The 72,089-nt window shown below is 43.4% G+C and overlaps 1 long non-coding RNA gene across 1 annotated transcript; it reads left to right on the forward strand.

The window, feature by feature from the left end:
* The first annotated feature begins 9,225 nt into the window (after window positions 1-9,225).
* LOC310703227 lies at window positions 9,226-48,004 on the forward strand. The gene is made up of 4 exons (XR_014524013.1): window positions 9,226-9,392; window positions 26,228-26,489; window positions 43,295-43,378; window positions 43,498-48,004. It is a non-coding gene; the product is annotated as an uncharacterized lncRNA (long non-coding RNA).
* Window positions 48,005-72,089: the final 24,085 nt, after the last annotated feature.

The raw sequence follows: 72,089 nt of genomic DNA on the forward strand, positions 1-72,089 counted from the left end.
GGCAGAGCTGAGCCAACCCAGGAACCTCTGGATTCCAAACCAGCCTTAGTGTCGTCATGAGCCAGCACTGAGCCTGACTGGGGGCAATTGTCTACCCCTCCACCATGGCCTCCCCTAAACGGCCTCGGTCCAGTATACCTGAAGGAGCGTCTCCACCCTCATCATTCTGCCTGGACGCTGAGGTCCAGCGCCGAGGGCCTTCTGGCGGTTCCCTCATTGCGAGAAGCAAAGCTACAGGGAACCAGGCAGAGGGCCTTCTCGGTAGTGGCGCCCGCCCTGTGGAACGCCCTTCCAGCAGATGTCAAAGCGATAAACAACTACCTGACATTCAGAAGACATCTTAAGGCAGCCCTGTTCAGGGAAGTTTTTAACGTGTGATATTTTATTGTATTTTTGGTTTCTATGGAAGCCGCCCAGAGTGGCTGGGGAGGCCCAGCCAGATGGGCGGGGTATAAATAATAAATGGTAATAAATGGGCAATACTGTGGATGCCCTGCTAAAAAAGTTCTCATGAAAATTCATCTGCACTTTAGTGCTAATTTCTCCTAATTTCTCCTAAATAAACACATTTGTGTGCTATTTTGCCTCATATGCTCATTTCTGCAAAACAGATTCCCCTAATTTAATGCACTTTTCTATGTTTTCCTCCCTAAAATATGCATTTTTATGCACACAATACTTCCGTGTATGCATTTTTTTGTAAGAATTCTTTAGTTGGAGAACTGCTTTGCAAGATTCGGAGAAGTGTGAATTTCAAAGGATGGTTGTGCTTCAGTTTATGTATTGTTTTGGAAAGTGCAAATTTAAATAAATGCATACATGCATAACTTTATTTGTATACTTCCTTCCCACAGTTTGAGCCATGCTCAGGGCAGCTTGCAACACGAAAAAACATAATATATAACTAAAACATAAGTAGTCAAAAACCACAAATAAAACATTTTAAAATGCACAACCAAACCAAACAATTTCTACAGAAATCACAAGATCTAAAATAAAAATACCAACACCCTCCCACAACAATAGCAGCACTCCCACACAGTGGCGTAGCGTGGGGGGTGCAGGGGGGGCCGGCCGCACCTGGCACAACATCTGGGGGGGCGCACTCTCGCCCTCGCAGCTCTCTGCCCCTACTAAAATCCACGGGTTAGGGGGTGCAAATTACTTGCCTTGCCCCGGATGCTGACAACCCACGCTACGCCACTGCTCCCACCAACAAAACTCCAGCTCAAGAGTCTGTTCAGCAGCCTCAGCTTTAGTAGCCACAGTCAGTCAATGCATTGCCCTCCCTGGCCAGGGAGGAACGCCTGCAGGTTCACAGCCCAAGTATGAACTGAATGAACATTTCCCCATCCCTGCTCTTGAGAAGCCATCCTCTTGCCTAATGATGATGATCACTATTTAATATCCTTCAGTGAGAGGCAATACACCCTCCTTTAGAATTAAACATTTTGTAGGAAAGAGTAGAAAAATTGATGTGGGAGAGGGAAGGGCAGTACAGGAAGACCCCTCTCCCGGCCTGTGAGGGGGAGGGGTCTGCATTGGTTACCTTATGGAAAATAAGGGCAAGATTTTAAACTGTCTGTGTTCATAATCTCCAATCTGGAGCAGAGTAAGGAAACCTACTGGGCACATACTGCCTCGAGGCATAACATTAAACTGGGGAGAGACATTCAGTTTAATCTCTGGCATGACAGATACTCTTGAGGGAATTCTATGTAAATATGCCGTGCATGTTTTCACCCCTTTCTTTCTTTTTTTAAAAAGAGAGAGAGAGATGAGCTACCCTCAGTCGCATTGCATTGCTGCAGCATTTAGCTCTGCCTTCAAGGAGACGAGGTTCAGTTTAAAGTGTCCCCTTGGGATTCCACTTCACCACATCCTCTGGGCCGGTGCAAATCATTGGCATCACAGGAGATTGCTTCTTGAGGTACAGAATCCCTGATGCACAATCTTTTGAATAAGCCCAGTCAAAACGCACAGCAGTCAAGACTCCCAAGCTTGTTCACAGGCCTTCCATGGAGGTTCAGAGGTCCCACACCATCTGCAGAGCACAGTAATATGAGATGAAATTGTGGGTTTCTTCACCTTTGGTGGACGTGCCCAAGGATTAAGGCTTTCTGGGAAATGATATATAATGAACTGAAAAAGGTATTTAAATATACCTTCTTGAAGAAACCAGAGGCCTTTCTCCTGGGCATGGTCGGCCAATTGGTGCCAAAGAAGGATAGAACTTTTTTTATGTACGCCACAACAGCAGCAAGAATACTCATCGCAAAGTATTGGAAGACACAAGATCTACCCACCCTGGAAGAATGGCAGATGAAGGTGATAGAGTACATGGAATTGGCAGAAATGACTGGCAGAATCCGAGATCAGGGAGAAGAGGCGGTGGAAGAAGAATGGAAAAAAATTAAAGACTATTTACAGAAATACTGTAAAATTAATGAATATTAAAGGGATGTTGGATTGAAAATAAGCGGTGTTGGTAAAAAGATTAACAAGAATATGTAAATATGGATTGATAATGGTGGAAAATGTATATTTATTATAGTTAAGATGTTGAGTAAGGATAAATGATAGAGGGTAAGGACTTGCTGAATTAAATATCTGAACTGGAATACAAAAAGGGAGGTGTGAGGAGGTCAGGAAACTAGTAAATGAAGTATAACATATGAAATTATTGATTTCTTTTCTTTTCTTTTTCATGTTAACTGTTTTCTATTTTGTACTTTTAAAGTGTTTTGCTTTTGTTTTTTGTAATTCTTTTTTTATTATATTAGTGTTATTCTCTGTCTTTATTTTTTAAGTTTAAACTTTGAAATTTTCTAATGTCTGTAAAACTTTAATAAATATTACTTAAAAAAAGAAAGAAAAGAAATTGTGGGTTTCTATCAATTTGCCTTCTGGATTTGAGACCCTCAGGATAGCTCAACCCCACATGACGGTAATAAGAGGGCTTTTAAAAACAGTAGTCTTGGGACAATCCAGACAATCTTTTCGTTGTGCATTCATGATGGTTGATGTCATTGGGGTGGATACATAAAGCCCTTTCCTGTCAGCTGACGTCCATCAGTCAGAGGCGTTGCAAGGTGGGTGCGGTGCGTCCTGGGTGCCACCTCTGAGGGGGGTGACAAAATGCTGTGCGGCAGTCAACAGCAGTGAGTGACACTGTGTGGTGATCCCACAGGGTCCCCGGACATTTAACCGTCTATTGATCCCTGTGCCACCACTTTATTTCTCACTACCACCACCCAGGCCCTACCTGGGAAAATACTGAGTTCAGTCAGGGTTAAATTGGAACATAAACTTCTGTTTATTTATTGCAGTTTAACAAGCGTGTGGTTTCATAAACGGTATCGGTCAATTACATTCATGGGGTGCCTATCCAGACCTATAACTTCCGCTACCTGCTCTCCCTCACTAAACCACCTCTCAGATATTTACTTGTCTTCCTAGCTCCTAACTGTTCCTGACTCAGCTTATTTCGCTACACTAACCCACAGACTCTATCCCAATTCACTCCCACTCCCACTCCAACCAACCACCCAACTCCCAACGAACTCCTCCTAGAACTGGTTTTATAGTCCCTCTGACTCCACCCCCTGGGTTCTGATTGGGTAACCTGTTTAACTATTTCAGCTCCAGCACTCTCATATGTTAACGTCACAACACTGTTACTTTGGCGTGCGCAGGCTTCCCGCTGCCAAAATGGTCCCCCAGTTGTATGGCTCCTCGTTACAAGGCATGTGATTCCCCCCCCCAAAAAAGCTCAACAATGTTGGCTCCCCCCTCAAATGAAATAAAGTCAAACCATTGTTATAGACAATAATAATAATAATAATAATTCAATGTGTGTGTATGGGGGGGGCGTTGACAAGAAATTTTCTGCACTGGGTACCACCTGACCTTGCTCTGCCACTGCCCTCAGTTGGTAGGAGATTGAAATGGCAGTGGAGGTGGACATAAGTCCCTATTTCATCACTGGGTTCACATTTTCCTATTGGTAACTTCTGCACAGGACTGTTTCCTTTGTTGTCAGCTGCTCCGAGCATGATTTTTGTGCATGGAAAAGCAGCACACAAAGAAAATAAATGAATGAAATGTAGAGATCCTGGTTTTGCTCCTTTTGCTGTCCAGTGCAACTTGTTCTTCAAACGTACGCCTAAGAAAGCGTGAAAGCAAACACGTGCATCATATGGCTCCATGCATACTCAGTTGGAAACTTGGACGTGTTGCCAGCATGAACAGCGGCCAGGGATAATGCAGTAGGAGTTGTAGTCCGACAATATCTGGATGGTCACAGGTTTCCCATAGACAGATACAAGAGAGAGGCAGCGGTTTCTTTGACCTTGGCCACACTCTGCCCCAAGAACGGTGCATCCAAGATAGCAGAAATGTTCCCCACACCCGCTGCTTTGTAACCAGCATCTTCTTCACAATTGACAACCCCCTCCCTTTTAAATGCCTCTTTTGTATTAGGCAAGGGGGTCCAGCTTCATTAAGAAGATCTGATTGAGATTCTATTAGATTAACATTAAGAGCCTCGCCTAACAGCAAACTAAACAGCACTTGTGCCTAGAATACGCCTACCAATAACCAGGGAAAGGAAGGTCTATTTATTCAGAGTCCTTTTTAGGGTGGCCTTTTTGGTTTACAACAAAAGGTAAGTCCAATCCCTAGCTAAACTAAGTCAATATTGAAAAGCACTTTAAATGAATGTTCATTTTATAAATGCTTTGCTCATGTATTTGTTAAAAGGTCATTAGATGCAGTTCCTTTCTTCAGCGTCTTATTAGAAAACATGTCTTCAGAAAGATGCATTCATTGTAAATTCCTAAGAGATGAGGCTACAGCAAGCTGTTACAAAGCATATAACATGGAGATATCATTAAAACAATGTGGGTGCCTCTTAAAATCAGAAACATTTAATTTTATTAGGAAATGTACTGTAAAGCAAAGTCTCCTATAACACCGAACAAGCAATGCCAAATCCCTCTTCTGAAATCAGCTTTCCTCAAGTCTTAGCAAACACACCTTCTTCCTTCCTTCCTTCCTTCCTTCCTTCCTTCCTTTCTTTCTTTCTTTCTTTCTTTCTTTCTTTCTTTCTTTCTTTGAAAAAGCAGGTGTTGTAAGGCTTCACCAGCAACTGTAAGCTGGTGATATATACTCTGAAATCTAATATTTAAAATGAGCTGTTCCTATGAGGAGTATCTCCACGGTAACCTCTAGAAGCAAAGTGGGGACTCAGCTTGGCAATATAAGTCTGAGCTCAGGAAGCTTCCCGCTTTGTGGAAACCAGCCGTCAAAGATGCAGCACATCTAAATTCCAAACTGATGTAGCAGCATCAGAATATTTCTGCATGTGCTGAAAAATGACACTTGCATCCAGGAAATATAAGAGAGAAAGATGTGCGGGAGGCACTGAGAAGATGAATGAAATAGTTCAAAGAGGCAGTTAGTGGGCTGATCTTTTCGTTCTCCTATTCAGGCTCTATATTATATTTTAATATTTTAATATAGCACTATATAGAATAATTGGTGCTCCGGTTATTGCCCATGCACTTTCAGGGGTTACAACAGTAGATCCCACACAGCTGTTTCACTTTCAGTATCCATATCTATTTATCTGGATATATTTGTTGCACACTTTTCAAGTTAGAAAAAATGCCCATAGCATCACTTAAGAATGATCCACAATTCATCATCACATGTACACTGGCAGAAGCTCCCCAGAGGACTGAATGGAGTCATTCTACCCCCTTCTCCTCCCCTTTTCCTGCTGACAATGAGTCCCACTATTACCAATTCCTGTCAGCTCCAGCTAGCATGGCCAATAATCAAGAGACAATGGGAACTCTACTGTAGGGTCACAGGCTCCTCATTCATGAACTATAGGATTGTGGTTCGAGGACCCGACCCCCGCGAAGTGAAATGAAGACACAAGGACACGTGATATAAGGTTGATGGACTAGAAAAGGCCACAACTTTATTGATTACAGCAATGAAAAGGTATTGGCTTAGGCATTGGATCAAAACAAGTGGGTTTATTCACCAGTAGGTGGAGCCTGTTGATGCTAATCCAACTATAGGCTCACCCCTGATGTCACCGAGGGTCGTGCTATGGCCTCCCGCCAAGCAGGCATCGGACAGAACACACGACCCCCAGATTCCTTTAACGGAATACCCAGAAATTGAAGGCATAGGCGATGACCACACCTAGCACTTCGACACAACACAACACATTATTCCAATGCCTAACCTACCCACCAATACCACAAAAGTTGTGACGATTGCTACGAGGTAGGCGAAAAAACCAAAAAGCCTAATGCCAAATGGAAAAACTCCTACCAGGCCCCCCAGGCAACCAGGGCGACCAACCTAAGGTCCATAGCAAGGCCAATGACCTAAGCCCTAACTAAAAGGGAGTGGAGGGTGGGTGACTCGCGACGGGGCGACGAGGAATGAGGGTGGTTGTGGTCGGGAGCCCGAGCACCACCCAGCAGGGGGCATGGCCCCCTGCCTCCAGCTCACCTGGCTGGCGCTCACGCCCCCCCCGGTGGCCACCCAACCAGGTGCCGCGGAGGGGGCGTGTTCAGCAGCCTTTTGCTGCAGCGCCAGCCTCTCCCTGGCCTCATTCCTCGTCGCCCCGTCGCGAGTCATCGCCTATGCCTTCAATTTTTAGGGGTATTCTGTTAAAGGAATCTGGGGGTCGTGTATTCCGTCCGATGCCTGCTTGGCGGGAGGCCATGGCACGACCCTCGGTGACAGCAGGGGTGAGCCTATAGTTGGATTAGCATCAACAGGCTCCACCTACTGGTGAATAAACCCACTTGTTTCAACCCAAAGCCTAAGCCAATACCTTTTCATTGCTGTAATCAATAAAGTTGTGGCCTTTTCTAGCCCATCAACCTTATATCACGTGTCCTTGTGTCTTCATTTCACTTCGCGGGGGTCGGGTCCTCGAACCACAACCCTTCTCCTAATTATAATTCCCAGGATTTGCTGTGATGACACAACGGCTGTTAAATCAATTCACACTTGTGGTATACCTATGCCTTTAGTGTTTGTTCTCAGATTCTTTTCTCATTATGTATCATTGGAAGGGGAGGGGATTCTGTACCCACAAAGGAGGGATGGTACAAAAATTATTTTGGACATTGCACTATCTGAACATTTGACCCAAGTTAGGTAAGTCATTGAGGGTAAAGTGAAATGGGCTAATTTTAATATTACATGGTTTCCATTTATTAGTTACATTAATAAATCTCAAATTCCCAAACATCAATGTAGGGTCTACCTTCAATAATGAGGACAACAGCAGTAGAACGCTTATGTTTACTGACAATTTGTTTTATTCAGCAAACTTTTCCCCTCCATACTTGTTTGTTTTGGTTATGGTTACAGATAGGTAGCCGTGTTGGTCTGCCATAGTCAAAATAAAAAAAATCCTTCCAGTAGCACCTTAAAGACCAACTAAGTTAGTTCTTGGTATGAGCTTTCGTGTGCATGCACACTTCTTCAGATACACTGAAACAGAAGTTGCCAGATCCTTCTATATAACCTTCTGTTTTGGTTATGGTTTCATATGTACATTCGTTCTTTGGTATTCAGTGGAATCTTCTAATATACGTCTACAAAAAGTTAACAAAATTCTCTTTATAAACAACCAGGGCACATTGATATAATTACTAGCATTTTTATGGGACTATATGGGAGTTTGGAGTGTTCCACAGGTGGGGAAACAATCTGCCTCTGGAGACTGATGGACCCTGAAGGTTTCCAGGTGGTTTAGAGGAGTTTTTCTGGCTAATTTGGCTGGTGTCCTGTCAAAGCACTGGACAATCTGTGGCATATAGAGATGACCCCGGTGGGTAACACAATCACCCTTGAGCACCGTCTGTCTCTGAGCAGAATCTAAGATGCTCCATATGCCCTGGGGCTTAGAGTCATAAGAGCAAGTTGAGAGGGGGCTTCAGTGCAAGTGGAGGAAAACGACCACTGAATGCAACTGAACACTAGTACATGCTCATTTTCAAGCCTACTCAATGGCAGTAATACAGCAAAGAAGACTTTTCGCCACCTTCACTGCATCTTCTCAGTGTTGCCCAGCACAGCCTTTTTTCATTCTGGTCCTGGAGAGAGGCTAGGGTTCACAGTGGTCCTCTGTGACTTGTCTGCAAAACACACTGGGGATAAAGTCCTTTGCATTAATTGTGACTTGGGCTTATAGCAGGTCAGTTTGGTGAGGCTTTCAGAGCAGTATCTGGTCCGGTATTACTGCCAACCAATCATACTGCTGCATTGTTCTTGGACCAATCAGACTGCTGCATTCTGAATCCTATTGTTCTAGGACCAATCAGACTGCTGCAATTTGGATCCTATTGTTCTAGGACCAATCAGACTGCTTCAGTTTGGATCCTATTCAACTCTGTACATAACAGGTATTTTGGATGCTTTTCAACTATGGTTAAGAAAATGAACACAAAAAACGAACAGGACCGAATATGCTACTCTCATTCTAAATTCAAAATATCCCCAGTGAATGATATTTGAGTTATTCTGTCTCTGACCCACAAATGACTTAGGCAGATGTGTTTGCATTGGTGGAGTCGGTGCACGGAACGTATTGTACTGGCAGAGGCACAACAGCAGATAGCACAAGGTACCATTTGAACAAGTTGCCTGTCAGTCGAAATCTCACTTTAACCAGTTACTAATTACTCTCATATTTCAAGGGGAAATGGGCATAAAAGTTTGGCTCCATTCTGGAATAGATGCAGCTAAGGCAGATTTCTCAGTCCTTGCAGTGGCAGTTCTACAATGACTTCTATGCAACGCTGAGCTACACATTAGCCACCAGCAAGAAAGCTCAGATCTATGCTGAAAAGGGCCAGGAATAAACAGGTTGGTTTCTGGTGCTTGTATTGCTTAAACCCCATCAATTCCAGTATGTAAGTTATGCACATGTAACATACACCACTCCTTACATCATCCCTGAGCAAGGCCATTTCAGTTTAATGCCGGGACAGCTGTGGCTCAGGTTTCTGGACTGGTAAGGAACCTTCCGTGATGTCAGATTTAAGACTGTTCTCAAGGTTGCCAAAGCCCAAGAGGAAAGAGAAGAAAGAAGTAACTCATGGCATTAGAGTTTCCACCTTAACGAAAGCAAGAAAAGACTCAGGGGTGGGGTGGGGTAAATCACGCAATCTTGGGATATTCTAAGCCCACAAAAGTGGAGCCTGCAGTTTTTCCTTCTGTAGTTCACTATGAAATTGAGTAGCAATAATTTAGGCTGTTCAATATGTCATAAATGGATACGCAACAGACATCAGCTACACATAGTGGGACTGTACAACCGTCTGTGAGCCAGAGAAAAAACATCTGTGCAGGTAGGGAACTCCTTTTGCAGCTCAAGCTTTACTCACTATTTCTGGCTAACCAGGTTTCCCTGCTAAAGTGATAAACCCCTGTATTCCATTTAAGACTGGGGCCTGTCTCTTCTGCAGTGGATATTGCTGCAGGCAAAGAAAGAAAGAAAAGTTAACAAAGTTTTAGCTCGTATGCACTTCTCCCATTGCACATGCATTGGATCTTTTCCTTAGTCAAAATTCCTGTTCATTTATATAGCAATCAATGCACTCCTTTACACGTCTCCTCAGAAGGAAGCCTGAGTTTGATGTGTATAGTTTTGCACTCAGTGTTGAATAGGGCTGGGGAGAGAAGCCACTTAGCTAAGAATGTTGTGGCATCTGTTCAGGAAAAGGGAACCAACTTGGACTTCCTTCCTTCCTTCCTTCCTTCCTTCCTTCCTTCCTTCCTTCTGGAAAACACCTACCATACGGTCTCCAAAACAGAAATCCCACTTTTTCCTACTCTCTTTTGGTGAGGACCCATAATTTCTGTTCTTTCTCCAGCAAATGAAACTGAGGACCAAATTAGGTAAGATGCCATTCAGGCATTCCCAGTCCAGATCAGGCCTGCCATGCCTGAAAATGAAGTTGAATTTGCCTGAGGCCACACAATGGCCATGGTTTGTTTAACTTAACTATGGCTTCATTGAACATGTGAACTCACTCAGCAACCAACCAGGGATTTTTCTCTGCCAACAAATGACAATGCCAATCCCTGTTTGCTGCTGGCCTATGAACCATGGCTTATTTTAACTATGGTATAAGTATGTAATCATGTCTGATCCTAACAGTCTTGCATAATCATGGTTTATGTAGCTACCCAATCCCAGATACTCACCAAGGCAAGAGCAGCTGGAAACAAGGCAAGCTTTGGAGAAACAAGCCATTATTTGTGTTATCATCTCTGATATGATGCATGGTTTATTGAAGAAACTTATTTAAAACAAACCTTGGCTTAGCATCTTGTGCAAATATAGTTGGTAAGTTCATGGCATAAGCAGGGACATGTTCAAATCTAACTCTCTATCACCAAACCATACAGAACTTCACTGAAAGAAACAAAGGAGTGAGGAGTTGCATCATAGGCCTACTACTGCTGCCTAGGGAAAATGTATGCCATTAATCTGGGAGTGGAGTAAATAAGGACTGAGGCAAGGGACACTTGCCACTGCCTATTGAAGTCCAACAGGGAACAGACATCCCAGAACAGACCCAGGAGACACTGTCAGGTTTATATCCCCAAAGGTGGCTCCTCCTCTTCCTGGTCATTTGCTGGGTCCCAATGCATACCTGGACCTTCTCTAGTTCCTCTGTCCTCCAGTAGTGAAGACCTAAGAGCACTTCTCTGCTGTCTCTGGTCACCTGATACTGTCTCCACTCTGGGGATGGAAGTGAAGGGGAAGAATCTCGGGTCCAAGTGAAATGTGGGGGGCTGTCAGGAGATCAGGCAAAAAATATTTAGGGCTTGGTAACTTTGGCAGATCCAACTATGACAGCAAGCTCTTCAGGCTCCCTAGAAGTCCCCCTTGGAGTAGGGGTAGTTGAATCAGCAGATTTTTGTTTCAGTTTTCCACATTTTGACACCAGTTTGCAGCTGGTTAGTTTTGTTTTGGTCTTTTAAGAAAGAACTCTTCATGAACTTTTTTTCTTTTAAAAAAAGTCCTCATGAAAATTCATTGGCATTTTAGCACATATTTCTCCTAATATAAACATTTTGTATGCAATTTTGTCCAATAGACACATTTTTGCAATCATTTTCTCCTAATATAATGCATTCTTGTATGTTATTTTCACCAATATATGCACTTTTATGCACACTTTCTTGTAAAATATACATAGATTATTTAGTTGGGAAACTAAACAAGAGAAGCGCAAATTTCAAGAAACAGCTAGCTGTGTTTCAGTTTGTATATTATTTCAGGACCTGTGAATCAGGTAGGTGCTGTTCTGGGTAATGAAATTCTTGCAGATCTATATCCTAACAATTATTTGCCCTAGCAAATGTCCTATTTTTTTAAAGAGCAAATGAACTCCATCTTCTTCATATCCAGTGCATTTCTAGCATAGATTTTAGTGGTTTCCAGTCTTTCATCAAAAAAGAAAGTGACTGGGATACCAGAAAGTCCTATCCAAAAAATAGGATTTTTTGATGGATTTGAAGGTCTATATCTAAATTTTATTTAATTAAGCTTGGAGGCAAAGGCTCCACAAGAAGCACTCATATTTCATATGGGGCTGAAGGAACCACAAAAAGTGCACCTCAACAGGCTGATCACCAGGAATGGAGAAAATGTTCAAAAACAGCCTAGATGCTACATGAGTTTGCCGCAGCTCTGCCTGCACATGGTCCTAAGTTTGATCCCTGGCAGGGTAGGGCTGGAAGTGTTCCTTGCCCGAAACCTTGGAAAGCTACTGCCACCCAGTATGTGAAATACTGAGAGAGAGAGATCAATGGTCTGACTCACTAGAAGGCAGGTTCCTCTGTTCCTAACACCATCTCCTCCCACCAGAGGAGTGTAAATTAATGTCATCTCCAGTGACTCAGCAGGCTGTGCAAACAAAAGCTCTTGACTAATAGCCCGTCCTTCATGATGCCAAACAAACAATAACACACACATGAAGCAATCAAGGATACAACGGCAGGGGCACTCGGTGCCTCATCTGTAGTAGGAATTGGCAAGGACTGTGGCGCTCCCTAGCCTCCTTAATGTGTTCTACACGAGTAGCACCACTAGCCCTGCTGCAGAAACTGCATGCCTCCCTTGCGCTTGATCTCTACCTGTTGGCTGTGCATGTCTGCAAGAGAGAATTCAGTATACACAGAGTTCCACCGGATTGCGAATGCAAATTCTGCAGGCTTTCCTCTCCTCTGGAAACTTATGCACATAGAGGTCTACACCTGAAGGCTTCACTTCTGCAGATGTCCATGCTTAATGCAGGAGATTGCATAGCAGAGCTCCCTTTTGCAGTTTCTGTACCTTCTCGTTCCTTCTTCTGAAATTGCAGAGTGGCCTGTTCTCCTAACATATCAGACGAGTGGGTGGTCTTTTGTGGCGGTCCCTGGATCTCCGGCCCCTTTGTGCCCTGTTTGGCATTGATATTGACTTTGCTTCTAATAACGCCTTGGTGCACTTCAAAGTGCAGCACCGGTGAGACAGCTTAATGTCCCAGAAGTGGTGATACATATCAAACAGCATGTGCAGATATTACACAGTCTTGTGCCTGGGCCAGTTCTCCAAGTCCTTTCGGTACTTAGCAATGCCTCTGAATTAGATTAGGCTAAGAGATGATGACTAGCCCAAGGTCTTTCAACGAGCTTTATGGTTGTGTGAGGATTCTATCCCTGGTCTCTCAGGTCCTAGACCAGGGGTCAGCAAACTTTTTCAGCAGGGGGCCGATCCACTGTCCCTCAGACCTTGTGGGGGGCCATACTATATTTTGGAAAAATAAAACAATGAACGAATTCCTATGCCCCACAAATAACCCAAATACATATTTTAAATAAAAGGACACATTTTACTCATGTAAAAACACGCTGATTCCTGGACCGTCTGCAGTCCGGATTTAGAAGGCGATTGGGCCGGATTGGCCCCCGGGGCCTTAGTTTGCCTACCCATGTCCTAGACCAACACACTAACCCCGACACCAAACCACAACTCCTGGTTAGTATAACTCTGAGGGAAGATCAGGTAAGAACTGTTCTCTATTTTGTGCAGGCTGCAGCCAGTGGCGTAGAAAGGTCAGGTACCCAGTGCAGAAAATTTCTTGTCACCCCCCCCCCATTTAAAAAAAAGATATTATTTGCCTGCAAACATGGTTTGACTTTCTTTCTTTCTTTCTTCTTCTTTTTTTGCGGAGCCAAAGTTGTTGAACTTTTTTGGGAGAGCCAGAGTTTCATTATTTTTGTTATCTGCCCTTCCATTTGCTGCCATGTTCCTGCACATGTCCCTCTGACACTGCCCCCAATGGTGATTCAGCTATGGCTGCCAATGCACTTTCCCCTCCAATTATGGATCTCTCCCCCAATCCTCAGAGAGGGAGGCCTGCAGCAGTCCGAAGGCTTCCCAACCACCCTTCCCAGGAGCTTATGATACACATTAAAACAGACTATCATGACATTAAACCAGATTGTGAGCCAAGGCCTCCTTCCACCTGCCTTGCCCCACCCTCTAGTCTCTGCTTCTCAATTTGTATTGTATTATTTTATGTACCATGGCTTGAAGTTGTTTTATTGATTAGAGTTTAGAAACTATTTATTGTAACTTGAGTGGATTTCTGTTTAACTTTTATAGGTTGATATTCTTATTTTATACTACTCTAATAATTATTGAATGTTACTTTTTGATGTAGGTTGCTTATTTTAAAGTTTTGTTTTATTATCACATTTTTGTATTGCATTAGATTGTTATAAGATGTACATTTTTTGTTTCCTCAGCTTGAGTATTGTAAGATAGAAAGACGGTATACAGTGATTCCTCGGGTTACAGATGCTTCGGGTTGCGTGATTTTGTGTTGCGCACCGTGCCGAACCCAGAAGTACCGGAACTGGTTACTTCCGGGTTTCGGTGCTTGCACATGCGCAGAAGCGCTAAATTGCGCTTTGCGCATGTGCAGAAGTGCCAAATCATGACCCACGTATGCGCACACTCAGCGCTGCGGGTTGCGAACGTGCTTCCCGCACGGATCACGCTCACAACCCGAGCGTCCACTGTACAAAATAAAAAATAAAAAATGATGATGATATCGCCACTAGCACTGAAGTGTTCTAGCTCTCCCACAAAGGTAGACGTTATTGTCACTAGACCCCACCCATGGCTCCAATCTAAATCAGCGTTGCTCATCAGGAATATCTGTTTAGACTCGTATAACACATTTTAACTGTTTCCCTCAAATGTTTTATGGTGTTTAATAATACAGTTAGCAGCTGAATAATAAATGAGAGGAGGGAAATTAAAAGGTAATAGGAAAAGGGGATCTGATATGTTTTCAAATGAGATTTTGTAGCACCCTGCTTGTGGTTAACGCTTAGCTGGAATGAAATATTCAACGCAGCAATAGAGAATTTAAAATAATTATTTATTTGTCAGACAAATAAATGAGAGGCACAGTGGTATATGGTTACCAAGCTCTGGCCTGGCCTCCTGCCATTATGGCCAGCACTTATATTCCCTTAATCCAGCCCCCTTTGCTCCTCTTTGGGCTGCCTCTGTCCAATCAGCCTGGTTGGATTTCCTATTGGCTGATTGCTATAACCAATCACAAAAAGATACACCCATATCCTTCTGTCCTTATAAGGAACACAAACAGCTATATATTGTTACATCTATAAATGACAAATAAGTAGTAATATATCTTACATGTGTCTCAACAAGGAATCTTAATTACCAGCTCACCTCTTGCCCTCCCTGCCCTATTGCCTTCTAAAACAAATGGTTAATCTTAAATTTTTATCTTAAACATATGTCAAGGATCTTGAGTTTCACATCAACATTGAAAGATATCCTTCATTTGAAGGTTTCTAAACAAATGTCTGGCAGCTAATATATCAGGACAGCATTTGATGGCGTCTTCTTGTCTGGCAAGAGGCTGGACTGGTGGCTGACTTAATTTCAAGATAAATACAACTATTCTAGCATTTGTTAAATCCTTTGCATAATTACATTTAAGCCAACATATTTAATACACAACACAGATAGCCTCTTAAAAGGAATAAGGCCTTTTTAAAGTAGAGAGAGAAAGAAAGAAAAGGACTCAGTTTAAAACAGTTTCAAAAGAAGGCTCTTCAGTTCACATCCCCCCCCTTCAGCAAGCTGCTTTTCCCATTATCTGTTTAAGGAAGAAACAGCTTTAAAAAGACTTCCCAGCTAGATGCTTTAAAAAGACTTCCCAGCTAGATGCTTTAAAAAGACTTCCCAGCTAGATGTTTTTTCTCCCATTTACCTCTGGCCTTAGAAAATACAGCTCAAGGTTTTAAGAGAGGCCCATGGTATCATTTTACTATTTGCCCATTCCTAATTATATTTATCTCTGCCTTTGTTATCTTCTGTAACATGTAGGGTCAATGTCCTGCTTTTAGTCTGTAATTTCAGCTTTTATGACTTTGAGAATTGTTTTCTGCTATCAATCAAAAAGGGGGCCCCTTGTCTTAGGAGAATGGCCAAGGTTTTCTCTGCCTGGCATTGAAACATTTGAAAATCTTTTAGGCTCTCTCTAATATACAAGTCCTGATCAAACATTAATAAAATGCAGGCTTATGCCTGATGCCTCATTCCCCCCTTTCAAGCTCAAGGACCTTCGTCCCAAGTGTCCTTGATAGCTTGACCTTCATCATATTCCTGAGGTAAAGCTCTGTATAGGGCCATGATATGAGGTAGAGTTTCATTTGAAACCATCTTGCTAATTGTACTTCTAAAACATGAAATGATACATGGCATCATACATAAAACCATTACCACTACTGTCAAGAAAAACAAGCAAGACAATAGTATCCCTTTGAGTCCTGTGACATTAGGTAACCAATTGGTGAGCCATCCCATATCCCATCCTTCCCATGTTTGTACTGGGACATGTGCTATATTCTCCATTTTTGTGGCCAACACACGGATTGCCTCACCATTATCTGAAATGTTAAAGCAACAGGCATTCCCTGTCAAGTTCAAGACTCCACATAGGCCTCCCTGCTTGGCAAGTACATAATCCATTCCCATTTTCAGCTGCAAAATGGCGGCTCTACTTTCATCCAATTGTTGTGCAATAAGTCTCAAACTCCGGGCCGTTGCATTGGTTACAAGTTCCACTACTGCTTGCAATCGAATTATTCTGTTTAGATTATAAATAGGATCCCGTGCCCCTTGTATGAGCTCACCAGGATTCCAGGAGGCAGGATCATAATAGGCTATAATGCGCTCTGGTGGCCAATCATCAGTACCGCTCCAACTTTGGGTACTTCCTCCTGCTATATGAGAAATATCAGCGTTTCTTCGTGTACGCTTGGGCAAATTAGTAGGCATAATCCACATTGGTGGTAATACCCATCCCAGGAAACAAGTCCCACTCCATTTGGAGGGGAGTTTCTTGTATGCCCATTCTCCACATATCCACCACAACCATCGTGTCTGAGGTCTTTGGTACGTGGAGTACAGAAGGCGAAATAGCAAAAGAGGTAGAGAGTTCACAGTGCAGTATGTTAGATTGCCTTTTTCTGTCACAGTTATGTTCCATACCACTTTCCATGCATGAATAAAAGGAGGTGCACAGGGCAAGGCATCCCGAGTTCGATAGGTAGTATCGTGTGCCCAGGTATTCTTAATATTATCCCAAGTATAGTGACAATGAGAAGAGCCTATCATGGTAGAATCAGCTGCATCTGATGATTTATGTACACAGAATTCCCCTTGTACAGGTATAACTCGTAATGGTTTAGTTGAGTTCCATCCGGGGAAATTCTGTACTTCTGTTTGGTGTGGTATTTCGCTTACCATACCAATGGCATCTAATGGTATCGGTAATAAGGGCATACCTCCCTCTGAATCATCTGGCCCAAGAGAGCAAACAAGGCAATTGGTCCTATTTGCAACATTGGCTACCATTTCAGCTAAACCTACCCACATATTGTGGTCATGGTGGAATCCATATTTAGTCAATTTGGCCAGATTCAAGGACCCTTCCCCTTCCCAAGGGATCAGGATTAATAATAGAATCATGTTGATGTCTAGCATATGCATTCCTTCCACAAAAGATTACCTTATAGTGATAGCAAATAAATATTAGTCCCAATATAATTCCCCCAGTGACAGAAATGGGGAACCACCAAGACCAAAACATATATCCCGAGGATCCCCAATGAGTAATATCTCTGATAATTGTTCCACAAGGGGGTGGGCAGTCAATTAATTGTATAAGAGAATCTTTCCTTTCACAATCGCTGGTTCAGATGCTCCTCAAGCTTCAGGCGTGCGCAGGTCAGCCAGCTTCCAGGTTGTGGCTGCAGCAGGCCGGTCGTCTAATGTTGCCCGTGACCTAGCCCGTTCCCGGTAGGGCTAGATACAGGGGTTTTTGGAGAGAGTCAGTTTAAGAGGATTAGAGGGGTCACCTTTGCACGTCCAACTGCCTTCGGACTTCTTCAAACGGGAGTGATGAATCCAGGGGGTCACCTCAGCTACCTTCACCGCTGTTGGAGTAGAGAGCAAGACGGTGTAAGGTCCACGCCACTTAGGTGCAAGTGGATCACGTTTCCACTCTTTCACCCATACGCTATCGCCAGCCTGGAACTGATGAATCGGCTCGGCAATGCTGCACGGCGTGCGCTCGAGGACCCACCTGTTAAGAGAAACAAAAACACGGGAGAGAGATTGCACTTGTCCCTGTGTCACATGGTCTCCTATTTGTTTAAGATCAGCTGGAATATCCTGAACAAAGGAGGGCGGTCTCCCATACAGGAGCTCAAAAGGTGACAACTTAAGTCTTTTTGTGGGTGCACACCGAACACGAAACAGTGTTATGGGTAACACATCTACCCATCCCAATCCCGTTTCCTGGGTTAATTTTGCCAATTGGGTTTTCAGAGTCCGATTCATTCTTTCAGTTTTCCCTGAACTCTGAGGCCTATAGGCTGCATGCAGTCTCCATTTCACTTGTAGGACTCGACATACTTCTTGTACTACTTGATCAATGAACGCTGGCCCATTGTCACTTCCAATGCATCTAGGTAATCCAAACCTCGGGATCAATTCAGTGAGGAGTCTCTTAGTTACCTCTCGTGCCTTTTCAGTTCGGGTGGGAAAAGCTTCAACCCATCCGGTAAGAGTATCTACAAACACAAGGAGATACTTGAATCCCTTAGAAGGGACCAGCTCTGTGAAGTCCACAATTAGGCTTTCCATGGGGACATATCCCACATGTTGGATTCCAGGAGGTTGTACCGGTCCCTGCCTGGGATTGTTTTTAGCACAAAGAACACATTTCTGTGAAATGCAAGTTGCTAATTGTGATAGGTTAATAATATACAACTTCCGACTGAGACTTTCTCTGGTTGCAGTACCACCAAGGTGAGTAGATTCATGATAATTTCTTACAATTGTGCCTGCTAGATGATGAGGTACATAAATCCTATTGTCTGGCAGGATCATCCAACCGTCCTTCACAACTGCTCCTTCCTGTTCAGCCCACTTCCTCTCTTCTGGGGTATAGTGAGGTTTAACTTCTTCTGGAGCTACCTCTGGTATGAGGGCTGCTATAAATCCTCCCACAGGCTTTTGGGCTGCCTCTCGGGCTGCTTTGTCAGCAGCATGATTTCCTCTGGTTATTGGATCCCTTCCTCGTCCATGACCTTTGCAGTGCATTACAGCAATCTGTTCTGGAGCCCATACTGCTTCTAACAGGATTTCTACTTCAGGTCCATATTTCAAGGCCTTCCCGTGGGCTCCTATTAGACCTCTTTCTTTCCATAGAGCACCATGTGCATGCAGGGTTAAGAAGGCATATTTAGAATCAGTATAGATGTTTGCCTTACATCCGGCTGCCAATTGCAGAGCTCTAGTTAAACCTATAAGTTCAGCTTTTTGTGCTGAGGTGCCAGCAGGCAAAGCTTCAGCTTCCACAACTTCCTCATTGGTGACCACAGCATATCCTGCTCGTCTAGCACCTTCATGCAGGTAACTGCTACCATCAGTATAATATACAACATCTGGATTTTTCAATGGTTCATCTTTCAGATCGGGTCTACTGGAATAAACTTCATCCATTATTTGGAGACAATCATGTGATTCTTCATCATCTACCTCTGGTAGGGGCAGCAAAGTCGCTGGATTGAGCATATTCACTACTCGTAGATGAATCCTGGGATTTTCACACAATAGGCCTTGGTACCTAGCCATCCTCGGGTTCGTTAGCCAATAACTACCCTTATATTCCATGAGTGTCAGAACAGCATGAGGTACATTCACATACATCGTCTGGCCGAAGGTAAATTTATCAGCTTCTTTGACAAGGCTTGCAGTGGCCGCTACTGCCCTTAGGCATGGAGGCCATCCTTTTGCTACTGAGTCCAATTGTTTTGACAAATAAGCTACTGGACGGTTCCAACTTCCTAATCTCTGGGTCAGGACTGCCGCTGCAATCCCATTCTGTTCATGTACATACAGCTGAAAGGGTTTTTCCGAATTAGGCAGTCCAAGGGCTGGGGCCTCCATAAGTCGTTGTTTGATAACTAAAAAGGCTTGTTGCTGCTCAGGTCCCCATACAAATGGGTCCTTTTCTGCACCTCGAGTGCTTTCATGTAAGGGTTTGGCCAGACTGCTGAAATCAGGTATCCATAGTCTACAAAACCCTGCTGTTCCCAGGAATCCTCTGAGTTGTTTCCTTGTGGTAGGTTCCTTGATAAGGCAAATAGCTTCTTTCCTCTCTGGCCTCAATGCTCGTTGTTGGTGTGAGATGTCAAAGCCCAAATATTTGACCTTTTCTAAACATAACTGTGCCTTTTTCTGGGAAACTCGGTAGCCAGCTTGCCAGAGCAAGTGGAGCAGTTCCTCTGTACCTTCTTTACAGGTATCAAAATCCTTTGCTGCTAGTATAAGGTCATCTACATATTGCAGAACCACCTTTTCTCCAGGTATTGAGGGGTAACTTGTTAGATCCTTCGCCAAGGCAGTGCCAAATAAAGTTGGGGAATTTTTGAATCCCTGGGGCAATCTCGTCCAAGTTAGCTGGCCTTTTGTTCCTGTTAAAGGGTCTTCCCACTGGAAGGCAAATATAGGTTGGCTCTGTGGTGCCAGCCGGCAACAGAAGAATGCATCTTTCAAGTCCAATACAGTAAAAAATGTTGCTTCTGGTGGGATCAAACTCAGCAGGGTGTATGGGTTTGGTACATTTGGGTGCAAGGTCTCGATAGCCTGGTTTACGAGCCTCAAGTCCTGCACTGGCCTGTATTCATCTGTCCCAGGTTTTCGAACAGGCAAAAGGGGTGTGTTCCATTCTGATTGGCAGGGCTTAAGCAGACCATATTTTAATAGGCGGTCCAAATGTTTCTGGATGCCCTCTGCTGCTCGCCGGGGTAAAGGATATTGCTTTACAGATACAGGGGTAGCCATAGGTTTTAAGGTTACTACAATTGGAGCTATATTCTTGGCCATTCCTGGTGGGCTATTTTCGGCCCATACTCCTGGTGGCACCTGTAGAGTTCGGAGGAGCTTGTTTAACTCTGTATCCAATGTAGGTTGGACTTGCAGGGCTGACATTAGGCGCCATGATTGTTCCTTAGGTACTGAGAGGGAAATTATTCCTGCTGCCTTTGATGGCAGTTTCATTTCTGGACCTCGAGGAGTGAAGGTGATTTGGGCCTGCAATTTGGACAGCATATCTCTACCTAAGAGAGGTATTGGACACTCAGGTATATACAAAAACTGATGGGTTAAACGATGTCCCCCAATCTGGCATTCCAAAGGTTGGAGGAAAGACCTCTTAGCTGACTGACCAGTGGCACTTTTAATGACTACACTTTTGGATGCCTTTTTCTGCAATAGTTCTGGGAGTACTGAGTATTCAGCCCCAGTATCAATCATAAAGTCTATTAAATGGCTTCCTAATTGGATCGTGACCGTGGGCTCCTGGAAGCCTAACTTTATGGAGTCCGGTCTTTCCTAGTCTTGGGTAAAATCCTCCTCTGCCAGTCCAATGACATTGTCCCTACTCCGTCCTTGTCCAGGTCTCTGATATCTTCCATCTCGAATCATTCCCCGTCCCCGTCCCTGGTTTCTTGGGCCGGAGCCTGGGCCTGGGCCTGGGCCTGGGCCTGGGCGTACTTCTTCCAACCTCAGGGGTTCAGGACACTCCCGCTTCCAATGACCCTCCTTCTTGCAATTTGCACATTGATTCCTTCCCAGTGGTGGATTCCTTCCCCGCCCTCTTCCTCCATTTAAGGGGCGGTAGTCTTGCTTTACTGCTGTGGCTAGCATTACCATCTTTTCCTTCTGCCACTTCTTCTTCTCTTGTTTCTCAGCCTCATCCCTATTCCGATAAACTCGGCGTGCAATGGCCATAATTTGGCTCATCAGCATCCCTTCCCATCCTTCTGATTTCTGAATTTTCTTACGAATGTCAGAAGCGCACTGGGCCACAAATGTAGCAGTAATCATTCTGCTGTTTTCAGGGGCTTCAGGGTCAAAAGGAGTCCATATACGATAGGCTTCTTGCAGCCTCTCTAAAAAGTCTCCTGGACTCTCATTTGGTTTCTGTTCTACTTCTGAGACTTTAGACATATTAGTGGGCTTCTGGCATGCCCTGCGGATACCTTGCACAAGCGTCTGGCGGTAGGTGGTAAGTCTGGCCAGGTGAATTACATTGTTTGGATCCCAATTAGGATCTTCCAAGGGAAAGTTGTCTTGGAGATGACGGTCAATATTAAAAATATTTCCCACTCTGGCCTGCTCACGCAAATATATCTGTGCCTTTTCAATTATGTCTCTCCTTTCCTCAGTGGTGAACAGAGTATTCAGGAGCTGGCGGCAATCTGTCCAAGTAGGACTATGAGTATTTATTATTGAAGTCACCAAGTCCATCATAGCCTGAGGTTTTTCTGCGAAAGATGGGGTGTGTGTTTTCCAATTCATCAGATCTGTAGTCGTGAATGGAATATATTGCAGGGTCGAAGTTCGAGGTGGCCTTGGTCCAGGTAGCCCGTTAACCAGCACAGGCTCCTCAAGTGCATCAAATACTCTTCTGAGAGGGGCTACTACGTGATCTTTCTCTTCGCTTTGCTCTAGGGGCCTCAAATCATAGGGGATGGTATTTGTCCCAAGGCGTTCTTTTAGCAGCTTTATACGCCTGGCTGTATTGCTTGCTGACCGATTAAGGTCTCCCTGTAACTTCTGTAATAATTCTCTAGGACTTGGATGTACAGGAGTTTGGGGTAGGCAATCAGTTGTTTCACTAAAAGAGACTGTAGATGGAGTTCTACTGGGACTCACAGATGGAATAACCACTTCTGCTTGGGCTTTATTATAGGCCTCCAATGCCTCCTGAAGATATTTATCATAATCTATCAAGGAATCAAGTTCTGTGACTCCAGCCCCATTATTCATTCCACTTTCTTGCCTTGGGGTTACAACTGGTGGAGTGTTTGGATTAGGCTCCCTTCGATGTGGAGCATAGGGTGGAGGTGGAAGCAGCTCTTCCTCTGGTCCCTCAAAAATGGGTTTGAGTTTATTTGGCAAGATTCCTTTCCTGGCTTCGGCTTTTACAGCCAATAATTTGCATCGTTGGACTTTGCATTCCCTTATCCATGGAGGATTTTTATTTAATGTGCTCAGCCAGGAATCTATATATGAAAATTGTTCTGGGCACCCTCCAATTTCTTTGGCGATGTTAGACCAAAGTTTGCTTACTAAATTTATATCAAAAGTTCCCTGAGATGGCCATCCAGTATTTTGCTTTGGCCACTCTAATTCACATAACGTTCTCAGGCGCTCTGGCGTCATTTTGACTCCATACGCCCCTGAGAAGGCTTTCTTAAAATTATTTAACATACATTCAAGAGGTGTATTTTCCCCTTTTGAACCCCCAACTCCCATTGTATGGCCCTGTGAAGTATCCACTCAGTCACTCACACACACGCTTCGTGGGGTTTCTTGCCCAGATGGAGTCGCCTCACTGGGAACCGAAGTACTACCCACTCCACACTCAGGTCAGCTACAGATTGCTCTGTACTTTCTCACACATACAATGCGCTGGATACTTCACCACACACTACCTCCCAACTTCCCCTTTTCCCCCACCAGACCACCATCTGATATACCCAACCACCTAGCGTACTCAGTTCCCACTTACTGAGACGCAGAAGTTTGATCAAGACTTCTCTTCCTCCCAATTAATTGGAGGGCCAAAAATCCCTTTGTGCACTTACCCCTGGTTGGTTCCGTTTCCCCCCGGTCCGTCGCCGCCAGTGAGCAGGGTATCAGACAGACGAGACTTCTGCGTTCCCCCTGGAAAAATTTACCAGTGCGCGCTTGGGTAAGCAGTTTAGAGATCCTCTCTCTTGTACCCTGCTCAGTAGAGCGAAGGGGCTGCGTTCCAGCAGACCACTTATCCGAGTCACGGCACCATAAAATGTAGCACCCTGCTTGTGGTTAACGCTTAGCTGGAATGAAATATTCAACGCAGCAATAGAGAATTTAAAATAATTATTTATTTGTCAGACAAATAAATGAGAGGCACAGTGGTATATGGTTACCAAGCTCTGGCCTGGCCTCCTGCCATTATGGCCAGCACTTATATTCCCTTAATCCAGCCCCCTTTGCTCCTCTTTGGGCTGCCTCTGTCCAATCAGCCTGGTTGGATTTCCTATTGGCTGATTGCTATAACCAATCACAAAAAGATACACCCATATCCTTCTGTCCTTATAAGGAACACAAACAGCTATATATTGTTACATCTATAAATGACAAATAAGTAGTAATATATCTTACATGTGTCTCAACAAGGAATCTTAATTACCAGCTCACCTCTTGCCCTCCCTGCCCTATTGCCTTCTAAAACAAATGGTTAATCTTAAATTTTTATCTTAAACATATGTCAAGGATCTTGAGTTTCACATCAACATTGAAAGATATCCTTCATTTGAAGGTTTCTAAACAAATGTCTGGCAGCTAATATATCAGGACAGCATTTGATGGCGTCTTCTTGTCTGGCAAGAGGCTGGACTGGTGGCTGACTTAATTTCAAGATAAATACAACTCTTCTAGCATTTGTTAAATCCTTTGCATAATTACATTTAAGCCAACATATTTAATACACAACACAGATAGCCTCTTAAAAGGAATAAGGCCTTTTTAAAGTAGAGAGAGAAAGAAAGAAAAGGACTCAGTTTAAAACAGTTTCAAAAGAAGGCTCTTCAGTTCACATCCCCCCCCTTCAGCAAGCTGCTTTTCCCATTATCTGTTTAAGGAAGAAACAGCTTTAAAAAGACTTCCCAGCTAGATGCTTTAAAAAGACTTCCCAGCTAGATGCTTTAAAAAGACTTCCCAGCTAGATGTTTTTTCTCCCATTTACCTCTGGCCTTAGAAAATACAGCTCAAGGTTTTAAGAGAGGCCCATGGTATCATTTTACTATTTGCCCATTCCTAATTATATTTATCTCTGCCTTTGTTATCTTCTGTAACATGTAGGGTCAATGTCCTGCTTTTAGTCTGTAATTTCAGCTTTTATGACTTTGAGAATTGTTTTCTGCTATCAATCAAAAAGGGGGCCCCTTGTCTTAGGAGAATGGCCAAGGTTTTCTCTGCCTGGCATTGAAACATTTGAAAATCTTTTAGGCTCTCTCTAATATACAAGTCCTGATCAAACATTAATAAAATGCAGGCTTATGCCTGATGCCTCAATTTGAAATGACATGAAGAAAGAAAGAAACAGGGCCAAGAGTACTTCCACATGACCACAATTTCCCCCCAAACTGCTTGGAAGGGTACCTGATTCCAACCAAAACACACTCTAGGCACAGTACAGAATGTGCACGCCGTGCTGTGTGCTTACTATTTCATTTCGCTGGCATTCCTGTCTTGATTAGGTCTCCGTATAGACATTTTCTATGTAGTAAATGGAAACTGGTTATGAGACCCTTTCAGAAGTCTGTCTGGGGGTCTACACATTCAGTGAAGATGTGGAGTTGTTTTCTTTTCTTTTTTTTAAAAAATATTTTTATTACATTTTCAGATACAAAGTCAGAAATATAAGAAACATAGAAAAGAAGAAAAGAAACAAAGAAAGAAAAGAAAAAAATCCAACTTTCAAAAACATTTTTACATATCCAACTGGACTTCCCCACATCTCCCACACCCTGCGTTCTTTACAATAAAAATATCAGCAAATTATTACCTTGTTTCATACCTTACTTGTATCTTTCAAATATTATATTTCTGGATTTAAAGTACTTTTTATCAATTACTTATACCTTAAAATAAACATAATATTACTTTAAATTTCAACCTTGTCTTGCTTATAGCTTAGTTTCCTGTTCACCAAATCTAGTTGCTGAAGCTAAAATTTCTGAATCATGCAAATTCTTAACATTCATACAACTTGTAGTGTTTTTTTAAATAGTCCTTAAATTTTTTCCAGTCCTCTTCCATTATTTCTTCTTCCAAATCTCGGATTCTGCCCGTCATTTCAGCAAGTTCCATATAGTCCATCAATTGCGTCTGCCACTCTTCCAGTGTGGGAAGATCTTGTGTCTTCCAGTATTTTGCGATGAGTATTCTTGCTGCTGTAGATGCATACATAAAAAAGGTTCTATCCTTCTTTGACACCTCCTGGCCAACAATGCCCAGGAGGAAGGCCTCTGGTTTCTTGGGGAAGGTGTACTTAAACACCTTTTTTAACTCATTATAGATCATTTCCCAGAAGGCCTTCACTTTTGGACAAGTCCACCAGAGGTGAAAGAATGTCCCTTCAGCCCCCTTACATTTCCAACATTTATTATCAGACAGGTGATATATTTTTGCAAGCTTGACTGGGGTCATGTACCACCTATATATCATTTTCATAATGTTTTCCTTCAGGGCATTACATGCCGTGAATTTCATTCCAGTGGTCCATAACCTTTCCCAGTCTTCAAACATAATGTTGTACCCAATATCCTGTGCCCATTTTATCATGGCTGATTTGACTGTCTCATGAAGATGTGGAGTTGTTGATACGGTTGTAGCAGGCTCTGGTCCAAATTTAAATGCACATCTACAACATTCCTGCAAGAGCTAAGCCAAAATTTCCCAGAATCTGTTTTTCTGTGAATTTGTCTGACCGTTTTCTTTCTCTCACCCTTGCAGAAAAAGGCCATCCTGCAAAATTTTATCTGTGGCATTGTGGAAGATGCAAAATGGTGACCAGGCTGCTGATACAGTTTTAAACAAAAAAATCAAAACAAGCAAGCAGAGCTTTGCAGGGGGCAGTTAAAATGTTGTTCTTCTGCTAATGGTAAGCCCCATCTCAAAGAAACTGCTGGAGAATTTCTACCCAAAGAGAACTTTGGTGAAATGTTTCCTGCAGAAAAGGTGGAGAATTTTGAGTATAAAGCTTTTCCCAGTGGAGGTGGGTTTCCCAATATTTTACTATTATTTGTTTATTAAATTTATTGGCCACTTTTTGCCTAGGTAATTCTACCAGCATAACAGAAAAAAAGAAAAAAAATCCTGTTAAAACATCCCACCCACAGACAATTAAGACCATTAAGAACCAAAGGCCTGGCAAAAAGAGAAGAGGCTTTGTATACAAGTAGGCGTGTTCCAGGCATGCACTGGAATGTGCAATGGGAGAATCTGAGACCTGGGAGAAGAGACGGTGGAAGAGGACTGGAAGAAATTTAAAGACTATCTACAAAAACATTATAACTTGTATGAATGCTAAGAGAATGCACAATAGAAAACAACATGGCATCAGCAATTTAGTTGTAAGATGTATGATTAAGTAATGTTAAGAAAATGGTGGAATCTGAGGTAATATTATGCTTAAGTTAACCAGCTTAGTATATGCTAAAAACATTGAAAATTGGGATATAATAATTGAGAATTGAGAATTGAGAATTCTCAATTACATTGAGAAATCAAATAAGATTTGAAATAAGGTAATAATTTGCTGCTCGTAACTATTTAATCGAGAACGCAGGAAAGGGTGATGTGAGGAAGTCCAAAGGTTATGAGAATATGATTTACGGATAAATTATTTTTTATTTATTCTTTCTTTACTCTTTAAATTTTTTCTGCTTCTTTTTGTTTTGTTTTTTGGTGATGGTATTGTATAAGTTTGTTGGTTTGTTTTGTGTCTAAAAAATGCAATAAATAATTTTGGAATGTGCAATGGGAAGAAAGCTTGCCAATGGCACAGCCTCCTCACACTGTGTGTTGGTTCTTTAAATGTCTGGTTCCACAGCCATCCTATCTGAAGGGGGCAAACATCAAAAACCCCTTTGTTGTTGCAAGAGTATACATGTCTTCTACATTATATAGGGCCACACTCAACAGCTACAATGTGCATAAGAGACACATGCTTACCAAAGTTTATGTTAATTTTACAACAACAGTTGTACAATTTTACAACAACTGATCAGTTTAAAAAAGTGTGGTGGGTGACTCATGTGCACAGGGCATATGTAGAAGGGGAATAATACCCTCCAAACAAATAGCGACATCATCATCATCATCATCATTATTATTATTATTATTATTATTATTGGCCCACCCATCTGACTGGGTTGCCCCAGTCACTCTAGGTGGCTTCCAACATATATAAAGACACAATAGAACATTAAATGTTAAAAAACTTCCCTGTGCAGGCCTGCCTTCAGATGTCTTCTAAAGCAGGGGTTGGTAAGGCTTACCGGGCATGGGCTGGATCACTCCTGCGGAGATCCTCCGTGGGCTGGGCCGGTGCAGCGTGATGCCAGAAATCGCATCTATACATGTCTGCGGCGCTGGAAATCGCTTTTGCGCATGCCCAGATGCCGGAAATCACGCCTGTGCAGAAGCGATTTCCGGCGTCTGGGCATGCGCAGAAGTGATTTCCGGAGCTGCAGAAGAGAGTCCCTGCACTACACTGGTTTAGCGCAGCGCACGGGGACTCACTGAGTGGGCAGCTCAGTTCGGGGGTGGATCATGGGCCAGTTAAGCGACCCTCACGGGCCGCTTCCAGCCCATGGGCCTTAGGTTGCTGACCTCTGTTCTAAAGATTGTATAGTTACTTATCTCATTGGTTCAGGGGTCGCATAACTCCATACCCTCTGATGAAAATAAGGACGTCCTACCACACACTCCAGGAACGCAGGTGGTGCTGTGGGTTAAACCACAGAGCCTAGTTAAACCACAGTGCGTTGAACTGCAGTGCGCTGCTCTGGTTCGCCAGAAGCGGCTTAGTCATGCTGGCCACATGACCCGGAAGCTGTACACCAGCTCCCTCGGCCAATAAAGCAAGATGAGCGCCGCAACTCCAGAGTCAGTCACGACTGGACCTAATGGTCAGGGGTCCCTTTACCTTTACCACACACTCCAACATGTCTCAAATGAAAAAATGGACATACTGTGGAAAAGTGGGACAATGTGGGCTCAAATCAGAAACCTGGACGGCTTCTGTAACTCTGGGACTGTACCTGGAAAATAGGAACACTTGAAGGGTCTGTGATGGTGTCATATAGATGCCCCATAAAAAGAAACATAGAAAAAATGTTCACAGCAAATGCCTGGTATTATACGAAACACTTTTTGGCTCCGTCATTCCCAGAGAAAAGAACAGAACCAAAATTTTATTCAATATAGCAATGATAAACCGGGAGCCAATCAAGTTGTGACCTGGCAAGCTGAATATAGCATTGGCTAGAGAACAAAGGGGCATTTGAAATGCTAAGTTCTTAGACAGAAAATTGGGAAATATCTCCAGGGGTAGAGAGGAGATGTTAGATGATATAACAGTTGACAGGCATTGTAAAGAAAACAGAAACTGAAGCTCCCTGCAGATGGATCACTTGGTAAAATATTAAACTGTGGAAATGCTAATCTTGTCCATCATTCTAAATATGAAAATGGATCACGTCACTTTTAATGCAGAAAATTCACCACTTGCTAGGAGGACTGGATTAAAAGGTCAAGGGAGAAGGGTGACCCAAAATAACTGAAGCCTTACTAAGGCCGCCAACAGGTTGTCTTGTCTGCTTCCAGATGCACTTATAATGTTCCAATGCGGGGAAGACCATATTACATTACAAAATATTTTCAGGTGCACCGACTCAATGTGGTGCTGTGGTGAGAGGGACATACTAGGGCCTGAGAGACTAGGCTTCAGATTGCCACTCAGCCCTAAAGCCCACGGGGTGCTTTTGGGTCAGCCATTATCTCTCAGCCTCACCCCCTCTCACAGGGCTGTTTTGAAGATAAAATGGAGAGGAAGAGAGGTGTGCAGACCTTCTTGAAATGCTTGGGGAAAAGGGGAGATAGAAATGCAATCAATCAATTAATTAACTCGTCATGCTGAGCCTCAGCTGACATATACTAGCTTAAACTTGCTCCTTCAGGTACTTTTAAGGTTTGAGCTTTGGAAAGTCTGCATAACAATGAATCAGGCAGCGTAGGCTCTCTTCAGGCCATTGCCTTGTACATGGCAGCATTGAGATGAGGTCAAATCAAATCAAATACCTTTATTGGCATCACAGTATAAAACATATCAGGTCACTGGGATAATTAAAAGGACAAGGGTGAAGCTGTTTTGGGTCCTAAGGTCACACTGTGATCGTGTGCACTTAGATATTCTGCTATGCCCTGTCTGTTCCCCAAAAGGATGGTTCGTTGGGAACGCTTTCGGGTAACATTGTGGCTAAAAAAGAAGCTACTAAAGCAGTGATGTCTTTGCCCCGATCCGCCAAGAGAAGTCTCATTTGACTTCTTCTCAGAGTTATAGGCCAGAGGTCCAACATTTTGCTCAGCGTCGGTTAGCGAGGTCTACTGTGTAGAGAGCAATCTAAGAGAATGTGGTTCATTGAATCAGGTACACATGGGGTATGTGAGTAGTAGATCCTTCAGATATTTGGCACAGGTTCCGTAGGGTGTTATAATACCTAAGGCCTCCAGGGAACAGGATCTTGGAGTATGAGGTAACAAGCGCTGTCTTTCGTGGTCATAGAAAAGAGGTTCTTAGGCTACTGAAAAGGCTGTGATAAGGCATAGAAGACACAAAGAAGTCTCTGTAGCGTCCAAGGTGTTTCCTTCATTCTGGAATCTACTCTTGTACACTAAACCTGTAGAATATGCAAAGCTGTTTCTCTTGAACTTGGTCATCAAGAGACCTTATTAAAGTGAGTCTCATTTTCTGCCATTGTGCCTGAGATGCTTAGTGTGATGATGTTCAGTTTCAGTTAAGCAAATACCACAAACATTCCCCCCCCCCAATAGAATAGACCCAGGCTGTATTTTTATGCATCTGAACCATTCTGACATGCTTTCATTAGTTTCGTTTTGCACTCTCAAGGGCTAGATGCTTTCAGAAACTTGAGAGACATTCCTAGATTCTAATGAGTTTTGCATTCTGTCCTGTCTGTATCTGTTCTTTAGGGTTAATGGTAATGGGGGGGGGGCAGGCCAGGCAGGTGGAATAGACATGTTTGCATGCAAAGCAACTGTGCCTGGATGAGGGAGGATGAATTTCTGCATTTCTGCCAAACAGAATATGGTCAGCCTGAGGAATCAACAATGAGTTATTCCTGTTAGGTGGAATGCACAATGTAGCTTACCTAAATGTTATGAGGATATGTTCCCAGGGTGGGGTGCAAGGATACTCAAACAAAGGAACCTGACACAGTTCTTAAATAGAAGGCACAGTTACCTTACACTGTCATAAAAAAAACTAGCCAGTACTTGGTAGGGAGGAATACTTAAGAACCTGAGACCAGTTTTTCATTCACACTTAAAAACACTTGACATTTTAATGAGCAGATGGTGGATAAAGAACCTTGTCAGATTCTACACCCCAAAGAGAACAGGAAATGGCATATGAGGGTTTCTAACATGACAGAGAAATGCTTACATGAGTTGAAAATTAAGGGATTGGGTCTTATTGAGTGGTGATCTTATATTATAAAAATTGATTAAGCACTAATTAGACATTTTGAAGAGTAAAAGAAGATTGGGCTCAATCCTATCCTGCCATAAATCTCCTTTATGCTGCTCCTTACAATTTAGGCAGCCTCAATCATGATGTTATGGGATTTCTTTGTCTATGCAAGGTTTACCACAAAAGGGGGGGGGGGGACAAAGAAGATTCATTTAAGAACTAAGTAGTGGATTTGAGAACAAACTGGAAGAAGTGGTTTGACCAGAAAATGGAAGGGTGATAGAGAAATCATGCTTTCCTATTGACCAATAAGGGCAAGCTTATTTATTTATTTTTAAAAGAAAGATATAGAACAAATGGATGAAGTGGATGAACAACTGTTGTATTTTGGAATAAGGGATGTCTACTATTATTATTGAGCAGTGGTTTTTTTCTTTTAAAAAAATGTTTAGAGGTACTCTCATTTTCCTACTCATATTGAAATACTGTCTCTCAATGAGGCCAAACTTCACAAAATGTTTATGCGTACCCCTGCGTCCGTCCAGAAAAAAGCACTGTTACTGAGGCTTGAGGCTCTGGTGTAGAAAGAAGAAAAAAGGAACCTGAACACCTTGACCAGGATCATTGAATTGGCTGGCCTTTAAGGTTTAGTAAAAGCAGAATAAGAATGACAAAAATAGCAAACCTTCCAAGTGTTGGGGCTACCACCGAAAATATTCTGTTTCATTCCTAGCAGCCTATTGGTGGGCTCACAAATGAAATCTCCATGGCCAATATTAAGGGCCAGGCAGACTCATATGGGTTTAGGCAACCCTACAAGCAAAAAAGCTTACAAAGCTATTGTACTACCAACTTTACTGTATGCTTGTGAAACATGGACCACTTATAAATGCCATCTCCAAATCCTCGAAAGATTCCATCAACAGTGTCTCTGAAAATTTTTACACATCACTTGGGAAGACAGGCAAACTAATGCCAGTGTATTGGAAAAAGCAAAGATCACCAGTGTTGAAGCAATGATTCTTCAACATCAACTTTGTTGGACTGGTCGTGTTGTGAGGATGCCTGATGATTGTCTTCCAAAGCAACTACTTTATTCTGAACTTAAAAATGGAAAGTGTAATGCTGGTGGTCAACCAAACAGGTTTAAAGACTGTCTCAAGGCAAATCTTAAAAAATGTAGTATATACACTGACAACTGGGAAACACTGGCCTGCGAGCGCTCCAGTTGGAGAACAGCCTTGACCAAAGGTGTCATGGGCTTTGAAGACACTTGAACTCAGGACGCAAGGGAGAAACATCCTAAGAGGAAGGCATGCCTGGCAAATCCATACCGTGATCAACTCCTGCCCAGAAACCAATGTCCCCACTGTGGAAGGACGTTTGGGTCCAGATTTGGCCTCCACAGTCACTTACGGACTCACTGATAAAACCGTGTTTATGGAAGACAATCTTACTCGGCTACGAGCGATCGCCAAAGAAGAAGAAGACAAGCAGCCTAGTCCCAGTCCAGTTAAGGCTTTAAAGATAACAACCATCATTATGAATTGGGCCCAGGGACATTTTACCAGGAACAAATGTTTTTCCCAGCTTGAGAGATTTGAAACTGTTGGCCAACCAGCTTTCCCTTCCAAATGCAGCCTTTCAAAATAAATCTGCACTTGCCCTCCTCATACTACAGACAGGTGATTTGTCTGTAGCATTTCAATTATGCATTGCTTAATTATTTGTCAACTAATTACCTTCTTGAATATCCCCAGGTAACAGGAGAGTTGGCTTCCCTTTGCTCATTGGGCCATGAAGGAAAGTAGTTCACTAGCACATCCTTTCTGGTACCTTCCAGACAAAGGACCTTTTGATGAAGGAAACTTAAGAAATTTCCTGAATGAAATGACATTAACATAGGACAACCTGGACTAGCTCTAAAAGCAATAATTAACATGTAACATTCATTATGGGGGCTTGCTCCTATGAAAGAGAAGCAATTGATTGGTGAGGTTTTTTTTTACATGTTTAGCCTAAATCTGTTTAAGTCAGGAAGAGGTGAAAGGATTGAAGGTTAATTCTGAAAGTAGCCTATAATTGTTATTTTGATCCTGAATGCTCAGGCAGGAAATATGAATATTTGCCTATGTATTAATTGATTGATTGATTAAAAAATGAAATTCAAAAGAGAAGTATTCAGTCATGGAGGCGTGAGCTGAACTATTCTCACAAGTTTCTGGAAGCCTAAACTTAGTGTGACAGAAAAGTTGTATTTCAGGGAATGGTGAACTGCATCAGTCATAATCCAGAACAGGGGCTCCCAAGTCACAGCTGGCACAGGGGTTGACAGCTGCCGGACGGCCAAACTACATGTTCTATTACTCAAGCCTTTTAAAAAGCATGTTTAATGCTGCCTCTTTAATTTTGTACAAAAACCCACTGGTGGAGGCCTGATCCAGCACCTGAACTGGATATGGAAACTGCAGGCTCTTTCTCCTTCAAAATAAAAGTGGTAGTGTTATGCATACTTTTTTTAAAAGTATGGTGACATTTGGCCCAGAGACTTCCACCAGAATGACCACCAAACACCATCCTAGTTTTTAAAAAGCCTTCAGATAGATACACAGTCCTGGGTGTTGGTGGAAAACCAAGGGCAGTTGGGTGCCATGGAGAAAGCCTTGCATTTCTCCCTCTCCTCTTCCTAATATGACAAGATGTAGGGTGTCATTGCTCTAAAAACGTCACTCGTCGATACTACCCAATTAGTGGGATATAATGGAGTATCCTGGAAAGGGTGGATAGCATCTGAGCATGAGCCTCCCACACTGCAAGATCACCACCCTTATTATTGCAAGCGTCACTCGTGTGCTTTACTGACAAAGACGCAAGCAGAACATACTGGAGGCATGCTCTTACAGAAGGGCACCATTCTGCTGACCACCTGCACCACTAGCCATCTCGCAATTCCAAATACTCTTGCTTTGAAACTGCCTCTAGTTTATGGTTACCAGATTTCTTTCAAGGAATCCAGGGACACTTTTAAAAAATAAATAAATCATGCTTTATTATTTTAGGAAAGGGTTGCCCAGAGTTCTTGACCTTCTTTTTTTGGGGGGGACCCCAAAGTTGTCAGACACACACCTCGACACAAGGCAGGCGGAGAAGCCCATCTACAAACACACAAACGCCCCCTAAAAAGAGGTTGGGGTGGAATGGGGAGAGAGAGAGAGATTGAGTAAAGGCGCTTGCTGGTCTTGGGAAAACACGCATTAAAACACACACACAAGGCTCCGTCTCTCTCTCTCTCTCTCTGTCTTGCAACGTGGCACAGCTCTTTTCTAGGCTTCTCCTCCTCTTCTTCACTGCCTCAGCACCTCGTTCGCCCCCCTCAACTCAGGCGCGCAGAGCCCACAGCAGAAGAGCAGGGGGCTCTGCACGAGTTTGGGGCGAGCGTTGTGACGTTAACATATGAGAGCGCTGGAGGTGAAATAGTTAAACAGGTTACCCAATCAGTAGCCAGGGGGTGGAGTCAGAGGGACTATAAAACCAGCTCTGGGAGGGGCGAAGAGGGGAGTTCGTTGGGAGTTGGGTGGTTGGTTGGAGTGGGAGTGAATTGGGATAGAGTCTGTGGGTTAGTGTAGCGAAATAAGCTGAGTCAGGAACAGTTAGGGGCTAGGAAGACAAGTAAATATCTGAGAGGTGGTTTAGTGAGGGAGAGCAGGTAGCGGAAGGCACCCCGTGATTGTAATTGACCGAGACCGTTTATGAAACCACACGCTTGTTAAACTGCAATAAATAAACAGAGGTTTATGTTCCAATTTAACCCTGACTGGACTCAGTATTGTCCCAGGTAGGACCTGGGTGGTGGCAGCGGGAAAGAAAGTGGTGGCACAGGGATTAATAGACGATTCGCTGCCACCACTTTCCTGTGTGATCACCACAAGCGTTGATCAAGGAAGCGAGCCAGAAGGAAGCTCTCTGGCTCGTGCCTCGGTTTAAATAGCCCCCCCCCCCGCGCCACCAGCGGATTGGCTGGCTGGAACTTTGACGTGACTGGGACCTCCGGTGCTGCTCACTGCCATGGCACGCGCCATGTTGCCTCACTGGAAGTCCCCAGGCATAAATTAGGGGACATTAATTAAAATCTGGGGACATTCCAGGGACATATTTATCCGGGAACAGATTGGTGAATCCGGGGACTGTCCCCAGGAATGTCTGGTAACCCTACTCTAGTTTGTTTCTCTGCCAGCCCTTATAGCTCTGTCATTTCTCTAAACTCTGATGGGTACTATATTCCAGAGGCTGGAGAAACTGCTATTCCCCACTATCAAAGGCTCTTTGGTTTAAATCCCTGACCGTTTACAGAGATTGAATGATCAAGCTCACAACAATATATTCACTTACATATTTATGGGGTGCCAGCTGCTATATTATTCCTCCATGTGATTGTATCAGTACCACTTATTTTGATGCCCTTGAAAGTGTTACCCTCAAGCTTGCTGCACAGTAAATCTGCAACCGGAAACTAGGACCGTGCTTTTGATAGGATAGATTCTGTTGAGAAATTTTGCTTGTGGGAGAAGAGTAAAGCTAAGCCATCCCATACCCATGAGACTCGTGCTGCTGAAATCACAAACATCTAATGGAGCAACAAATGCCTCACTTGCTCCGATGCCTGCAGCTGACCACATCTAGCCTTCCTAAGAGACACTGCGGCAAAAAATAGAAATTACTGGGGGGGGGGGGATGTATAAGGTTGTCAGAGGAAAGGGAAACTTCTGATAGCTAAACCTTTGAGTAAATGAACATAACCATCAATCACAGCATGAGAGATATTGAGATGCATTTTGAAAACATTGATTTCATACCATCTTTACGTGTAGATGTTTCTTGTTTTAGGCTTCACTGAAATTAAACAATGTGTGTTCTGGATCCAAGATACAAACTTGGTATTTTTGGATGCTTTAGTAGGAGGAAACGGATATGTATTACAGAATTTAAGGGCCTTATAATTCATTTTAGGGCTGGTTGTGGTTAATTCTTAAATGCTAATTCCAAAAAGAAAATGTTAGAGGGTTTTTCAGGAAATCAATACTTTATTATACAATAATTGCATCTGCAAGTTTAATGTTCTTCATAAGACTCAGAAAGGACAGGGAGGGGTTGGTAAGGTCAACAGACACAAATGGTGGTCCTATGACATGGAGAAATGGAGGCCTGGAAAAGTAGCTAGATGTCATTAAAATATTTTCCCCAAGTACAACCTTTATTATGGAAACCAAACTACTAGTACATCTGTCTGGATAACACTTTGGCCCAGAAACAAATAATAAACCTAACCACAGTGTCTCAACTGAAATCACTGCTTAGTTAGTTGGCCAAGAGCTTTGATTATTCATTTGTTTAACTGAGCGATTTGTTTCTCTTAGGGACAGTAATTAAATTTCTTTGTCCTCCCAAATCTTCCTCTGGCTCATTCCCCAGTTGTTCCAGCTTCCAACATAGAATCAGTGGAGACCCAATGATAGGGCTATATACCCTGGAGGCTGAATTGAGCTGAAAAACCATTCTTCCAAGAATTTCTGGGTCATTGTCTAATTGATAGCAGTATTGGCATGTTTCATATTCCAGCATGTTCCAGCTCCACAGGCAGTTCTGATTCTCAACCCAGCCATGTGTGACTACTGTAGGCAGTATATTGGAACCCAAAACAGCTCTGCCATATGAACCTAAAAATGGTTCAGCCCCAAGAATATTGCAATATGCACAGAGAAAACCAGCACCACGTTCATCAGGTTTTGAAAGAAGCACCCAGCAAGCAAATGATTTGTGCTGCTGCAGTAAGCTAAAAGGCACCAGAGCTTGTTTTCAGGAACTGTCTTCCCATGAAAGATAGATATGTACGTGCAGAGATACACACACACACCCCAACACACCTCTTTCGCTTACAAAGGAGACTCGCTGCATGTTCCAGCACATTCTGGGGAAGCATTTTAGGGAACTGGCCTGGTGCTCTGCATGACATGATAAGCCACAGTTTGTCTTAAACCATAGTTGAATCAGGATCGTGCCTCTCTCCTCCCACGCAACTTCACCCACCCACCAACGAGCAGTGCCTGCGTGGCTCAAACAAGCCATGCTGTGGTTTATTGTGACATGAAAACCCCCAACATGGTTTGCTTGTTTCTTCTCATAGTCTGGAGGTGGTTGGCCAGGAATGCGCATGGCAACAGTGCTCATTTTATTCTTTTTACTTAAAATATATATACTACACTGTTCTACAACAAACCTGCGCATACCCCCAAGCAAATGTACTTAGCATCTGGACAGCAGATGCAAATTCCATTTTACTCCTTTAGTCATGATGATTCAAGTGAGTTTAAAATGTGAATCCGCATGTGCTCAGAGTATTTTGTTCTTTTTGGGGTTGGCAAACTGTTTTCTTTGTTGCTCTATTATCAGAGAAGGTAGAAGCATGTGTAAAACATGGCATGTCAGTGGGGGCAGGGAATGAGAAATCTGGATGTTCTTTAACTTCACACGGCCAACTAAAGGGATGGTGTCTGTAAGAGCATTAGATGCAGGATCTCAAATCACTTTTCTGCTTAGGAACCACATGTGAGGTCTCTGGAGGAACAGTGGGATTTAAGTGTGGCAGGCAGATGATCTCTCACTTTCCCCCCCAATCCGACGTGAGAACTTGATAAACAAATGGTGATACTTTCCAATGTAAAATAAACTAGAATATTCTCTCTTAATGCGGACATCTCTCCCAGGTATTATTTATGAAAATATTATCTCTTGAATGGGACACGGGTGGCGCTGTGGGTTAAACCACTGAGCCTAGGGCTTGCCGATCGGAAGGTCGGTGGTTCGAATCCCCGTGACAGGGTGAGCTCCTGTTGCTCGGTCCCTGCTCCTGCCAACCTAGCAATTCAAAAGCACGTCAAAGTGCAAGTAGATAAATAGGTACCGCTCTGGTGGGAAGGTAAACAGCCTTTCCGTGTGCTGCTCTGGTTCACCAGAAGTGGCTTAGAGCGAGATGAGTGCGCAACCCCAGAGTCGTCTGCGACTGGACCTAACAGTCAGGGGGTACCTTTACCTTAACTCTTGAACATTTGATACCGAGGAGAATCTGCACTTTTCCATGCGGAGGCACCCAAACACCTGAACTAGACTTTGGTGTTTTAACAAAGGAGGGAAGGGCAAAAACTTGCCCAGCCTGCAGTCTTGGCTAGCTCCTTTGGATGGTTGGTGGCCGATGACCCTCGGGGTCCCTTTCAACTCTACAAAATTCTATGATGCTATGAAAAGGGCAGAAAAGTCTGCTGATTACTAATTGACTGTATCAACGCAAATCTAATGCGCAACTCATTTTTCAAAACCTTGAAACCAAAAAAGTATTTGTTGGCGACTGTAAATGCACCATCATTTATTTTTTTTGCACGCCCTAATTTTTGCAAGGTAATGTCTGGCTGGCTTGCACAGCTGTTCGTTGCAGCAGCCCTAGCTACAAGCTCTCCAAGTGAATGGTGCCTCTTGGGCTGGCCAGGGGGCGCTTCCCAGGCCTCTGTGGGACAGTGGGAGGAGGCCAGCGGTGGAGGAAGCCGCTCGGGCACCTGTGGGGCAGGGCACACCGCAGGGCCTCCAGTCTGTCTGCCTCCTCCCACTTAGCTGACCTACAGCTGGGAGGGAGGCAGCGGGCGAACTGTTTGGGCAGTACAGAGCCTGTGTGGGCCCCAGCCACCACATCTTTCCCAGGACAGACGCCGTGGCTCAGGCGCACTGCAGGCCCCGCGGTGAGTGCCGCCAGGTATTTTGTCACCCCCCTCAGTGGTGACACACGGGTCAGACTGAACCCTGTCTTTGGGGCTGGGGGGAAGTTCAGAGACCAGGGGCAGCAGCTGTGGCTGCCCATAGGACTCCCAAAGAGAGGGGAGATGAGGCTGAGAGCACAGGGTGGGTGTTCCAAAAGGGGTGAGGGGCTGCCAGCTCTGCAGCCAAGGGGTGACACAACTGGGCTCCTGAGCCCCACAGGGGTGCTGCAGAAAGAATGCAGTTGGTCAAGGGAGCCGTGGACCCAAAAGGTTGAAAAGCTCTGCAATAAAGTATGAGGAATAGTTTGTGTTACTACATAACTGACCACACAGACTAGAGTACCAGGTGTGGTTGGAGCAATGCAAATGTAATATCATTTTTCTACATATTTCTACATTTATATATGATCATCTTCCCCTTTACAGACCTGTTAGATGATTAAAATCACAGGGAGAGGTTTTACTGGGGGGACCATATTCTGCAGACTCTCATATCTTTAGTCTCCTTCTTTGGAGGTCTTTAAGCAGAGGCTTGACAACCATATGTCAGGAGTGCTCTGATGGTGTTTCCTGCTTGGCAGGGGGTTGGACTCGATGGCCCTTGTGGTCTCTTCCAACTCTATGATTCTGTGAGGCAGTGATCTGTAAACAGGCATTTTCTGACATTGAGCCGTTGTTTAGAATGTCCTTCCCTCTGCTATTTGGGATGCATTGTCCGTGGTGAATTTTAGATCTCTGTTGCAGACTTACTTTTTTGCTCTGGCTTTTCCTGACCATTAATGCTAGACGCTGTACATTGATGCATATTTTATGTTTTAAGTTTTTATATTGATGTTTTATATTTTTGTGCTTACGGATTATTTTAACAAATAAGTGGTTTGGAATTGCTTTGAAATAAATGGCGATGATGAAACTATTTCCTTAAGGTCAGATAGGAGATACTGTTTAATTTCTTATATAAAACTAAGAGCACACACAGGGAGAGTTTTATTCCCTGTTTGTTCATATTGGTGCTGCATTCTAAACGAAAATGGGGCAGATTTACTGTTTGTACTTTTGTATCTAGTTGTGGCATGCTAGCCCTTCAACAGAACTCTTGCATATATGCCACTGTCGAAAGACAAACAGCGAAAGACTTAAAAGTCCATCCTCCCATTTTAAAAGAAGCCACAAGGAGACAATAGATACAAAGCGAAGCCGACCCAAGAGACTTTTCTCTATCTCTTTCATGAAAGTTCAAAAAACTATCGTCAGGCAATAGTCTTGTGTTCATGAACACCAAAGGAGGGGGCAGAGTGGAAAACAGCCTAGCCCCTTCTCTTTCTGTTAGTGTCCACTGTGGAATTTATGTAGGAATTTATGTGTTACTGGAGAAATTTAGAGTGCAGGAGGATATTCACACTACCTAAAAATGCTGGGGGACTCCTTCTGGATGGGTTGTAAGCTCCTGGCAAGCATGCAGATTTCCTCCCCATAAAAACCTGATTTAAATAGCTTACCAGTATGTTGCACATATAGTAAAGGTGGAAGATATACATTTATTGAAAAGAAGATCGTAAACCTAGTTTGCATGCTGAGAGAACATCTGGCAGTTTATCGCCCACATTGTTCATCAACTGCTTGTTTCGGTCAATCTCTTGCAAAGAACTTGGGACAAAGATGGGGTGAAAATGCCATAGAAATGCAGGCTTTGTTCTTAGTTTGCATAAAGCAATAGCAAAATTAGTACTAACCTCCATCTTTTTACATTGAGGCACAGGGACATATCTCCCATATACTAAGCTTTATTTGCAAGGAGGGGTAACCTTTCTGGATATAGCTTATTCTCTGTCTCAAAGTGTTATAATCTCTCCTGTCCGTGATGGAGTTAATCAGCCACCAATGTTCTAGGATACTGTAATTAATCAAAAGTGGACGTGCAATCCATGCACACAAGAAACATAAATGGGGAGAAATTGTGCAAAAAAAAAAGTTTAATGCCATTTTTATTATTTTCTGCTTCCATATTCAACTAATGACACATTCTTAGGTGCCTTCAAGGAGAGAGGTTATTTCTCTTGCAAAAGCTGGCACAAAATGCTGTAAATGAAATCTTGCTCACCAAAATTATGCAGTAGTTTTCTGTTTTTATAATGAATTTTAAATATTGATATACTTTCTATGTAATTGGGCTGATTCTTTTGCATTGAGCATGAAAGACATTCGTTTTATTTTAGCCTACTTTGCTGCCAAAATTGAAAATATAGTAAATTTGCAAGCAAAATATAAGTACAAAATTGGCTGCATAGGAAACTTAACCTATGGTTCAGCATTCCATCTGTAAAGCATATTCTGTAGTATAAAGTTGTTATAGTACAGTTGCTATTTTTGGGGTGGGATTCGATCACATATTGATAAAATCAAGTTGTGGGAGGTCTTGAGCAACAAACCTGCTTCCTTTCGTAAATAAGGAAAATGTGCTGGAAATGTGGCCTAAAACTTGCTCTGAAAACATACCAGGGTGAATGCAGTTTGGAAGTCCCCGAAGAGTATAAGCCGTGAACATGGGTAAAGGTAAAGGTAAAGGGACCCCTGACCATTAGGTCCAGTCATGACCAACTCTGGGGTTGCGGCGCTCATCTCACTTTATTGGCCAAGGGAGCCGGCGTACAATTTCCGGGTCATGTGACCAGCATGACTAAGCCGCTTCTGGCGAATCAGAGCAGCACACAGAAACGCCGATTACCTTCCCGCCGGAGCGGTACCTATTTATCTACTTGCACTTTGACATGCTTTCAAACTGCTAGGTTGGCAGGAGCAGGGACCGAGCAACAGGAGCTCACCCCGCCACAGGGATTCGAACCGCCAACCTTCTGATCGGCAAGTCCTAGGCTCTGTGGTTTAACCCGCAGCACCACCCGCGTCCCTTCCGTGAACATGGGTATCCTTGGTTAAAATCTTAGCCAGGAATAATTAGGTTGCCTTATAATTATCATTAGGTTGCTTCACTAGGAGAAGCCAAAGAATTCTTTGCGGAATTGTGTATGCCAGAGATTTCTCCTAGTAAAGGAACGAACAGGTATTTCTTTGATGATAAGGCAGACTCAGACGACAAAACCAAAAAATAAGATCTTGCTGCTTCTGCTATTGGAGTTCTAGCTGAAGACAGCCAAACAATTGCACAAGAGCTGAAAGCTGGGCTGGGGAGTTTCATATCATTCCTTCCTTGCACCCCCTGCCCCTGCTTCAGAAATGACAAGAAATTTATGCTCCTTTCAATTATTAATCCTCCCACAAAAAACTCCATCAGTTAAAAAGACCAGCTCATTGAGAACCTTTGGCCTAACATGGTGATACTAATGGGAAGAACGTACATACTATGACAGCGGTTTTCTTTTTTATTTTCTTTTCCTTTTTAATTTTTTTATTGATACAGCAAGAAAAGAAAAGAAAGAGCAAACACAGATACAGAATTACACACAGGAATAACAATAAACACAAAATTTTCTTAAGAAACAATAAAACATAAGTTGGTCTTAACACTATAGACCCGACCTCCCGTCTACTCCTTATTTCAATTTCATATTACTTATTGCCAATACACACTTTTCTCATCATTTAACTTTTTCTTAATATATCTTATGTCTAACTTGCAACTATTACTGAAGTTCCTCGAATGCTGCGACAGAGTTTAAACTACTATATTTCTATTTCAAATATTCTTTGAAAACCTCCCATTTTGAGACAAATTCCTGTTTTGATTTATTCTTTATTTTTTCTGATAGGCCATCTAATTCAGCATATTCTGTCAGCTTTTGGATCCATTCATGTATAGAGGGAATTTCAATACTCTTCCATTTTGCTGAAATAAGAACTCTTGCTGCCACCGTGGCGTAGAAAAAGATACCCTTCATTTTTTGCGGAATATCCAAATGCTGCATAACTCCCGCTGTGCTGTGGCCCACTGGGCTGCCTTAAATGATGGTGGGGGAAGCCATGGGCAGCACCAGAAGGCCCTCGGTGCTGGACCTCAGTGTCCGAGCAGAACGATGGAGGTGGAGATGCTTCTTCAGGTATATGGGACCGAGGCCATTTAGGGCTTTCAAAGTCAGCACCAACACTTTGAATAGTGCTCGGAAACGTACTGGGAGCTAACGTAGGTCTTTCAGGACCAGTGTTATATGGTCTCGGTGGCCGCTCCCAGTCACCAGTCTAGCTGCCGCATTCTGGATTAGTTGTAGTTTCCTACTGCCTTCAGTCTCCTGCCTTAAGTTAATCCATGGGGTCCAGGTGCCATTTGGCACAGTTGAAGGAAGCTTCTCAACAAAGACTAGAAGGTTGTGAGGAAAGCAGACAAACAAAAGTTATAACTAGGTTAAGACCAAATCTTCAAATACTATACCATACCGAAAAACATTATAGCAACGACATTGCTGTTAGTATGCTTACAAGGCCCAAACGGAAAGTTGTGATCACACACTAACATGACAGCGTATTCATACCACTGCTTTGCATTAATTTCAGCTTGAACCACATTACTAATTTTGTCACACCTGCTGAGGGGACCCTGTGCTTTATGTTCTAATGACATGACATCCCAGTATCCATGTGAGTAATTTGTCTTTGATCAGGGATGGAATTTCTTTCCCTCCCCTTGCCCTGCTAGTTTGTCTGTTTGACTATGTGATTTCTGATCTCTGGGCTAATATTCTCCTTGTCCCCATCAGAAAGAGCACATTTGAATGATAAGCTGGTAACCTGCAAGAAATCCGAAAGTTGCGAAGACAAATTGGCACTAATTTTATGATGTGATTAATACAAGTTGACTCAACATCCTGAAGAAACCAACGTTGCCACCTTGGGAAATACATTTCTGCACCAATTATTCCTAGGTGTTATATCTGATTAATTATGCTCTCACTCCATTAGATAACTGATGGGTAACTTTGCATCTGTCTCCACATTTTTGATTTAACAGACAACTTTATTGAAAAATTCATGGAAAGAGAGCAGCTGATGGATATTGTGTCCAGCTTCCACTGTGTCTCCCTTTCATGCATTATAAAGAAATAAATATTTTTAAAAGGGAAACTGGGTGTGATCAAAGGAAGCTAATTTTCTATGCTGTTTAAAAACACAATCTTCTCATGAATAGCTCTTTTATCCAGAATTCTATGTATCTGGGGGATGCTTCACTTTCCAGTTATGCAATATTGGGGGCTTAGCAACTAACAAGGTTTTACGATGCCAAGCAGGGATTCAGGAACTGGCAATAGAGCTGGAGATAAAGGTGGAAAAGAGTAGATAGTACACAAAATTATGTTACTGTTACAAGGTTGTTGCTGTAGTGGTTGATTGCCCACAAAGCTTTAAAGAATAGCAAACCTCATGCTCACATTCCTCCTCAGAAAACTGGTTAGTTTGTACCATGGTTTGTTAGCTACCCAGGATCGTAAACCATGATTTGATCAATGCCTTTATCGAACAAAGCAACGTTCATACTAAAATAAAAATGTATGTCTCTGCTTACCCATTGCTGGGAACTGCAAGTGAGAAGAGGGCCGTCACACCCAAACACTGCTTGAGAGCTTCCCACAGGATTGGTCACTGTGAAAACAGGGCGCTGGACTGTGGCCTGGTGCAGCAGGGCAGCGGCGTAGCATGGGTTGTCAGCACCCGGGGCAAGGCAAGTAATTTGCGCCCCCTAACCCCTAACCTGCCGCCGCTGCCAGCTTCTTCTTGCTGCTGCCTGGTCTGGTTCTGGTGTGGTTCTCTCCCGCGCTCAGCGCTGCGCTGGGCGGCCGCTGCACTGTCCCTCCCCCAGATAGTCCCTCGCTCTCTCTCCGCACCGCACGCCTGGCACCCACCCCCTCCACAGTGGGCGGCGACCCAGCGGCTCGGATCGGATTCGCACAGCCAGCACTGCAGTGAGAGAGAGTGAGTGAGCCAGGTAGGGGCAGAGAGCTGAGAGTGAAAGCGCCGCCCCCCAGATGTTGCGCCCGGTGCAGTCGGCCCCCCCTGCACCCCCCACACTACACCACTGCAGCAGGGTCCTTCTGACGTTCCCTACAAATTTTTAATGAAATGAACACTGATTAGGAAGCAAAAAAAGTTCCAAACATCTTTCAGACACAGCAGAGGACAAGGCTCACTACTTCTTGTGCATATAAGGTGCACCCCAGTTTGATGTTATGCCCATAAGGGGCAATTGTTCAGAAGCAATCTGCTTTTGGTTTTTTTTAACTGTTTGCTTAGTAACATAACATTATTATATATATATTCTATAAACAAATAATACAAAACACAATTCATTCATACTACAGTGCATATCTACATAGCATTAATATATATGGTTTCTGAAAAAGGGCTTACATAAAAAATCCATTCAAAATACCATCCGGTTTACCTCCCCCCCACTCCAGCCCTCCCCCCCCATCAGGCCTTCCTTCTTCATATCTTTATCCATGTACACAGTCTGTTCATTCGAGCTTGTATGTTAGGGTTGGCTTCCCCTCTTTCTATCCAGTCCCTGTAAAATGCCCATTTATTTGTGATTCTTTGGCATTTGTTTTCCCATCTATCCTCTGCCACTATCTGTGTGAATATTTCTGATTGTGCGTATTCAAAAACATAATCATTCCATTTTTCCATATTCCATTTGGCCTTTTCTTTCCATCCCAAAGCAATAACTGCCATACCAGCTAGAATCATAATCTTGTACAACTCTTGTCTTGCTTATTACTTTTTACTTTGTTATTTCCCAATATTCCCGAAAATAACAAATCCCAATTAACTTCTATGTTTATGTTCAACTGCAATCTGGTAACATGCATAATTGAGACTTGAAAAATAAGAGAGTCATCGCATTGTAGTATATGCCTCCACGAGGCAAACCGATTTTAAGACCAGGGGATGGAGATTCACAGCAAAGACAGAATGCCTACTCGAAGTTGCCTTGCAAAATAATAGCACATTTTAAGATACAAAAACTCCTGCAGAATAATCAGACATGGTCTGATACATGGGTTAAAGAGGAAAGTTATTCCCTTTATCCTTTCTGAAATGGCAGTCCTACAGTCAGAAGATACAGTCCCTTCTGCATCAACAGGAACTTGAGCAGGAGTTCATTTTATAACATTTCTGCTGAAAATACGAATAAAGTTATGTGTTTTAAAGTTTAAAAACGAGAAAGCAAAGGTCTTACATTTCAGTACTGGGGCAGAGAAAACGAGGGAAGAGCAGAGCAGTACAAAGGTGCTAAGAAGGAATGTACAGTAAGAGCAAAAGGTAACAGGATGAATTTGTCACTGCAAATGATACAGACTTAGAATTCATTTCAGCTGCATATGAGGAATATGCAGCTATACTTGAAATTAGTTTAGACGTTGCTTGACAAGACATGATCTGATGTCTAGGGTGGTGTTCTGAGTACATATATACATTTTGGGAGGGTTCACATGTTTTTATTTATGAAAATTATTCTTTTGTAAGTCCAAATGGGTTAGAAAATTCCCAAACCATTTAAAATACTTTAAAGTTCTTTTGGGACATAGCCAGATACTTAATATTGTATTACATTTTATAGTTGTCACTTAATCAAGCTATTTAATATTATAGTACATTTTAAAACTGTCACTTAATCACATTTTCTTGACCCTTTTATGTGAATTAAAGATCACTGTAGATAAAAAATGGCATGCTTTAGTTTAAATAGATTCAGTATGTCCAGTCTGACAGTTACTTCTGAGACATTAAAAGAATTCTCTGTGATTAATGTGACCCACACCGTTAAATGGTGTAATGTTCCATTTCTTCAGCCATTAGAGGAAGCAGCCTCAGCCACTACAAGTGAAAAACACACCCAGCGGAACGTGGACTTGAAAATCGTGTGAGATACTGTACTGCTAAGCACTGTTAAGGTAACAGAGCAAGTTATAATTTTTCAAAGGTAAAACTCTTGGTTAATCAAGTATTTTGTGTATTGATTGCATTTCAGTGTCATCCCATAACTGGGAAAAGGAGGCTCCACAACTGAAGCAAGTTAGGCAGCTGTGCGGGGAGAGGATAAGTACCACCACAACACTTATTTCAAAGCATCTGGCTCAAACTGTAATAAGGGCACAGCAAAGGCACTGTGTTCCTGGAGCTAAATCTCTTTAGGAACTTACTTTTTCAGCTCTGCCCTAGAAGTGCAGCCTGAAGGAGCCACAGTAAGCCACAAACAGAAACCTATATTCTATTTTGGGAGAGCACACCCTCCAACATTTCTTCGATAAAAATTTGTTGTTGCTGTTTAGTCGTTTAGTCGTGTCTGACTCTTTGTGACCCCATAGGCCAGAGCACGCCAGGCACTCCTGTCTTCCACTGCCTCCCGCAGTTTGGTCAAACTCATGCTGGTAGCTTCGAGAACACCGTCCAACCATCTCATCCTCTGTCGTCCCCTTCTCCTTGTGCCCTCCATCTTTCCCAACATCAGGGTCTTTTCCAGGGAGTCTTCTCTTCTCACAAGGTGGCCAAAGTATTGGAGCCTCAGCTTCAGGACCTGTCCTTCCAGTGAGCACTCAGGGCTGATTTCCTTAAGAATGAAGAGGTTTGGTCTTCTTGCAGTCCACGGGACTCTCAAGAGTCTCCTCCAGCACCATAATTCAAAAGCATCAATTCTTCGGCGATCAGCCTTCTTTATGGTCCAGCTCTCACTTCCATACATCACTACTGGGAAAACCATAGCTTTAACTATACGGACCTTTGTTGGCAAGGTGATGTCTCTGCTCGATGAAAATAGGGATGTTCTATTCAACAACAACAGCATTAACAAAACTTCCCTACATGTTCCTCTTCTCAATACTGGATCTGCTACCAGTCCTGAATAAAGTTATAATTCCTGCAATGCTCAAAGGATATACAACTTTCAGCCACAATAAAATCAGCTTCTCCCACTCTTCAGCCTGAGCATCTAGTCAAGGCATAGCAACAAGGGATGTGTGTCACAGGTACTGAAACAGCAAGACCCTCAATGGAAAATGCCAACCCTTTGTGGGGGTTTTCTCCATATGCTAAATATTCATTTGGTTGGATATGTGTGCTTTACTCAAGTTGCATCCAGTAATTTAGCATTTTTCTCCCATCTTTATCTCAAGTACAGATATCCATTACACACACACACACACAGTGAGCAGTGCCGGTTCTCTACAATGACAAATGCATCTTTCAAACCACAAAAGCTTCTTATGCAAATTTAGAAAAAGGAAAGAAGAAGAAAATGATGTTTTATGTACAAAAAGAGAACTGGACTATCCTGTGCTAAACTGATAATGAGCGTTTCAAAGCTCCTTGCTTTTCAAATGCTACCTGTATGGGTTGCTCGTGCGTAAGTTGCCGCCTCTCCAGGCTTTGTTGCCTTGCTAAACCTTTCAGTCTGGGCAGCCCTTCACTTCGTGGCTGCCTCAGTCGCTAGCAGAGTCCGTCAGTGGGCGTTTCTTAAATCTTTTCCAACATAAAAGTTGTTTGACACCCAGTCTCCTCCTACTCTCTCTGCGCGGAAGTCTTCTGCGCAGGGTGGGTGTGGGTAGCGGAGGACCCGTGCTCTCCCCGCTGGTGTCCGGTGAAGAGTCCTGGAGCCCTCTCGCCGATTCCCCCATCAGCCCCTCTATATCCCTGGTGTTGCGCTGATTTGCTTCCCCATCTGCGGAGCTGCCTCTCTCCCTGCTGGGCCCTTCTCCAGCATCATCTGAGAGCCTTCCCTCCGCCTCTAGCTCCGATGTCAGTTCCCTGACACAACCTAAGTCCATATTCATTCTCAGCTACAAAGATCACAAAGAAAAGTCCTTCAATGAAATTGCTTTTAAGTTTTCTTGGGCTTTTCCAGAACTTGGGCGCTAAATATTTCTATTCTGCAAGGTGTTGGCATACATAGGAAATTATATTCTCTCTCTTGTGCATTTTAATGCAATGCCCATCTTATTTTTTCACCCTTTGTCCCCAGATCCTTTTTGTTTGTTTAATTAATCTGACTATAATTGTTCCTTCTTTGTATCTTAATCACAAATCAGATGTACAGTGTTTGCTAACAGCTGTGAATAAAAGAGTAGCCCATTCTTGAAGTGTTATGTATGTTTTTCTTGATAGTTTAATTAGAAAGGGTGAATAATACTCTATTTAATTCATCAAGTAGGACAATTAACAATAACATTGATCTTTTTTGTTTGACAGCAAAATTTGTTTGATTACAGAACAGAATATAATGTAGCCAAATCGCCGTCAGTAATTCATTTCAGATAGTCAATTAAAAATCCTGTGTGTTCAGTACACATGCAAACAATGAACAATGGGGCAAACTAATCAAGGCATGATTAAAAAAATAAAAGCCAAGCTCTGGAAATTGGGATGTCAATGGAGGAATGGGCATGGCTAACAAGGACAGATTTTATACTGCCTGCCAAAGGGGACGGCTTTGTCTTCTCTCTGTGGCACCTTCCAGGAATGGCCATGTTGGAACCTGATGGGGGAATAATCTGTGACCAGTTTCTGCCATTTTTTCTTCAGTGCGATATTTTATTGCCTTGGATGATGTCAGTCTGCACATAAAACATTCTCTTTAGAAGTGGATCAATTGGGGTGCATTTCACTGAAATAAGTGGAACTGTGGTAAACTGCTGCAGCTGGCATAGCGTGGGCTTTAGTATGGAGGAAAGATTAAGAGCACTGTGACATTTACTTCCATAGATCTTGAGAAGCTGGTAGGCATTTGTATATAAGTTGATTGAGGTACACACATCCATTTCACTTAGTGTGCAGAAATCCACATTTCTTTTTTTAAAATTTGTGTACAGTGGTACCTCGGGTTACATATGCTTCAGGTTACATACACTTCAGGTTACAGACTCCGCTAACCCAGAAATAGTGCTTCAGGTTAAGAACTTTGCTTCAGGATGAGAACAGAAATCGTGCTCCGGCGGCACGGCAGCAGCAGGAGGCCCCATTAGCTAAAGTGGTGCTTCAGGTTAAGAACAATTTCAGGTTAAGTACAGACCTCCAGAACGAATTAAGTACTTAACCCAAGGTACCACTGTATGAGGAACAATGCTGGTCTTTCCCATTCATACCAGTAGGGGTTCCCTTTTCCATTTGCCCCTGCCTTCTAAACTGTTGATTTTATTCTGTATTAGCAACAAAGTCCTTTATAGTTTTCTTCATTTCTTCAAGTGGATTTCTTTCTTTTTGACTCTTTAAATTCACACTATAGGCTCTTTCAAGCAGCACTCATTTACACACATATATGGGATCAAGTCCCATTGAACCTAAGGGGGAATACTATTAAGTGTTGCGCTTAAAACAAAGCAAAACCTTGAATCAGCCCGTTGCATCTGGCATTGTACTTTAGGTTCTAAAATCTCTATTATTTCTGACCTTAAGTGATTTTCTTTCCACCCAGAAATATTGACAAGCCAAAGTTTTTATGTGGAATGTCTTGCTGCAAGTGGTAGATTTCCAAGTGCTTCACCACTAGTAATTATATTTCTGACCAGCTAGTTTGCTATTATTATTATTGCTATGATTGTTATTATTAGTAATTATATTCCTCACCAGCAGCAAGTTTGCTGCTATGTCTGCTAGGCTGTACTATTTGCTATTATTATTAGTAGTAGTAGTAATTTTATTTCTGACCAGCTGCTAGTTTGCTGCTACGTCTGCTAGGCTGTTCTATTTGCTATTATTATTATTATTATTGCTATTATTATTGTTATTATTAGTAATTATATTTCTGACCAGCAGCTAGTTTGCTTACTATGTCAGCTAGGCTGTACTATTTGCTATTATTATTATTATTATTATTATTATTATTATTATTATTATTATTACTACTACTACTACTACTACTATTAGTAGTAGTAGTAGTAGTAATTATATTTCTGACCAGCTGCTAGTTTGCTGCTATGTCTGCTAGGCTGTACACAGAATCATAGAACTGTAGAGTTGGGAAGGATTCCAAGGATCATACTGCCTATGTTTGTTCAAAGTGGTCTAAGTAACGCAGTCTAAAATATTACGTTGAATGTCACACCAGCACTTACCTGTATTGTTACTACTGTAATTCACACCAACTTACAATGTTAATTTTAAAAAGGGCAGCATTCCATTCATTGTTTGTGATTGCACCTTTAGTCACTCCTCTTTCAGGAAATCACACCCCTGGGCTTTTGCCCCCATTGATATGGAATTCTGCTGAGCAGCCTTCTGAGCTTATTAAAATTATTTTTACAGAAATACAATGTTAGGGTACCAAGGGGTTGCTCGAGAGCAAGTAGGCAAATGCCTCCCTGCTTGGCTGTGAAGCCTTGCTTTTGATGCCAAAATAAACTTTCTCTGTCCAGAGCGCCACTCTCCCGTGGCTGGCTCATTCACTGGGAGAATCCGTGAGTGGGCGGTCCTTAAACCTTCCCCAGCAGAGTAGTTTCTTGACGCCCAGTCTGCGCCTCCCCTCTCTGTGCGGAAGCTTACTGCGCAAGGAGAGAGTGGGAAACGGTGGACCTCCCTCCTCCCCGCTTTGCCCAGGCAAGGTGTCCTGGCACCGCCTCGCCTCCTCTGAGCCCTGAAGCTCCTCTCCGCTGGAGGCGTGGTTACTCTCCTCCGCTGAGGAGATGCTGCTTCCCACGATCTTTTGGGGCTCTCTGTAATCCATCCGGCTTTTCCCCTCTCGCCCCTGAGCCGATGGCAGTTCCCTGACATACAAGCTACATGTTTGTTTTAGTACTGCGCCTGGAACATAGGATGGGTTTTATTTTTTTTAAAGCAACATCACTGTGCTTTGGTTTTATTGATGGTTGTGTATACTGCTTTGTGACCAGAATTGGGATTCAAGGTGACCTTAACAGATGGGGGAACTGGGCCAAAATTAGCAACATGACTTTCAGTAGGGACAAATGTAAGGTTCTGCACTAAGGCAGGAAGAATCCAGTGGCGTAGCGTGGGGGGTGCAGGGGGGGCCGGCCGCACCGGGCGCAACATCTGGGGGTTAGGGTTAGGGGGCGCAAATCCATGGGTTAGGGGGCGCAAATTACTTGCCTTGCCCCGGGTGCTGACAACCCACGCTACGCCACTGGAAGAATCAGATGCACAAATATAAGAAGAAGAGTTTGGATTTGATATCCTGCTTTATCACTACCCAAAGGAGTCTCAAAGTGGCTAACAATCTCCTTTCCCTTCCTCCCCCACAACAAACACGCTGTGAGGTGAGTGGAGCTGAGAGACTTCAAAGAAGTGTGACTACCCCAAGGTCACCCAGCCAGCTGCAGGTGGAGGAGCGGAGACGCGAACCCAGTTCACCAGATTACGAGTCTACCACTCTTAACCACTACACCACACTGGCTCTCAAGTGTGGTGAGGGGCACCTAGCTTACTAGCAGTACATGTGAAAAGGATCTAGGAATCTTGGCTGACAACAGTGTGATGCAGCACCACCACAATTTAAGACGGATATTGACAAGCTGGAATGTGTGCAGAGGAGAGCAACCAAGATGATCAAGGGTCTAGAAACCAAGTCTTATGAGGAATGGTTGAGGGAATTGGGGATATTTAGCCTGGTAAAGAGACTGAGATGAGATGTGATAAACATCTTCCAATATCTGAAGGGCTGTCACATGGAAGATGGAGCAAGATTGTTTTCTCCTGCTCTGGAGGGCAGAACTCGAACAAATGGATTCAAATGGAAATGATTGTTGGATCCTGAAGGCTCTACAGTACAGATTGGGTACAGAGCTTAGGGTTTCATAAAGCAGAGTACAGAAAGACTGAGGATCGTGCTGGGTTTCTTGAGCAGTATATCCTCTGTATAAAGTTTACATACATCACAACTCCAGAGAGGTGAGGACCCTTTGAGTAAATCACTCTCTCTGTCTTTCTCCTGCGGAAGTCAATAGCTGTGCATTTGAAGGGAAAACAGATTCTCCTTTTCTGTGCCTTCAGTTGCAGCCCCTTCACTTTCCCCCATAAAAGCAAGTGTCCACCATAGAGTGCGCTGCTCTGGTTGCGCCAGAAGTGGCTTAGTCATGCCGGCCACATGACCCGGAAAAACTGTCTGCAGACAAACGCCAGCCCCCTTGGCCTGTAAAGCGAGATGAGCGCTGCAACCCCAGAGTTGTCTGCAAATGGACTTAACTGTCAGGGGTCCCTTTACCTTTACCACAGACGTCACCAGGAGAACCTTATGGGCCTGCAACCGAGGGCCTAGATTCATGTTATGTTAAGTATGTAACGTGTAGTGGCATCAGCATTTATTAGTGTGTGGGTGATTTTCACCAAGACTGCGGCGTGTAGGGAAGAAAATTTTAACCTTCCCTCGTCAGCTGCACACCTGACAAAAACTGCCTCCCACAGCAAGTGGCAGGGAGGGGGGGAGAGAAAAGCTCTTGCTGCTGCCAGTGGGAGGTTTTCTCCTAATACTAATTGCCATCTGCATGTGTGCGTGGTTTTGACATCAGTATTGCCTTTTCGGAGGAACGGTTAAACCACCCCACCCTGCGTGAAAATTGGCTCCAGCACATAGTGTGTTTTCTTAATAATAATAAAAAACCAACAATATTGATGTTGATGGACACTATGCATTTAAAGCAATGTGTAGTTAGGCCCTCAAATCTTGAAATGGAAGCAAAAGTTAACCTTTAAAGGCATGGTGCATCTACAGTAGGTATAGCTGTTGTGAACTTGACCTGGAGCAGCAGCCAAGACCGTGGCACTCATGAGAAGGAGCAGCTGAATAAGGGTATTCAGTGGTGCAAGCCGTGGTTCCCTTGGAGCAGGACAGAGTACTGCTACTTTAAGGCACACTACTGTTCAGGAAGGGGCAGAGCCTGGGAGGTGGAGTCTAGGCTGGGACTAACAAAAGGCCTCAGCTTCACTCCAAGCCCCTTATTGGAACAAGCTTTCTGCTTGGAGCTATCCAAGGTTCTGCAACAACAGTTTGACCCTATCTGTTGCCTGCATGACCATCCATTGGACCTCATAGACTCTTGTTTTCGTTCAGGATAAAACATGCACCAAAAAAATTAAGATTTGATTTCAGTTTTCCAAAATTAAAACATGAACCAAATACAAGAGGATTGTACAAGACAGATTACAGGCTGGCCACATCATATACAGCTTTAAGATAGTTAAACCCAGAGTATCTTTCCACAGGCAGCCTTGAGTTGTTGCTGGATGAAATCCATGCTCTTTTGTGGTAGCATACTAAGTAAGATTGTCCCATATTTTGTCCCAATTGTCCACTGTGTCTTGATTTTCTTTAGCACAGAGCTGATTGGTCCATTTCTCCATAAGGGCTGAATGCCAAATCTGGCTCTACTAGTCTTGCATTTAACTTCGTTGGAGCATTCTCCTAAATGTTGCAATGGTATGTTTGGCAGCAGCCAATAAAAACTTAGTTCCTCTAGATATTGTATTGCATTCCCACGCATGGAAATTAGAGCTAGTTTAAGACCAGGTGGAAGAGTTTCACCAGTTAGATTTTCAATTCCCTTAAAGAACTGATTCCAAAAGTTACTGACCATTAGACATGTCCACCACATATGGTAATACAACCCTAAAGACCTGCACCCTGTCCCACAAGTGTGAAAACATCCGTCCTTAATTACGGTACCACTTTCACTCACTTTCCATTCACCTGTTCAAGAGTGAATATAACCTGAAATAATAGGTTTGGTAGGGAGGGTTGGTGCTGCCTGAGAGATAGCAGCCTTCGATGGCTTCACTTTGTTCCATGCCCAAGAGACAAGATGCTGTGGTAGCTGTGGCTGGTCAAGATACTGTGTTGCCATAGTAAAGCACGTGGAAAGAATAGAACTCTAAGCCAGTTTATGATGATACACTTCCAAAGGGCTGTGAATACGGTACATTAAAATATAAGACAGTAGTTGCCCACATGCTAACAGCTGGGCAGACACACTACAATAGGAAGAAGAAGAAGAGTTTGGATTTGATATCCCGCTTTATCACTACCCTAAGGAGTCTCAAAGCGGCTAACTTTCTCCTTTCCCTTCCTCCCCCACAACAAACACTCTGTGAGGTGATTGAGGGTAAGAGACTTCAGAGAAGTGTGACTAGCCCAAGGTCACCCAGCAGCTGCATGTGGAGGAGCGGGGAAGCGAACCCGGTTCCCCAGATTACGAGACTACCGCTCTTAACCACTACACCACACTGGCTCTCAAGGAATGGGCCAGAGAAGATCGCATTTGGGTGCTAGGTCCTTCACTGGCCAATACATGGTGGTGAGGATACTCTCCCCCTTGCCAAGATGTTCTTTCTGGGATGCAGGGGTGCAGCCTCCTAGTGAACCCTTGGTGTCCAGGCCAGTGTCAGAGGCCTGAGTACCCTTCCCTTTGGGTCTGCAGTCTCATGGGATTGGGAGGAAAGTGCTCTTTCTTACATGGGGTGGGGGTGGGGAAGCATTGTCCCAACAGTTGTTTTTCTTTTCTTTTTTAAAAAAATGATATTTATTAAAAGTTTAAAAATTACAGAAAAAAGAAAAAAAAGAACAATAACAAAGAAAAAGAACAATAACAAAACAAACATATAAAAGCCATACAACAATACAGCAAAAAGGAAAAACAAAAAAGAAACTAAAACACACATCCTGTATTCCATATCTTTACCTTGCCTTTACTTGTTTCATCGACCTCCTCACACCTCCCTTTTTTTGTATTCTAGTTCAATTCACTATTTCAGCAAGTTCTTCCCATCTTTCTCAATTTTTATTCTATAATTTATCTTAACGGTCTAACCTTGAATTTTTTCAATTTAACCCATTATCAACCAACTTTTACAGTGGTGCTTCGCAAGACGAAATTAATCCGTTCCGCGAGTCTCTTCGTCTAGCGGTTTTTGCATCTTGCGAAGCAACCCTATTAGCGGCTTAGCGGATTAGCGCTATTAGCGGTTTAGCGGCTATTAAAGGCTTAGCGGCTATTAAAGGCTTAGCGGATTAGCGGCTAAAAGGCTATTAGCGGCTTAGCAGCTTAGAAAAAGGGGGGGAGCAAAAAAAATTCGGAACACTCGCAATACGTTTTCGTCTTGCAAAGCAAGCTCATAGGGAAAATCGTCTTGCGAAGCAGCTCAAAAATGGAAGACCCTTTCGTCTAGCGGGTTTTCCGTCTTGCGGGGCACCACTGTACTTAATTCTTTGTTGCATTTCTACTAAAACCATGTAACTTCATTCCCGCATCCTTCTAACACTCATTAATTTTACAATGTTTCTGTAAGTATACTTCTTCCACCGACTCTTCTCCCTGGTCTCGAATTCTGCCAGTCATTCCTGCCAGTTCCATCCAACAGTTGTTTTTCAGGCTGATGAATGGGACCAGGCTGTTTCCCACCTGGCTGGTGACAGAGACCAGAGTCCTTCAGATCTACAGTTTATATTGCCCAGAAGGTCGGCGGTTCGAATTCCCATGATGGGGTGAGCTCCCGTTGCTCAGTCCCTGCTCCTGCCAACCTAGCAGTTCGAAAACATGTCAAAGTGTAAGTAGATAAATAGGTACCGCTCCGGCGGGAAGGTAAACGACGTTTCCGTGCACTGCTCTGGTTCGCCGGAAGCGGCTTAGTCATGCTGGCCACATGACCTGGAAGCTGTATGCCGGCTCCCTCGGTCAATAAAGCGAGATGAGCGCCACAACCCCAGAGTCATCCGCGACTGGACCTAACGGTCAGGGGTCCCTTTACCTTTACCTTTACCATTAATATTGAGAAAGAGAAGGGTGGGGAAGAGCAGAGATTTCTAAGCATCCCAGAGAACAACACATTCATTCCTTGGGACCTCAGCTTTCACAGGCAGAGCTCCATTATAATATTCTCAAGCGATGTGGAATTGATTAACACACAACACAAATATGTACTGTATCTTCTCACACTGAATGTAGAAACTTTAATGCATGCGTAAGTACCTAAGCAAGCAGATCTCCACTTGTGTGATCTGCTCACTCCCTTTTCACGGTGTACAGATTTGCAGCAGCAGGGCCTACGCACAAATGCATCACTGCACAAAAGTTCAATTTCTCATTAAAGGCTTTATACACAGTGTGGTAAGGCTACATGGATAGCCTACACATGCAGGTGTGTATGAACCAGTTAACATGCTCCTCTTTGGAATCAGCTACTGAAATCATCTCTAAAAACATGCTATTAGAGAGAGGGGGGGAAAGGGGGTCATTTCCCAGTAATGAGCTGGCAAACCCAGTGAAAGGATGACCACAATTTTACATGAGATTTGTATAGACAATGTAAGAAATAATTGAGCAACTTCTGATAGATGACCAAGCTTAAGCTAAAAGCATGTACATGAATCTGCATGTTAACACATCACCATTATATATTTTTAAGAATAGCTTTCAAACCTCCAGCAAAATTGTCATAGTTGCACTTAAGGACCTTGGGGGCGATTTGTCCAGAAGAAGGAGGAGGAATAGCTTGCCAAAGGATGGGACTACAGGAAATCAAAACTGCTTTGTTGTCAGTGAGAATCCAGATTGTGGGCAAGGATATTATGAATGCTATATAAAGAGCTCTGCAAAGTATCCTCCACTGAACAGGAACTAATGAGAGCTGAATGAGCACATGTAATTGAACAAGCAGCAAGAAAAGAAGAAAGGAAACATCCCAAGAAGAGAAACAGAAATGTTATCAAGAGGACAGGGAGAAATGTAAAGTATTGCACTTGTGCAAAAAAAATGAGAGGCACAAATACAAGATGGGTGACACCTGGCTTGAGAGCAGTACATGTGAAAAGGATCTAGGAGTCTTGGTTGACCACACACTTGACATGAGCCAACAGTGTGACGCAGCAGCTAAAAAAGCCAATGCAATTCTGGGCTGCATCAATAGGAGTATAGCATCTAGATCAAGGGAAGTAATAGTGCCACTGTATTCTGCTCTGGTCAGACCTCACCTGGAGTACTGTGTCCAGTTCTGGGCACCACAGTTCAAGAAGGACACTGACAAACTGGAACGTGTCCAGAGGAGGGCAACCAAAATGGTCAAAGGCCTGGAAACGATGCCTTATGAGGAACGGTTAAGGGAGCTGGGCATGTTTAGCCTGGAGAAGAGGAGGTTAAGGGGTGATATGATAGCCATGTTCAAATATATAAAAGGATGTCACATAGAGGAGGGAGAAAGGTTGTTTTCTGCTGCTCCAGAGAAGCGGACATGGAGCAATGGATCCAAACTACAAGAAAGAAGATTCCACCTAAACATTAGGAAGAACTTCCTGACAGTAAGAGCTGTTCGACAGTGGAATTTGCTGCCAAGGAGTGTGGTGGAGTCTTTAAGCAGAGGCTTGACAACCATATGTCAGGAGTGCTCTGATGGTATTTCCTGCTTGGCAGGGGGTTGGACTCGATGGCCCTTGTGGTCTCTTCCAACTCTATGATTCTATGATTCTAGGACAAAATCATGGCAACATCTGCAGGATGAAGAAACATCCGGGAGGAAAAAGGAATGGCAGAGATGGCAAATGCTGCTAAGTCAAATGCCTGCTGAGATTTGTCTATGAATGCCCTTCATAAGGAAGTATCTGCTGTGCACAGAATTGTATACAGTGCAAGAAAGGGCCATTATGTGCTGATCTCAAGGCAACCTTTTCTCTGCAATGCCACTCTGTGCTTGGGACAAATGGGACGAAAGATGAACACCCATTTGCCTGGCCCAAACACTGCGCAGGCTTGTGTTTATATGGTGAGTTTGAGACTCTGTTCTCTGGATACTACAGAGGTTAGGGCATGTAGGGCAGCAGCTGCTGTACTTAGTTTGAGAATGAGCCTCCATGCAACTGGTGCCATCCAGTCCTAATGGGTTGTGCTCACAGAGCAACTCCCAAGAATGAGGTCTTGTAAACAATAATCTTCATGGTGGAAGCGGAAATGGAAGTTCAATGTATGTCAGTCTTCAATTCAGACAATTCCAAAGGCAAATTACCGTATTTTTCGCTCTATAAGACGCACCAGACCATAAGACACAACTAGTTTTTGGAGGAGGAAAACAGCGAAAGCAGTGATCCCTCTTGCTGTTCTGGCTTCTGGGATAGCTGCGCAGCCTGCATTCGCTCCATAAGACGCACACACATTTCCCCTTACTTTTTAGGAGGGAAAAAGTGAGTCTTATAGAGCAAAAAATACGGTAAATTCCTTACTTAGATATCATGCAAAACTTTTATCATCCTGGATGCCATCTCTCCAACACGGATGCCTATTTTTGTGGGATTAAGGTAGCGGCTTGACGGAGAGTGTCATGTGCATGCACAGAGACTCACCATCACCCCCATCCACTCTAGCAAAAGAGGTATATCTTTGCACACAGAGATGTATGCATTCAGCTTCCCTCTCCATTCTAGGGAATGGGGAAACCTTTGTGCACATGTAAGCTCCATGTGGTCAAATGAGCTCCTGTATATACATGGAGGTATATACAGGATATACATGTATATACAGGGACGCGGGTGGCACTGTGGGTTGAACCACAGAGCCTAGGACTTGCCGATCAGAAGGCCAGCGGTTCGAATCCCTGTGACGGGGTGAGCTCCCGTTGCTTGGTCCCTGCTCCTGCCAACCTAGCAGTTCGAAAGCACGTCAAAGTGCAAGTAGATAAATAGGTACCGCTCCGGCGGGAAGGTAAACGGCGTTTTTGCGCGCTGCTCTGGTTCGCCAGAAGCGGCTTAGTCATGCTGGCCACATGACCCAGAAGCTGTATACCAGTTCCCTCGGCAAATAAAGCGAGATGAGCACCGCAACCCCAGAATCGGTCACAACTGGACCTAATGGTCAGGGGTCCCTTTACCTTTAATATACATGGAGGCACATAGATATGCATGGATTAGGCTGAAAAATCAATCCTAAACTATTATGCCTGGTACAACTATGAAGTGAGGCATCTAGGACTAATCTCTGTGGACTGCATAATATCAAAACCACTTGTATATGTTCAGGAAAGTACCCCAGTGGAAAGCACTAGCAACAATGGAGGATTTTTGTGTGTGTGAAGCTTAGATTGCCTCTTTCATCTTACTTTTGTTAATGCCAGATTATCACTAACATGGAAGCAGGGCCGTCTTTACCTGGGGGGGTGCAATAGGTGTGGGGCACCCGGGTGCCAAATTCTGGGGGGCGCCAGGCACCCGCCGCTGAAGCCACCTAAGCTCTTAACTATCTACCTGTTATGAAATAATAAATAATTTTGATCAAGCTAGAAAAACAAAATACATATATACCTAGGTATTACCGAAATGTATACCTACTTTTTCACCAAAGGACTTTTGACTTTGTGCGCTCATTTACCAAAGATGCGCCGCACCAGCGGCGGCACTTGTCATTCACAACGACGGCGCTTGTCATTGTCAACGGTGCCGTGCACGTGAAATTGAATTACATCATAATAAAAGTTAATTTGGGAGCTAAACTAAATTTGGGGGTTCTGGGCGGATCTTTGCACCCTGGCGGTGCATATGCTAAAGACTGCGCTGCATGGGAGTTAAGGCAGGGTAGGCATTTGTCATCTGAATGAGCATTCTTGCCAATGCAGATTTTACATTTGCTTTACAAAACAAGTGAGGTAAGAACTGCTTAGGAGTCCTCTGTAAAAATGCCTATAGAAACCAGATGTGATAAATATTCTCATTTTTTTTCAGCATAAGCCAAATGCACAGTAGTTATAGGCTATAAGGTTGCCACATCTTTTTCTAAAAAGATCTTGTTCATAAAATAAAGGCCTAAAAAGTCTTTGTTATCATGCCTGCACTACAGATTTTGCTTCCCTTTTGACTTACTTCTTGTTTCAAAAAGCTGCGTTTGCTGTAACAGCTCATTTTTTTCATGCAAAATACTGAATCTAATTGCAGAAATATGTCATTCCTTCCTCTACGCCACATGGCATGAGTTAATGATGATGAATGAAAGTAATAAAGCCAAAATCTTTTCTGTTTTTCAAACTAAAGCTCCTGTTAAATTACTGGGAATTATAGGCATGCATCTACAATAAGGACACTGCAGAAGGTCAAAGATCCTGCTTCCTGCTCTAGGCCAAATTATTCAACAGGCAGTTTGGTTTGGACCTACAAAAATATATATATATATATTTGGACCTACAAAAATATATATATATATATTTTGCTGAGAATGATGGGAGCCACCTATGAAAAGGAGCTTAGCTGAAAGCTGGAGTTTTCATTAGAGGGCTTCTTTCTTTTCCCTGTGGAAAGCTGTATATGACTCACCAGAGACCCAGGCTTGCCTCATACGTCTGTGGAAGCTATTTTTGGATTTTCAGACTTAATTCATTTGGGGAGTTGGGTCTTGATGAGATGTCAGTGGGGCTCTGCTTCCTCAATGCAAGTCTTTATTCTGCTGCACTGAAATATGAAGAAGGTTCCAGACTGGCTTGTGTCTTTTACACCTGTGCAATGTGGCAGCAAAATACAGCTAAAAGCATTTCTCCCAGGTGCAAGACAGGGCTGAAGTTGCTACCACTGCCATCCCTATCTTGTTTGGTTTGGTCGTTTCATTCATGGTGCATGAATGAAATGAATGAAGTTCCATATCATATTCAGAACCCAGCATCAGCCACATTATTCTAATTATGTATGTATGTGTATGTATGTATGTATGTATGTATAGATAGATAGATAGATAGATAGATAGATAGATAATATTACTCAGTCTTGGTAGAGTGAAACTGTCACACTTCCAGAAGAATATACTAAATTAATGAGATAAAGAGAGAGAAAATGAAAGCCCAATTAAAAAAACCAATTCAACCAATGGGACTTCAAATTCATGTGCTTGCTTTGGATCAGAATGACAGATTCTCAGAGGAAGGTTTGCATTTATAGCAGACTTGTTCATCTTTCATAGTCCCCCCTCCCCCCGTCTTCTCATGGTCTTCTCTTCCTCCCCATAACCTACAGCCCATTCCTTTATGCATGGCACATCGGCAAGCAAATGTTGTCCCAGTGGGATTCCCAAAGTATCCGTTGGATAAAATACAAATCTCTCTTCTGTTACCGTTTAAAGAACAGATTAAATAAAATGGAAGATAGCAAGGCCACTTGGGCCCATGATATATTTTTAAATCAAGGGGGGGGGGTGTCCAGAGGTGGATACATTTGGGGGTTTCTAGCAGGCTTAGCACCCACTAGTTTGGCCACCTCTGCTCACTCCTCCCAGCATGGAATGTACAGTGGAATCCTATACAGATCTTCTCAGAAATAAGCCCCAGGTAAGTCTGTGTAGGATTGTATCCACAGTGGCATAAATAAACAAATAACCCCACTGATGTCTAACAACATGACACAGGAGAGAGAGAAAAATATCAACGAACTCAGAAACGCATTTCTCATTTATTTCTCAATAGCAAGTCTTTTCTGGAAATGTCTGATAACATTTTTGATATGGGATAATATTCCATCTTTCTAATGTTTTCTCTTTTTTTTCTTTTTAAAAAACAGTCAGGGATATAAGATAAATTTGATCCTGTCACTTTTATCCACAAATCTCCCTCCCGTCCTGAGTAAATGTACAATGCTAGCTTTCTGGCTTATAATTTCTAAAACACAGCCATCTGTTTTCAAAGGATTAAGTCCATTTCTTAGGCTGGAGGCCTGTTGTTAAAGCAGCATGATATGTATGGCATAATAGATTCAAAGGAGTTGCCAATAGAATGACATGCAAGCCTCTCCCATGTTGCAGCCTGCCCCTACTGGCAAGAGGTTCAAGGCATCTGTTTCCCAAGCCACGAGGGGCTGGACGAGATGACCCTCGTGGTCCATTCCAACTCTACAGTTCTATGATTCTATGAGAACCATGGTTGCCAAAGTTAAAGATCCATAAGAAGTTGTGAGGGTGTGTGTGTGTGTGTGTGTGTGTAAGGGTTCCTCCCAGACCCCTCTTAATCAGCATAGGTACACAGAGTGACTGTGGGCACACAGAAAAGAGCAAAACCAAGCATAGCCTCTACATAGCTACAAGCACGGAAGGATCTGCTTTGCATTCAGAAGGTCCCAGCTTGAATCAATGCATCTCCAGGTAGAGTTTGGAGGTGTGAAACCCTGAAGAGCCACTGCAAATGGTCTGACTCGGTTTAAGACAACTTCCTGTGTTCCTAAGCAACCACGGCTGTGAAGAACATGAGAATATGGCCTTTTCCAATTCTCTGCAAAGACTCGCTTGTTCTATACAACAGCAGGAAGAGCTGGGTATGGCTGAGTAGAACTGAGGGTGAAAGTGGAATGAGGGGACAGAGGCAGGAGGCCTGTAGGAAATAGGAGCCAATGGAAGTGGGGAGGACTAGGAATCTGGGCAGGGTCTAGGAAAGGAGATGGAAGCAATGGGTCTAAAAGATGAGGACTGTGAAATTGGGCCAAGAGAATGGAAGATGAAGCAAATGTAGACAAGGACATTCATTGCACCTGGCAGTCATTGTCAGCATCACCCTTGTGCCAGTGCCACCAACTGGACTCACACACTTCAGCCCCGACTGGGCTAGGCGAGCTGGGTAGCACTTCCAGAGACCACCTTCTGCATAGGAACAGGTCAAAGTGCTGTGGACTCACAGCTTAGAGTTGTGAGCACCGGATTCACTCCAACAAGAAGACAGTCGTCGCACAGCAGAGTATAGCAGAGTATAGCAGAGCATAAATCACTCGGAGAACAGCTCTGTAGAATAACTGCCGTATTTTTTGCACCATAACACTCACTTTTTTCCTCCTAGAAAGTAAGGGGAAATGTCTGTGCGTGTTATGGAGCGAATGCCTGCGGGTGGCGGGGGGGAGGGTCTGCTGCAGTCGTGAGCAGAGGATCCATGGTTCCCCTTCCTTCCCTCCTCCATGGTTACAAAGCATGGATCCACATGGATCCTCAGGATTTTTGCATTGGGCTACTCCAAACTCACTGGCAGATCACATGTCTGTGGCCACAGCATGAACCACAAAAATCATATATCCACTATTTCGTTTAGAATATTTTTTTTCTTGTTTTCCTCCTCTAAAAACTATGTGCGTGTTATGGTATGGTGCGTGTTATAGAGCAAAAAATACGGTACTTTTATTCTATCTACAACTATCATACAAACTATATACAGAGCTAAATGGAGAAGCTGAACTGCACTGAGTGTCTGCAGCTGCTCTTAGCAGCAACCTTATCTATAAAGAGATAACACTCTCTAACACTCAGTCTCTCTCTCTTTGATGTGAGGCTGGAGCGGAATAAGTAGTGAGCAGAAACCGCCCCCTCCTCTCTGGAGAATCAGCAGAGAACATTAGCAGATTCTTGGAGTGGGAGGGGTGAAATCCCCTCAGTCATCTTCCTAAGATATTGCCATGATGGGGTGGCTGGGGGCTGTTTTTTTCTGCAAAGGTATGTGTAAGAGAAGAGACCTACTTCCACCCTTTTTGTACACTTTCCTCTTTTTCAACCATCCTCATTCAATAAATCTGCTGCTGCTTAGAATAGGGCTGGCTCCAGCTTTTGTGGGATTCCTTCAGAGTGTGGCCTCTGGAGGCCCCTTATCTTAATGGACCTAGCAGCGATAGTAGAGGCAGCCAGCAGTACTTAGATCAGAACGTTCCTACAATTTCTTGAAACAATGTTACATCAGGAGCATTGTGGGAAATTTCAGTGGCATCTCGACATCCAGCGCTGATCATAGGTCCAGGGTAGCACAATTTCACTCATTTCACATGCTAGCAAGGTTATGCTTAAAATTCTACAAGGAAGGCTCAAGCAGTATGTGGACCGAGAACTCCCAGAAGTGCAAGCTGGATTTAGAAGAGGCAGAGGAACCAGAGACCAAATTGCAAACATGCGCTGGATTATGGAGAAAGCTAGAGAGTTCCAGAAAGACATCTACTTCTGCTTCATTGACTATGCAAAAGCCTTTGACTGTGTCGACCACAGCAAACTATGGCAAGTTCTTAAAGAAATGGGAGTGCCTGATCACCTCATCTGTCTCCTGCGAAATCTCTATGTGGGACAAGAAGCTACAGTTAGAACTGGATATGGAACAACTGATTGGTTCCAAATTGGGAAAGGAGTACGGCAAGGCTGTATATTGTCTCCCTGCTTATTTAACTTATATGCAGAATTCATCATGCGAAAGGCTGGGCTGGATGAATCCCAAGCCGGAATTAAGATTGCCGGAAGAAATATCAACAACCTCAGATATGCAGATGACACAACCTTGATGGCAGAAAGTGAAGAGGAATTAAAGAACCTTTTAATGAGGGTGAAAGAGGAGAGCGCAAAATATGGTCTGAAGCTCAACATCAAAAAAACGAAGATCATGGCCACTGGGCCCATCACCTCCTGGCAAATAGATGGGGAAGAAATGGAGGCAGTGAGAGATTTTACTTTCTTGGGCTCCATGATCAGTGCAGATGGTGACAGCAGTCACGAAATTAAAAGACGCCTGCTCCTTGGGAGAAAGGCGATGGCAAACCTAGACAACATCTTAAAAAGCAGAGACATCACCTTGCCAACAAAGGTCCGTATAGTAAAAGCCATGGTTTTCCCAGTAGTGATGTATGGAAGTGAGAGCTGGACCATAAAGAAGGCTGATCGCCGAAGAATTGATGCTTTTGAATTATGGTGCTGGAGGAGACTCTTGAGAGTCCCATGGACTGCAAGAAGATCAAACCTCTCCATTCTGAAGGAAATCAGCCCTGAGCGCTCACTGGAAGGACAGATCGTGAAGCTGAGGCTCCAATACTTTGGCCACCTCATGAGAAGAGAAGACTCCCTGGAAAAGACCCTGATGTTGGGAAAGATGGAGGGCACAAGGAGAAGGGGACGACAGAGAATGAGATGGTTGGATGGTGTTCTTGAAGCTGCTAGCATGAGTTTGATCAAACTGCGGGAGGCAGTGGAGGACAGAAGTGCCTGGCGTGTTCTGGTCCATGGGGTCACGAAGAGTCGGACACGACTAAACGACTAAACAACAACAGCTATCAGTGGTGGGTTCATTTTGCAGGCGCAAACACAAAATGCTCTTCCCTTCTTCCATTCCACTTCATCTATTTTTCTGCCATCACCCTCACTACCAGATGAAACCTTTTTCATTATTATGACCCTAGAGAGGAAAATAATCTGGAAAAATAAGCACCAGCATGTGACTGAATTGTCCACCAAAGAGACATTATCTGAAGCTCTGACTTTATCTGAGTAAGCTCATGGTACTTTAGAACACAATACTTTGGTTTCAAAGCCAGTTTTCATTTTCAGGTAGTCAACAAGGAAGGGCAATACAGACCTTGTTTTTAACTTGGACGAACTGTTGATTTAAAGCAGAGTCTCGTGCCCAGCGGAAGGATGAGGAGTACGTGCTGCATACTCTATATTGCTTTATTTATAGTTCAAAGCAGGTATATTACAGAAAGACATCTTGCCTCTGCCGGAGCAGAGAAAATGCATCCTCTCTCCTCAACAGCTCGGAGAGAATCACACAGAGAAAAACAGGAAACCAGTGTACGTCACATCCAGCCTCCCTTTCCCGTGAGAAACTCCAACAGTACAGACTGTGGAATGTAAACACCTGTCTCGTGACAAGCCCTTTCGCTGCACAGTGAAGGAAAGCAGAAACCAACATCCTCCCCCTTTCTGTGAACATCACTGGGCAGCGTGTTCGTACAATATCAGTACAAACCCAACTTCTGCACATAGGTACAGTGTTGATCCCTTGACATAATCTTGGACAATACATCAGCAGGAATTTCATTACCTGGCATATAGGACACCGTTACGAGTCCCTTCTGAATACATTCCCTAGCATGCTGCAACTTTAATTGCAAGTGCTTCGTGCTTTGCTTACAACCTTCAGATTTCAGCAAAGCTAAACATGCTTTGTTGTCCTGGTAAACCTGGATTGGACATTTGACAGGAATTTTCATATCTTTGCACAATTGTACTAACCATTCACAATCCTTAAGTGAATAAGACAGTGCGTTCAGTTCAGCTTCACAAGTACTTAAGCTAACTGTTGTTTGCTTCTTGCATGACCAATCAAACAGACCCTGATTGTACATGTAGCAAACTCCAGATGTACTTCTCCTGTCTGTAGTGTCACTTCCAAAACTTGCATCTGCAAATATCTCAAGACCACCAGACTTCTGATTGTTAAGTCTCAGTCTGTAATGCATAGTGCCTTTCATATACCGCGCTATGCGTTTCAGAGCTTTCCAATCCTTGACACTAGGATTGTTGACTTGTCTGCTTAGCAAATTACAGCTAACAGCAATGTCTGGTCTTGAACATCTTGCAATGAAGTTTAGCTTGCCTAGCACACTTCTGTACAGTGTAGTGTCAGAAAATGCTTCTTCAGTGTCATCTACCTGATAACCTGTTGTCATTGGTGTGTCTACAGGGTTAGCATCCATCAGGTTTAGTTTGCTTAACACATCAGCAATTTTCCGTGACTGGTGTACTAGAATGTTACCATCTTGATCTTTCTCTATTTCCAGAGATAGGTAGTTGTTTACCTCACCAAGATCTTTCATGTCAAAGTGCTCTTTCAGTTGAGCTAGGGCGTTATTGTACATTGCGACATCTTTCCAAAAGAATAATAAATCATCAACATAAAACAAACAGTACAGTTTCTTTTGCCCCTCCTCTTTGACAAATACACATGGATCAGCTTTCCCTTGCTGAAAACCTAGAGAAAACAATACTTCAGTGAGTTTTGTGTGCCAACACCGTGCACTTTGTTTGAGACCATAAAGGGATTTCTTCAGTGCACAAACAAATCCCTGTTTTACCTGTACGCCATCAGGTGGAAGCATATAAAGTGATTCATCCAGAGATCCGTACAGAAAAGCTGTATTAATATCATGGTGACTTATGTGTAGATTTTCCTCTGCAGCTAGCTTGAGCATAAGCCTAATGCTCTCATATCTCACTGTGGGTGAGTAGGTCTCGTGATAGTCTTCACCTGGTACCTGTGCAAAACCTCTGGCTACCAATCTGGCTTTGTGTCTGACTATCTTGCCATTTTGATCTGTCTTCGCTTTGAAGACCCATTTGCTTCCAAGCAGTTTCATTCCTGGAACTACTGGAACTAGTTCCCATGTTTTGTTCCTTTCTAAGGAATCAAGCTCAGCCTTCATGGCATTTAACCATGGCTCAGCTTCCTTTGAATCCAAACCCTGGATTTCTTGGAAACTTGAAGGTTCAAATACCTTCTTGGAGCTTTTAACAGCTGTTACTGCTATCGTAGCAAATTCATCAGCAAATCTCTTTGGAGGTTTGCCTTTTGTGGCTCTCTGTGACCTGCGAATTAGCCTTAAGTCTTCAACACTCTCCTCTTCCTTCTTGGGAGAAAAACGACCTATTGTGAACAATGGTTCTTCCAATTCCTGATCAGAGCTTTCAGAGGGTCGCATAGAGGCTTTCGCACTCTTGAAATCCTCTGAATCACCCGATTCAGTTTCAGATTCAGACTCAGAACCTTCATCAGTGGGTTGTTGTGGTTGCTTTTGACTATCCTCAGTCTCATCACCGTCATCAGGATAACATTGGAAAATTCCCACATTCTCCCCCCACTTTGCATTGTACTCAACACTTCTCGTGAGCTTAATTGTCTTAGAGTCAGTCATCATTATTCTGTAAGACCCTTTCTGATAACCTAGAAAGATACCATGCAATCCACGCTTGTCTAACTTGGAGTTTTGTGGTGAGTGAACCCACATGTCAGAACCAAAAATCTTCATGTGTTTGATGTATGGCTTCTTGCCAAACATCTTCTCATAGGGGGTACAACCAATCGCTGAAGATAACCTGCGATTGTAACTGTAAACAAAACACGAGAGAGCTTCGGCCCAATAACTCTCTGGAAGATTGGCATCATGCAGCAAGGTTTTTAACCCTTGAAGCAATGTCTGATTTGCCCGTTCCGCAAGTCCATTCTGCCATGGCGAGCGAGGACTAGACAAATCGTGTTGAATTCCTTTCTCAGTCAGAAAAGCTTCAAACTGCTGAGAAGTGAATTCTCCCCCGCGATCACTGAAAAGAGTCTTTATCTTCTTACCATGCACATTTTCCAACCAAGCACAGAATTCCTTGAACCTAGGAAAAGCCTCTGATTTCTGCTTGAGATTGTACACAAAAATATATCTAGAAAATGCATCAATGAGAACCATGAAGTACCTATTGCCACCCAAAGAGGGCGCTAGTGGTCCAACCAAATCAGCATGAACAACCTGGTATGGTTCTGTAGCTTGCCTACTAGACACCTTACCTTTCGCAGCCATTTTCACCTTGTTTGCTGCGCATGCTTTGCACTTCATGTGGTACCTGCAGGGTTTAATAGTCATACCTTCAACCAAGGCAGGCATTTTAGATACTGCCTCAAAATGCAAATGACCAAATTTTCGGTGAAAATCATGAATACATTCTGCATGCAAACTTTTGTTAGAACCTGCAATGCAACAAGTGTCATCCTTTTCAACATCATCATAATACAAAACAAACAAACGATCAACATATTCAGCATGCAATACATAATCATTTTTCTTTGTGATGATGCACTTCTTGTTCTTGAAGGACACGTCAATGTTCCGCTCATTCAGCTGTCCAACGCTGAGCAGATTATGTTTGGCGTTTGGCACGTAAAGCACATTCTGTATCGATAAGTCCAAACTGTGAAGAACAACAGTTCCGTAGCCTTTACTGGGAATAGTGTGGTCATCCGCCTGGTGAATCGCACCTTCCTGCGGTGTAAAAGACACAAACAGTCTCTTATCGTTGCACATATGGTGGGTTGCTGCTGAATCAACAACGAAGAAAGATCTAGACGTCTTCTGGACCTCTGCAACCTTTGGAGTGAAGCGTGAAACCATAGCCTTGTGCTGCGTTGTCCTAGACACCGGACCTTTGCCTTTGCCTCGGCCTTTTCCACGCGATGAGCTTTCGCTGCGCTGCTCTGTCTTGGCCCTGGGATATCTGCATTCCCTCTTCATATGGCCTAGACGTCCACACGAGTAGCATTTCACTGCCTTCAAAGCTTTGGCGCCATCTGGTGGTTCCACTGCACTAAGGGATGACGTCTGTGAAGACTCCCCCTTGCCCATGCAGCTAGCACCCCGGCGATCTGCTTCATTCAATATCACGGCAGTTACATAGTCCACTGTCAGCTGAGCGGTTGGCTGCACAGCAATCTGGGTTGCAACAGACTCCCAACCTGAACCCAAAGATTGTAGTATCATGAAAGAATACACAGCCTCTGGAAAGTTGAGTCCTCTCTGTTGCAGCTCATGTCTCAGATTTTGCATCTCCATCAGATGTAAACGCACATCTCCACCTTCAGCAAGAGCCATATTATGCAGCTTGTTAAAGTAAAACATAGTAGATCCAGCTTCTGTCCTTAAGTGAGCCTCTCTCAAAGCGTGCCAAATTTCTCTGGCTGAGGTCTTATCACGCAATAGACAGAGCTCTTCTGGGGATACTATCAATGTAAGAGTTCCCCTTGCTTTGGAATCTTTAGCTTCCCATGCATCTGTAACTGGAACTGGGGGGGTGTCTGTAATCACCTCAAACAAACCCTCTTTCCGCAGAATTGCCTCTGCATATAGAACCCAGTCGTGGTAGTTTTTCTTGTTGAGCTTAGGAATCCCACAAGCATCCTGAAGGGCCATCATGACTCTGGCATTAGCCTTCAGCGTCATATATGCTGCTTTAAATCTTGCTGCGTCACTGCTGCAGCTGCTTTATTCCAAAAGCGCACTTAAAAGTTACTTTCGATTTCCCCAGCATAGTGACTTGTGCCTGGGAGCCTTTTGCCTGTTCCCGGCAAAACGGCTTTAAAAGTTCAAAGTCCAGCCATAAAGCAATTAACTAGAAGCTGGCAGGCTGCCCGGAGCAGTAGCACATACCTCATCAATCACTTTTACGCGCAGAGCAGATTCCGATCTGATCTGTCCCTCTGCTTTCCGATCCTTTGCCGGCACTCCGATTCGACTTCTGGGCCCATAACCACATGTTGATTTAAAGCAGAGTCTCGTGCCCAGCGGAAGGATGAGGAGTACGTGCTGCATACTCTATATTGCTTTATTTATAGTTCAAAGCAGGTATATTACAGAAAGACATCTTGCCTCTGCCGGAGCAGAGAAAATGCATCCTCTCTCCTCAACAGCTCGGAGAGAATCACACAGAGAAAAACAGGAAACCAGTGTACGTCACATCCAGCCTCCCTTTCCCGTGAGAAACTCCAACAGTACAGACTGTGGAATGTAAACACCTGTCTCGTGACAAGCCCTTTCGCTGCACAGTGAAGGAAAGCAGAAACCAACACGAACAGGCAACAGCAGGGAAGGCAGATGCATTGCGTACTCAGTGTTGATGTGGCATCAAACATTGTTGGCCCTGAAACCAAAACATGCTCACCTAAGACTCTTGGAGAGTATAAACACATTCCTTCCACCAGCTGGAAAAGTGAATCTGGAGGCAACCCTGCGAAAGGCGCCAAGAATGTCTCTGATGAAGAAAAAGACCAAAGCTAAGGAGGTAGATCTGAGAATGTCCTTAGTGGTTACAGACCCCAATTTGGTGATGATTAGCCAAAGCAGGTGACATATTTTGTATAGCACACTGTCTATCATTCAGACTGATAAAATTTCAGTCTGAGAAATTGTATTGTATAAGTTTTTTTACAGGTGCTAGCAAAATAAATGGATGAGAACAGAACAAAAATTAAAGAGAAATGAAAGGACAGATTGTGTATCTAGTCAGTAATTAATTGCTTGTATTCCCTCTTGCCCTCCCTTACACTTGTGCAAAACAGTAGCGCTCCAAAGCACGTTTTGATTCAACCAGGCAGCTTGATTGCGCATACAGGCATTCTTGTAATAGCACACGCGGATATTTGCAACCATAGCTATAGCATGGTGAACCGAAATCTGTCCTGTTATGCAGTCTCAGAATCAGGTTAATAAGGCTGCATTTATATAGCTATCCTTGGAGTAGATCATAGGCACTTTCCAGTCCTTCTGTTGCCACTATCACCCTGTTATGTGCTAAACAAGCTATTTCCATGCCACCATTAAACCCTGCCATGCACTGGGATCACAACAGCATTGGCAAATGTTTGCATGCAAGCGCATCATATTGAATCCATTCTAATCTACACAAGTTGTGATACCGCATTATTTCAGCAATCCCTGCACCTAGTCTTTTGAACATTTCTGTACATGTTACAGGTAGGTAGCCATGTTGGTCTGCGGTAGTCAAAACAAAATAAAAAAAATCCTTCCAGTAGCACCTTAGAGACCAACTAAGTTTGTTACTGGTATGAGCTTTCGTATGCATGC

Source organism: Podarcis liolepis (assembly GCF_965112155.1).
Source record: "Podarcis liolepis genome assembly, chromosome: 3".
Classification (NCBI taxonomy): Eukaryota; Metazoa; Chordata; class Lepidosauria; order Squamata; family Lacertidae; genus Podarcis; species Podarcis liolepis.